The sequence below is a fragment of the Rutidosis leptorrhynchoides genome, chromosome 10 (genome assembly GCF_046630445.1).
Source record: "Rutidosis leptorrhynchoides isolate AG116_Rl617_1_P2 chromosome 10, CSIRO_AGI_Rlap_v1, whole genome shotgun sequence".
NCBI lineage: Eukaryota > Viridiplantae > Streptophyta > Magnoliopsida > Asterales > Asteraceae > Rutidosis > Rutidosis leptorrhynchoides.
The window spans coordinates 92477572-92549660 of record NC_092342.1 but is presented as its reverse complement, the minus strand read 5'-3'; the positions used below and the strand labels follow the sequence as shown (position 1 = coordinate 92549660).

Sequence of the window (72089 nt, the reverse complement as noted above, 5' to 3'; positions counted from 1 at the left end):
TTGATTACAATTAAAGCAAGTGGGTCCAAAACTCCCGGAACCACCCTTCTTCGCACTATTAACGCTCTCGGCGCCTCTTTTGGACTTCTTGTTTGAAAAATTCGAATGGCTCGATCCTTCAAACTTCCTTTTCGAAAAAGTAAAATCACTCTTCCTAGGCACCTCCGGCTCAAAACCCCGAGCCAACTCAAACAATTCATCAAAAGTCTTAGCCATACCCCGGCTAATCTTGCTCTTGTAGTCGGCATTCAAGGTACGATAAAAATCTTTCATAAGCTTATGATCATCACCCACATACTCCGGGCAAAAACGAGTCTTTGCCAAGAATGTAGACTTAAGGGTAACTAAATCCATGGAACCTTGTTGCAAATGATGCAACTCGTCCCGGATTCGATCAAGATCGGATAAAGTTCGGTATTCCTTGAAAAACTCTTTCTTGAACTCCTCCCATGTCAAGTCCATGCATTGCTCTTCGCTATACAAATTGATTTTATCATCCCACCACAACTTGCCCTCTTCACGTAACATGCTAGACCCAAACCTCGTCTTCTTCTCGGGAGGACACTCCGCGGTACGGAAGGCCCCCTCGATGTCCGAAATCCAACAAGTACTTTTCAACGGATCCCTCACCCCATTAAACGTCGGAGGTTGAGTATCCTTAAAATTTTTGTAGTGGAAGTCTCTCTTTCCATCACCCCCTTCACCTCGAGGATAAACGTTTCTAGCATCAAGGGCCTCTTCAATAGTGGCCTTCATTCGTTCGTTTATCATTTCGGTCACTTGCCCATCGACCGACTCTTGGAAGACCTTTCAAACGTCCGCAAGAAAATCCGATTTCAACTTCTTAAAGACGGCCTCGACCTTGGTCGAGAACTCGGTGTCTTCACTTGTACTTCCGTTATCGTGATCGGGACCGTTTCTCGTCTTCATTCTATAAAACGAATTAGGTTAAACCACGAAACGAAAGGGCAAATATACACAATTATATACATATACGCCTCACTACTCCATCTCGCTCAACAATCGTCGTACATTGCTTGTTTGACCCGATTTGCACCCGTAGTAATGGTAGCTAGTCATTACTACGCGAGCACGTCGTGCTAACTCGCTAGTACAACGTCCATCTCGCTTGATGATTGCTAAACACAACACAAACAAATAGCGCATGATTAGTTCACATAAACCTATGCACTAATCATTCCGATCCGACCCAAAGTCCTACAAGTCCCGCATAATCACGCACACAAAAGTCTAAGTCTAGGCGCCTATCTCAAGTCACCTAAATCCCTTAGACCATGCTCTGATACCACTTGTAACAACCCAAACCAACACCCGACAAAACCTTGTGAAAATACGAAATAAAAAAAAAATTTCTGTTGCAGACCATCGGCGCGCCGCGCCATATTGCCCGCGCGCCGCGCCATATCTGGCTGTCCTCGGGACTTTTAACAGCGAAAAGATTGACTAGTTCCCGGCACTTTTAGACAAACCGCTTTTTACCATACAACCAAATATGTAAAACTAACATGTTTCAAACATAAAATTAAAGTTTTACAAGCAGGGCCCACACGACCCAAATTACAAGTTTAGTACAATTTAGGAGTTTCGACCACCAAAAAGTTTAAGTTCCAAACTACACAATGAGCATGGCGTTTGGGATTAAACTACCCAACTATCGGTCAAACTCCGAGAGCTACTAAAACCAAAAGCGTCCCTTAGCAACAAGCGGGATCCCTAGTCCAAAACGATGCCCTTACCCTTGTCCAACACCGAACCTATAAAAGTGGTAAACAACGAGAGGGTAAGCAAAGCTTAGTGAATGCAATAATTACACATACATATATCGCCCATCTATTTGCAATCACAACACAAGATACCTCGTACGAAACGTGTAACACAAAAGCATGTCATCAACCTCAAACACTTAACAAGTCATACAATAACATAACCGAGTTAGCATATACTCAACACAACCATAAATAATTTAGCATGCTAAATATCAACAAATCTTAATATGGTTAACCATGACGCTATGGTGCTACCGGCTCGTGGTTCACACCATACGCATTGAGTCTCACTCGTTTATAGTGCTACCAGCTCGTGGTTCACACTTTGTTTATAGTGCTACCGGCTCGTGGTTCACACTCGATGCTACCGGCTCGTGGTTCACATCAATTATTTTATAGTGCTACCGGCTCGTGGTTCACACTCGATGCTACCGGCTCGTGGTTCACATCAATTTACACACATGCTATGGTACTACCGGCTCGATGGTTCATACCATAACACCCACAAATAAACACGCCATATACACGAATGCATAATTATTCCACTCACCTCCAAATCTCTTGGTGAAAGATAACCGAGCTTGAACACTTCAATGTAACGCACCTATTACATTTATCACAATATCAAAATCACAACTCGAGTTGGTCAACACTCTAAAGCTCACTCCTAGTGTTAATTTGACCCATGGTGCAAATCCGACCCATTTGCACCCTTAACCCTAAAATCGGGTTAACTCATCACAAAACCCTATCATTAACCAAAGTAGGTTCATTACACATTTTAACACTAGTTTTAGGCTTCAACCACACATATTAATTAGCTTAGGTTCATTTTGACCCATTTGACACTTTCAAAGTCAACCTACCCATTTTGGGTCAACCACTAACCCATTTACACCCATTTACATAAATCATGGTGTTCTAGCAATTTCACTAGCTAATTAGGGTTCTCTAACAACAATTAACTCTTCCAAACCCTAGTTAACCCAATATTGAGTCTACATGACTCAAATTACCCTAGAACACCCAAAACACTAACAAAATGGGTTTTATGTTCATCTTCACCCCAAACCCTAGCCCTAAATCAAATTAAACAAAGAAATTAAGATTAGAGCATACCACAACTATCACAACGAAGCTAGAGTGAAGGCGAACAACTTTAATGCTTGGACTTAAGCAAGAAACCTTCTTCTTCTCCAAAATGGGGTTTCCCTCACTAAAAGCCACACTCTCTCTAGAATTGATTTGGATAAGTGTTGGTAGTTGTGGAAGGAGTAAATGAACTCCCCAAAACTGATCTAAGGCATTAAATCCGGCCTCCAAGTGATTTTACCAAAATACCCTCAAAATATCTAATTTAAAAGAAAGAGAGAATCTGTCACAGACAGATGGCGCGGCGCGCCACCAGGCCGCGCAGCGCGCAACTCTCCCAGTCCAGCTCCTTTTGCCTTTTTAAATATATACAACCAAACCCCGATTCGAGTACCGCACAATACACTTATATACACATGTGTACACTTCAATTATTCGGGTCTTACATATCGTATGAACCGAGTGTGCCAACCTATGTTGGACAAGTCGGTAATTGTGTTCATTGACGACATACTTGTCTATTCGAAGAGTATGAAGGAACATGAACATCATTTGAGGGGTGTGTTAAAGACATTGCGGAAGGAGAAGTTGTATGCTAAATTCTCCAAATGTGAATTTTGGCTAAGGGAAGTTCAATTCCTTGGCCATATTGTGAACGAAAATGGAATTCAAGTAGATCCGGGGAAGATAGAGACGGTGAAGAGTTAAAGACGACCGACTACGCCTACGAAAATCCGAAGTTTTCTCGGATTGGCCGGTTATTATCGTCGGTTTATCGCCGGTTATTATCGTTGACGAGATTGACGAGGAAGAACGCGAGGTTTATTTGGGAGAACGAGAAAGAAATTGCTTTTCAATTGTTAAAATAAAAGTTGTGTCAAGCTCCGGTGTTGGTGTTGTCGGAAGGTGCGGAAGATATGACGGTTTATTGTGATGCTTCCCTAAATGGGCTCGGGTGTGTTCTAATGCAAAGAGGTAAAGTCATCGCTTACGCCTCTCGACAATTAAAGAACACGAGACGAGATATCCGACTCATGATCTTGAGTTAGCGGTGGTTGTGCATGCATTGAAAATTTGGCGCCATTACTTGTATGGTGTTAAGAGTACGATTTATTCGGATCATAAGAGTTTGAAACATCTCTTTAACCAAAGAGATTTGAATTATTTTCAACGTAGGTGGATGGATGTGGTAAAAGATTATGATTGTGAAATACTTTATCATCCTGGCAAGGCGAATGTTGTCGCAGATGCGTTAAGTCGAAAGAGTCATCACCCGGCGTTACGATTGGGATTGTTACGTATGATTATTACTAACGATTTTCTTGAAAAACTTGGTGTGATTCAAATAGAGGCTTACGTTCACAACAAGCATGCGGAACAAATAGTGGGGCAATCGGAGTTCATTACTATGGGCTCACGTGGTTTGTTGTCTTTTCAAGGAAGAGTATGGGTGCCTAAGATGGGGGATTATCGACGAGTGCTACTTGATGAAGCACATAAGTCAAAGTATTCCATTCATCCGGGCGCAACAAAAATGTATCTTGATTTAAGGAAGGAGTATTGGTGGCCGGGCATGAAACGTGATGTTGTTAAGTATGTTGAGCAATGCGTCACGTGTTTGCAAGTTAAAGCCGAACACCAAAAGCCGTATGGTAAGTTACAACCGTTAGAAATCCCGAAGTGGAAATGGGAGCACATTACCATGGACTTTATCACAAAGTTACCAAAGACGGCGAGAACCCAATTTGATTCAATTTGGGTGATAGTTGACGGATTGACTAAAAGTGCTTTGTTTCTTCCCATTCGGGAAGCGATATCGTCGGAAACCTTGGCTAAATTTTTTATCAAGGAAGTAGTCGCTCGACATGGGGTTCCTATATCTATTATTTCGGATCGAGATACCCGTTTTACATCTCGGTTTTGGGAAAAGTTTCATGATGATATGGGTACACAATTAAAATTGAGCACGGCGTATCATCCTCAAACGGAAGGTCAAACCGAACGTACGAATCAAACATTAGAGGATATGTTACGGGCATGTATTATTGATTTCGGCGGTAGTTGGGACGAGCACTTGCCTTTGGTGGAATTCTCGTACAATAATAGTTATCATACTAGTATCGGGAAGCCACCGTATAAGATGATTTATGGGTGAAGATGTCGAACTCCAATTTGTTGGGGTGAAGTGGGACAAAAGGAAATCGGGAGTACCGATTTGGTTTTAGAAACGAATAGCAAAATCGATATGATTCGGGCTCATTTGAAAAAGGCGCAAGATAGACAAAAGTCGTATGCCGACAAACGTAGGCGAATGATCGAATTCCAAGAAGGTGACATGGTGATGCTTAAGGTTTCGCCATGGAAAGGTATTATTCGGTTTCAAAAACGTGAAAAGTTAGCTCCTCGGTTTATTGGCCCATTTAAAGTTTTAGCTCGGGTTGGCGAAGTTGCATATCGTTTGGAATTACCCGAAGAACTTGCGGGGATCCATAATACATTCCATGTTTCCCATCTCTGTAAGTGTCTTCAGATGATTCATCATGGGTACCATTAGACGAGATTGAGCTAAATAATAAGTTGCAGTATGTTGAGGAGCCGATTGCTATACTCGACGAGAAGGTCAAAAGATTGAGAAATAAAGTGGTTAGGACTTTTAAAGTTCAATGGCATCATAGTAAAGGTTCTGAGTTTACTTGGGAGCCCGAAGAGTTTGTTCTTGTGTATCTTCCTGCTTGCCATGCGGCTTGGATTGCGAGGTCGCAATCCGGTTCAAGTGGGGGAGAGTTGTAAGATCCCATTTTCCCAGGTGCTTTGGACGCCATCCAAATTGGTGGGACGTCATCCCGTTGTAAATGGCTGGACGCCGTCCAGAAATCTGGACGCCGTCCAGATTAGCTGGCAGGACAGCTGCCTTGTTTTTAGATATTTAAAGTGGGCATTTTGGTAATTTCACTTGGGGGCCGAATTTAAAGCCCTAGATCAGTTTTTGGAGCACCATTTACTCCACTTACAACCACCAAACCTCTTCCACTTCAATTCTAGAGAGAGAGTGTGATTCAAGTGTGAGAAAACTCAAATAGAAGAGGAAGAAGCTTGTTTCGGGTTAGAGCTCGAGCATTAAAGTTGTTCATCTCCTCACTTGCTACGTTTTGATTGTGGTGGTAAGTCCTAAACTTGATTTCCTTAGTTTAATGTGTTTAAGGGTTAGGGTTTGGGCTAGTGATGAACATAAAACCCATTTGTTAATGATTTGTGGGTTTTGGGTAAGTTTGGATCATGAGGGCTCAAGGATAACTAACCTAGGGTTTTGAAATGTTAAATGTGTTTATGAGTCTTAAATTGGTTAGTTAACCACTAGCACACCTAGATGTTATGTAAATGGGTGCTATTTGGGTATGTGGTGACCCGAATGGGGGTGGAAACCTCGAATGGGTAAAACGAGTCTTTGATGACCTAAGTTGTCTTGTTAGTGTGAAAATGAGATAACATTGTGATTATATGTGTATTAAGACCATAAATGGCTAGGGTTAGGGTTTTTGGCGAAGTTGACCCAATATTAGGGTTAAGTGTGCAAATGGGTCGGAATTGCACCATGGGTTAAAATGACCTAAGGAAGGTGAGTGAGTTGGTTGACCAACTTGAATGAATGATTGATATATGTGCATAATGTAATAGGTACGTTACCTTGAAGTCGCGAGCTTGGTTTATTGATTCACCAAAGGCGTAAGGTGAGTGGAATAATTATGCGTGTCCGTATATAATGTATTTATTTGTGTTGTATGAATGTGGCATTGTCACGTTGATCAAGACACCACATTCTAAGTAACGAGTAGTATTGTCGCGGTGTTTAAGACACTACTCATTGGTTGATTGACATGTGGATGCCGCGGTGTTCAAGGCACCACATTGTCATGGTAGTGGATGCCACGGTGTTCAAGGCACCACTCATTGTTTTGATTGACATGTGGATTCGTCGCGTTGTTCAAGACGCCACATTGTCATGGGGGTGAGTGAGTCGCGTTGTTCAAGACATCACCCAGGGAATTAGTGATTACGCGGTGTTTAAGTAACACTAATGGATGTTATGAACTCCGACGGTCTTTTAAGTACCGTTCCCTTGTTCGATTGGTTAACCATGGTTGTGCGAATTTTGTATTAGCATATTTAATTATGAACTATATGCTATTGGTATTGCTAACTCATTGTGAATTGCGGTTATTGGTATATGCGTGATGTTTTGCATGGTTGTAGAATTGCTAGCTTGTGTATGGTATTGTGTAAGTGATGCAAGTAAGTAGGTTATATATGTATATGTATAATTATTGCATTCACTAAGCTTTAGCTTACCCTCTCGTTGTTTACCTTTTTAGGCTCTGGCGCGGATAAAGGAAAAGGTATTCGATTAGATTAGTGGTCTCCCGCTTATTTTGATAAGGGATGCTTTTGGGTAGCTTTTGGAAGTTCGGCCAAGATTTGGGTAGTTTAACCCCAAACACCATGCTCTAATGTCGTTTGGAAATTAAACTAGTATGGTCGAAACTTGTATTTTTGAACGAAACGCGTAATTCGGGCCGATGTGGACCCAGTGATGTAAAACTCGTTTTGATGATGAAAACTCTTAGTTTATTATATTGTGTTATGTTGTGAAAAGGTTTTCGTTTAAAAGTGTCGGGAAGTGGGATTTCCGCTCGTGTAAGTTGGACCCGGGGACAGCAGCTGGAAGGCCAATTGGACGCCGTCCAGATCTGCTGGACGCCATCCCATCCTTCATTGCTGGACGCCGTCCAGATGTACTGCACCAGAATTTTTTTTTTTTGGTACACGTTTTGGCGAATTGAAGTCGGGATGTTACAAGAAAGCTTGAATCTTTCATGTTCTTGAAGGATTCAAACCCAAGTTTGAATCTACAAGATATAACAAGATCAAAAAGCTAAAAAGCTAGATCCTTGCATGATGATGATGATGATGTCGACATTTAGAAGAGAAGAAGAAGAAGAAGAAGAAGAAGAAGAAGAAGAAAATTTAAAACTTACACTTTTAGAGTGAGAAAGACTAGAGAGAGAATTAGAGAGTAAGTGTGTGTAATTTGTGAATGAGATCAAGTGTGAAATGGGATGAATAAGCTTGGTATTTATAGAAGGTGAGGGTGTGACATGGTGGTGGTGGCCGTAGGTATGGTGGGGGACAAAGGGGGACACCTTTTTGCTTTTTGGTTAATGGTTGTCTAAAGTTGATGCTTATGTTGGGATCCCATGCAACAATTGTGATTATGGTTAATAAAAATGCTAGTATGTTTCCTCTAATAAATAGGCATTTGTCTTACATTAATATGGGTCACTAACTTATTAAAATTGGGCTAATTAAATAGTCCACTAGCTAGTGTAGGGTGGGCTAAAGTCCAACAAGGTATAAAGTCCAACAAGACTAACTAGTGTGTTCCAGTAAATTACTAAGCGTAATTAAGCAACCAAAAACCCAAGTAATTGTTATTATAAAATAACAATTAGTGTTTCGTAGTCATATTATTCCGATTATGACCAAAGTTAAACGTGTATCATGTACATAGCTCGTTTCAAATGTCCAGTGACACTAACGGTCATAAAAGCATTCGGGGATCAAGTTAAGTGATTACACACTTAATAGCATGTTTTAAGGTATTAATGAAAGTAATTAATCATTAAATAAGATCTCAGAGCATAAACTAGCTCAGTACGCACATATACGCAGTTTCGTGAAAGCACAAAGCACAAAAGCAAGTCGAAAAAGCCGGGTCATTACATTGTCTGACCTTAAAAGCTCGTTTAGTAGACTATACTCATCCTCCGAAGAACCCTCATGATAGTCGCTGTCTGAAACCATGTCCGATTTAATGCTAGAATTCGAAGAATAACAATCTTGATCCAAGGATTCACAAGAACTTAAAGAAGGGTTTGTTTTTTTCACCACAGGCTTCTTCTTCTTTTCTTCAGTAACATTGATGAAATACAATTTGGACTTGAATTTCAGTTTCAATGACTCACTTACCACCTTCGGTTCATTAAGACTCACCAAAACTTTGCCATAAGTTAATTGTTGATTTCTATCTAGTTTACAATTCTCGAACCCGTAAACTGTGCCCCACCATTCAGCTTTGGAGGAGAAGGTTTCCTCCGTCCAACACGGTGATGGAACACCTCTAATCTGAAGCCAAGCCATTCGACCCTCCGGCCATTCTGAGAAGTCCCACCTCCTAATCTTGCATATCCATCTATTAATAGGATGATTATTCTCAGTAGCAGCTACCGCCCCTTCGATATTGGGGAACACCACCATCACCGATCGACCACCTAGTTGCTTCACCTCAATATTGTTGTAGCCTTCTGCTTTTAAAATCGGGCCAAGGATACCCAAAAAGCTATGATTATTAATGTCACCAATGATAGCCCTCTTTAGAATGTCATTGACACAATTATTCTCTTCAGTCTGAACCTCCACCATCTTTGCCCTTGGTATACTGTTATCTATAAGGGGAGAAGATGAATGCATCTTCTTCTCATTCAATTTCTCTCTAAGATCGACTTTCCTTGTTGCATCTGCGAAGGACCTACCATCAACCCCTTTGTTGGAATTAAATCTATTCCGGGTAGCGTTATGACCCTCTCTTCTATCTTTTCGATTGGTTTCCTTCGCAAAGCAACCGTCTGCTTTCGGTGCTCTGTTGGTAGCCTTAAAAATCTTAATCCCGATACCATTGATCTTGACATTCTCAAGTTTTTTCAAGAACCCATCCACGTCACTTATATCCGCAAAGGGACGAAAGCAAATCTTTCACCACCCCGTAGCCTCTTCCCTGCCATGAATACATCTCTCACCGCCCCGTAAGGTTTAAAAAGCTTCCAAAGATCAATAACCCGATAATCTTCCAGAAAATTGAAAAGCATATACGAAGTCAAATGTTTTCTGTTTGAATTAATGAACCGATTCTCATTACCGTTGCCGTTGTACCTTTCCCTGACGCCGCCGTTTGTTACCGCCTTCCTAGCACTCTCTCTCTCTCTCTCTCTCTCTCTCTCTCTCAACACTCTCTCTCATCTCTCTCTATCTTTCACATATCAAAATGCCAAATTATTGATCGTAACATAATGCCAACTTATCAATAGATGAAAACCCCCATACACTTATTGATTGTAACCTAATGCTAAATGTGACGTTACCGGTTACTCTATGGTTGAAACAAAGTTTGGCTCTGCGCGACAGATTTAGGCATTTCATTTCGTATCAAATCACTCATAGATAAGATAGATATACATAAAATAAGAGACTTTATAAAAATATAAATATCTGCATAGTTAAAAATACTACCATATTTATCTTTGATAACATTTTAATAGTTTACGGTATATATGTAGGAATGCAAACCGATTTCTGGCCTTGCACCGACCATCCAATGGACTATGGACTAAACGACCACTATCTCGAAGGACTAACATATTTCGTGTGATGTGCATATACCTATATTTGTATATATTTTATGTATATAATTGTATTCTGTGTGACGTGAATAACTACATGAAAATGGCATCCTTATTCACATCTATATACACCATTAGTGATTAGTCCCTTCTGATTGTACATATATTCACTATTAAACGAATGAATCATGTAAATATCAATTGAATCGAGTACTATTGTTATCTTAAGAATAACTATTGAAAAAAATAGACGTTTTAACACGTGAAAAGTATCAATAGTGTATTCGAATCCATTTTATTGAATTAGAGAAGTACTTAATACATTATAAATCGACAAAAATTTCAATAGTTTTTTAAATAAATATCCTCTTGAAAAAATAGATACTTAAAGTAGTTTTCTATAAATAAACTAATAGCTTACAAAATAAATAAAAAATTACATAATTATCCGTTATTTATCACTAACTATTATTAACTTTTTTGTCCTTATATATTCAGTAAACTCTAGCTAATTTATCAAATACTTATAATATATAAGATGTATCTTATAACCTAAAATAAACGTTAAAACTATAAAATTGCAGCGTTTAACTGCTACTCCCTCCGTTCCAATTTAATTATTCCCAGACAAAAAACACACAGTTTAAAAAAATGTCATAAAAGTACTGTACTTTCTGTTACTTTTCACTTTTACCCTTATTTTTTTCTTTCTCCTTTAATTTTGTCCACATACATTAATGACATAATGGAACTTAATCTTCTTATTCTTTTTTATTTATGGAAGTGGATAATTAATTAAGAACATTTCAAAATGAAATACTGGACTATAGATTTGAGACATAGGTAGCAATATTTTATCTTGTTATCTGTATCATATAATCTTCATATTTGTCAAAGTCTTTTTTTTCAAAAAAATAAAAATAAATAATAATAAGTCATAACACCATATGAAGCATAGGCGTTGATGAAATAAGGAGATAGTATAATAGTGTAAATAAAAATCGTCATTAGAATATTCCTGGTGGTGACGGTAACATGATAAGGTGATAGAAGGGTTTTCGGAGAATGACACTAACATAAGAAATGTTGTAAGATGAAGAATGTGTTAGGAGAGGATGTTGGGTGAGGTGTCAAATAGGAATGAAAGTTGGTTGAAAATTTTGTGAAAAAGTTTTAAAGAATGTTGAAAATAATATTATTATATTTAAAACACCTATGAACTAAAAAGAGGAGGAACCCACGACCCCACCCATTACCTTGCTCAGCACGCCTGATTACAGGCGTGCTTGAGGCGTGTCCTCGGAGCACATTTCGGTCTATCAGGTGCACTACAAAATGGCCTTAAGGGGAGTTTGGTTCTTCAGATTTGGAAGAATTTATATTTCAAAACCCATAAAAACCAATGCTTGATAGGAGGATTTGAAGTGTCTAATAATTTTAAAATCTTATGAGAAGTGGAGTTTAATTCCTATATAAGCATAACAGTCGAACATGTACGAACAGTAACGGGCTGACGTCAGCATTGCGTCAGAAATTTTGTTCTTTTTCTAAAGTTTTTCTTTGTAATTTTGTTTTTTGGGCCCAAGTATTAGGCCCAACGCAGTGGGCCACTGGGCCACCTTCTAGTTCCTTTATAGTATTGTCCGATTTAGAGATCTTCTGTATATCATCCTTTACGTTATATGTATGCAATTCAAATTTACATTTTACGTTTATGGTTTATGGTATGTTTACGTGTAAATTTCACGTTTTACACTACATTTTATGTCTACGGTTTATGTTTTACGCACGAATTTTATCATACAAACACCAGAATGAAAGAAGGACTTCATAGCTTGACTTTCTCACATAAAAATTTCATTAGTATAGATTTGTAGTCTGCTAGAAAAGTTGTTAATACACTATAAATTGACAAAAATTTCAATGTTTTTGAATAAATGAGCTCTTGAGAACTTAGATACTTCGAGTAGTTTTTATAAATAAATAATAGCTTACAAAATAAAAACAATTTACATAATTATCCGTTGTGTTATAATAATAATAATAATAATATAGATATGGATAGTCAATTTTGGTGTATACATATAGTCAATTTTGGTACACAAAGTATGTATTTTTATATTGAGATTTTAGGCTATAAATACTCATGAATGCAAGCATTAAACTTGCACCATTTCTCACACTTACAAAGTGTTTCTTTCTTTCTCTCCATTATCATCTTTGTTCTTACACTTCATTATTAGTATTCTAAATCAAGAATCAAACCACCAAAGGTAGTTATAAGCCTACTGAATTATAACATCAAGAATCAAACCACTAAAGGTAGTTATAAGCCTACTGAATTATAACACGTTATCAGCACGATAATCTTAATACTAAATATGGTTGGCTCTGCCACCAAAATGATATATGGTCGGTTATACCACCAAAATGATATATGGTCGGTTATACCACCAAAATGATATATGGTCGGTTATACCACCAGAATGATATAGGTCGGTTATACCACCTGAAAAAATATATGGTCGACACTGTCGCCAAATTTTCATTTATGTTTACTAATATTTATATTTTTGTTATATAACATTTATTTATGATTACTTACACATGGTCGACACTGTCACCTACTTATCATTTATGTTATATTAAATTTATGTTTAATGTTTATATACTTATGAATATAAATTGACTCTAATTTATCATGATGTTTGTTTTAATTTTTGATAATAGAAAATGTCGAATCTGGAAAAGCTTAAATTTACTCCTTTAGAATCAACTGGAAACAACTACATGCCATGGGTTATAAAAGTAAAAATGCATCTTAAATCAATGGGCATTCTTGAAACCATAAATGAAAACAACACTTGTTCTGAAAAAGAACAAGCTACGGCATGTTGCTTTATTCATCAACATATTGATGAATGCTTACAAAATAATTATGTGACTGTAGAAGATCCCCATGTTTTATGGGAAGGTCTCAAAAGCAGATTCAATAATCAAAGAGAAATTTTACTTCCAGCTGCAATGGAACAATGGAGAACATTAAGGTTCCAAGACTTTAAGAAAGTAAATGAATACAGCTCAGCTCTGTATAATACATGTTCACAACTTAAATTCTGTGGACATGAAATTAGTGATGCAGACATGATGGAGAAAACTTTCTCCACAATGAATGCTGCAAACATCACAGTGCAAAGAAATTTGAGAATGCTAAAGTTCAAAACATATCCTGAACTTAATTCATATCTCTTAGTTGCAGAGCAAAATGATGAGCTATTAATGAAAAATCAGCAATCCCGTCCTACTGGTACACTTGCAATCCCTGAAGCAAATACTGCAAATAATTATAAACAGGGACAAGGACACGGGCAAGGTCGTGGTTATAATAACCATCACCATCATCATGCCAAAAGCCATAACTATGGTAGAAACCATCCTTATGGTAATGGTAATGGGCGTGGACGTGGTCGTGGTCGTGGCCGTGGTGGTCAAAGAAATAGTAATCCACGAAAATATAAATATCAACCACAAAACAAGCCCATTAAACAAGATGTTGAAGAAAATTCTTCTAAAAATTCTGAAGAATCTTGCTACAGATGTGGTAGAATGGGCCACTGGGCTAATACTTGCCGAACATCTAAACATCTTGTTAAGATGTATCAGGATTCGCTGAAAGGTAAAGAAAAGGAAGTAAATTTTGTGGATAATATTGATCCAACAGTCACTGAGAAACCATCTGATTTATATGAAGATTTCTTGAATGTTTAAGTTGTGTGTTTTTTGAAAAATAAACGATTTAATATCGTCTGTCTTTGTCATTATGTTTGCTAAATGTTTCAGTACTATCTATTTGCGTTTAAAATATTGTGTAATATTAATGTACTCACTATTTATTTCTTATATATGAAGTTCAATATGAATTTTGCTGGAATACAACATCAATCAAGTGGTGGAGATCTCTGTATAGCAGACAGTGGAACTACACACACTATACTTAAATCCGAGAAATATTTTATTGATCTAAAACCAACGGAAGGAACTATACATACAATATCAGGACCTGCTAACTTGATAAAAGGGATAGGAAAGGCAAATTTCATACTACCAAATGGTACAAAATTTTTAATAAATGATGCCTTATTTTCTCCCAAGTCAAGCAGAAATTTATTGAGTTTCTCCGACATATACCTTAACGGGTATGATTATCAGTCAGTGACAACAGAAAATGAGAAATATTTAAGTATCACTGACAAGAGTCATGTGGTTGAAAAACTGCCAAGACTTAGTTCTGGATTACATTATACACATATAAATGTACCAGAAATACATATGGTAGTTAACGAAAAATATATTGATCCTGGTGTATTCAGTTTATGGCATAACAGATTAGGCCATCCAGGATCAACAATGATGAAAAGGATTATTGAATGTACTCATGGACATCCACTAAAGGATAGAAAAATCCATCATGATACAATGGTTCCATGTACATCTTGCTCTCTTGGAAAATTGATAACTAGACCCTCACCACTTAAGGTTGAGAAAGAATCACCAATGTTTCTTGAAAGAATTCAAGGTGATATATGTGGACCAATTCATCCACCATGTGGACCATTTAGATATTTCATGGTTCTAATAGACGCATCTAGCAGATGGTCTCATGTTTGTCTGTTATCAAGCCGTAATGTGGCATTTGCAAAATTTCTTGCCCAAATTATTAAATTGAGAGCTCATTTTCCTGATTACACCATTAAAAGGGTGAGACTTGATAATGCTGGTGAATTTACATCTCAAGCATTTAATGACTATTGCATGTCTATAGGAATTGTTGTTGAACATTCTGTTGCTCATGTGCATACACAAAATGGTTTAGCCGAGTCATTGATTAAACGTTTACAGTTAATCGCTAGACCATTGATAATGAGAACAAAACTCCCTGTATCTATATGGGGTCATGCAATTTTACATGCTGCTGCATTGATTCGCATCAGACCAAGTGCAAGTCATAAATATTCCCCCCTACAACTTGCTTTTGGTCAAGAGCCAAATATTTCCCATCTTAGAACATTTGGTTGTGCAGTGTATGTTTCCAATTGCGACACCACAACGTACAAAAATGGGTCCTCAAAGGAGGTTGGGAATATATGTTGGATATGAAACATCTTCAATATTAAGGTATATTGAACCTATGACAGGTGACGTTTTTACAGCACGTTTTGCTGATTGTCATTTTAATGAAACATTGTTCCCTAGATTAGGGGGAGAAATGAAAAATAAAGAAAATGATGTTTCATGGTGTGAACCTCAATTAAAGTATCTTGATCCTCGCACAAAAGAATGCGAGACAGAAGTTCAAAAGATAATGCATATACAAGAACTTGCAAATCAATTGCCTGATGCATTTACAGATACAAAAACGGTGACAAAATCATATATACCAGCAGTAAATATTCCAGCTCGAATTGAAATTCCAAAAGCTGGCAATAACGTCACTCATGAATCTTTGCCACGTCAGAAACGTGGAAGACCAATCGGTTCAAAGGATAAAAATCCTCGAAAAAGAAAATCAGCTGATAATGAAGTAAAAGAAAGTGTTCAAGAAGAACCACAAATCAGTACTCCTACTGCAGAGGAGATTGATGATGTCAATACAGAAATTGCAATCAATTATGCATATTCAAAAATATTATGGAACCGAAATGAAATGAAAAATCTTGATGAGAAATTTTCATTTAATGTTGCATATGACATCATGAATAATGATGATGATCCAGAACCAACATCTATGGTTGAATGTCAAAATAGACATGATTGGGCTCAATGGAAAGAAGCAATACGAGCTGAATTAGAATCACTCAATAAAAGAAAAGTTTTCGGATCCATCATTCTCACTCCTAAAGATGTGAAACCTGTAGGATACAGATGGATTTTTGTCCGAAAAAGAAATGAGAAAAATGAAGTTACAAGGTATAAAGCTAGACTTGTAGCTCAAGGTTTTTCTCAAAGACCGGGAATTGATTATGAAGAAACTTATTCTCCTGTTATGGATGCAATTACTTTTAGGTACTTAATCAGTCTGGCAGTTTCTAAAAATTTAGAAATGCATCTCATGGATGTTGTGACTGCTTATCTATATGGATCACTTGATAGTGATATATATATGAAGATACCTGAAGGATTTAAGGTACCAGAAGCATCAAATGCAAAACCCAAAGAAATGTATTCGATTAAATTACAAAGATCTTTATATGGGTTAAAACAATCGGGACGTATGTGGTATAACCGATTAAGTGATTACTTGATAAGCAAAGGGTATACAAATAATCTTACTTGCCCTTGTGTTTTCATTAAGAAAACAACATCCGGATATGTGATCATAGCTGTTTATGTTGATGATCTTAACATCATAGGTACAAATAAAGAGATCCATGAAGCCATTCAACTTCTAAAGAAAGAATTTGAAATGAAAGATCTCGGAAAAACCAAGTATTGCCTTGGTTTACAAATTGAGCATATGCCTAATGGTTTACTTGTACATCAAACAACATATACTGAAAAGATTTTGAAACGTTTCAATATGGACAAGGCAAAACCATTAAGTACTCCTATGGTTGTTAGATCACTCAATGTTGAAGCTGATCCATTTCGTCCATGTGAAGATCAAGAAGACATTCTTGGACCAGAAGTACCATATCTTAGTGCAATTGGAGCTCTTATGTATCTTACAAATTGTACAAGACCTGACATTTCTTTTGCAGTTAATTTGTTGGCAAGGTTCAGCTCTGCTCCTACCAAAAGACACTGGAATGGGATCAAACACATATTTCGATACCTTCGAGGAACTACTGATTTAGGATTATTTTATTCTAACAAATCAAAACAAGATTTGGTTGGTTATGCAGATGCAGGTTATTTATCTGATCCACATAAAGCTAAATCTCAAACTGGATATGTATTCCTAAATGGAGGTACTGCAATATCATGGCGTTCTCAAAAACAAACACTTGTTGCTACATCGTCAAATCATGCCGAAGTGATTGCATTACATGAAGCTACTCGAGAATGTTTTTGGTTGAGATCAATGACACAACTCATTACTGATTCTTGTGGACTAGAACGCGATAAAAGTCCAACAACTATCTATGAAGATAATGCAGCTTGCATAGCACAGATGAAAGAAGGGTATATCAAAAGTGACCGAACAAAACACATACCACCTAGATTCTTCTCATACACTCAAAATCTCATTAAGGACAACCAGATTGAAATGAGATATGTGCAATCTAGCAAAAACTCTGCTGATCTTTTCACGAAAGCACTTCCAACTGCTATTTTCAGAACACACGTTCATAACATTGGCATGAGACATGTTCAAATGATGTAACAGCTGAAGCGATGTCTACTTGAGGGGGAGTCAACTCCATGCTGCACTCTTTTTCCCTTAGCTAAAGTTTTTTTTCCCACTGGGTTTTCTTTAGCAAGGTTTTTAACGAGGCAGTAATTTATAGTTGATCTTCAACAAAATAAAATTGCTATCCAAGGGGGAGTGTTATAATAATAATAATAATAATATAGATATGGATAGTCAATTTTGGTGTATACATATAGTCAATTTTGGTACACAAAGTATGTATTTTTATATTGAGATTTTAGGCTATAAATACTCATGAATGCAAGCATTAAACTTGCACCATTTCTCACACTTACAAAGTGTTTCTTTCTTTCTCTCCATTATCATCTTTGTTCTTACACTTCATTATTAGTATTCTAAATCAAGAATCAAACCACCAAAGGTAGTTATAAGCCTACTGAATTATAACATCAAGAATCAAACCACTAAAGGTAGTTATAAGCCTACTGAATTATAACACGTTGTATCACTATTTATTATTAAATTTTTGTCCTTATATATTCTTCATCATTAAACTCTAGCTAATTTATTAAATGCTTACAATATATAATATATAAGATAATATATAACATGTACCTTATAACTTAAAATAAACGTTAGAGCTATAAAATTGAGCTATAAAATTGCAGCTTCTAGTATTTTATCTTTTTCTCTGTATCATATCATCTTCATATTTGTCGAAGTTTTTTTTTTTTTTTTTTTTTTTTTTTTTTTTTTTTTTTTTTTTTTAAAGGTCACAACACCATATGAAGCATAGGCGTTCATATTTGTCGGGAATAATATTATTATATTTAAAACACCCATGAACTACCAACGGAGCATTGCTTCAATAGTACCGCGGTTACACTTGTGTACTCGCAGGGCTAGAGGTCTCGGGTTCGAACCTCGTCACCCGCTCTAGGAATTAAAACATTATTCCTTGAAGGTGGCCCAAAGGGAAGGTTTTACTGACCCGCTCCGGGACTAAGATCCGGCTCGCCTGCCCCTCGGGATGGTTTAAGGGTCGGATCCTCAGAGTGTGGTTCGGATTTCCTGCCCGAAAGCGCGTGTGTGTGTAAATGATGACTAGGCTTGGTCCGGACTGATGCAAGCTTGCCTTTCAAAAAAAAAAAACACCCATGCACTAAAAAGATGACGAATCCACCGCCCCACCCATCACCGTGTCCAGCACGCCTGATTAATCACAAGCGCGCTTGAGGCGTGTGCTCGGAGCACATTTGGGTCTATCAGGTGCACTAGAAAAATGGCGTAAGGGGCGTTTAGTTTGTGAGATTTGGAGGGATTTACATTTCGAAGCCCATAAAAACCAATCCTTGGTAGGATGATTTGAAATGTCCAGTAATTTTAAAATCTTATGAGAAGTGGAGTTTAATTCCTATATAAGTATAACAACCGAACATGTATGAACAGGTAACGGGCTGACATTGAGTTGACGTCAACATTTCGTCGGTAATTTTTTCTTTTCCTAATTATTTTTCTTTGTAATTTTGTTTTTTTCGGCCCAAGTATTTGGCCCAACGCAGTGCGCCACTGGGCACCACTTAGTTCCTTTATATTATTTTCCGATTTAAAGATCCTTTGTATACCATCATTTACGTTATAAATTTACATTTACATTTTACGTGTATGGTTTATGGTATGTTTACGTGCGAATTTCACGTTTTACGCTATGTTTTATGTCTACGATTTATGTTTATATTTTACGTACGGATTTTATCAAACAAACACGAGAATGAGAGAAGGACTTCATGGCTTGACTTTCTCACCTAAAAAAATTATTAGCATAGATGTGTAACCCGTTCTGGGTCTTCAACCAAAACTGGGACTATGCATGAAAAACCTCAATCAACGTCCTGCTCTCCGAAGGTTCAAAATGTGTGTTTGCATTTACGGTTCACGTGTATGTTTACATTTTACGTTGTACGTTTACGGTTTATATTCACATTATACGTTGACGTTTTATAAATTTTGAGATTTAAAATATTCGAATCAAACACATAACAGAATTTCAAATTCATTGCACGAGGTGTTAAATTATCGGACCAAACGGTTCCTTATCTTACTGTAGATTTGACTTGAATGGGTTATGGGTTACTAAGTTGGGCCACAAGCTGGCCCTGGACCACGTGAGTATCTCCAAAGATATCACAGATAAATATCTTCCCTATCTTATTCTTTCTTTATAAATATCTCCGTCCTTTCCAGTTTCGTAGAGACCTTTTGGATGACGTGGCCTCCTCTCTATCTCTAATTGGTTATCATCTCCACTCATACTCTCTTTTTTGCACTTTTTTTCTATCCACGTCTGCCCTCTATCTAACATGCGCCGTCACCTAATCTCTCACCCCTTCATCCAACGGCCCATATTCATCTTCCCTCCCCAGTGCACATTTTATTCACCGTAACAAGTTGTTGCTAACAACATTTTTTCAACGCCTTCGCTTAAAGCTTTAGATCAATCAATTGATCATTTAGTAAAGTTAGTTGAAACTACTTTGTGCTTTTATAATTATTTTAATTCTTAATTATTACTCCGTATATAATTATAATTATATTTCTATACTTAGAGATCTGCATACATGTGTTTGATATTGTTTTATGAGCAGGATTTGTTGTTGATGAAGTATTTGAAATTAGAAACCCTAACCCTAGGTTCCTTCTTGTAGATAAATAGTAATTGTTTATATTCAATGGAAGTTCTTTAATGTTTAGCTAGTAAGCATAGGATTGGGGGTAATATCGATTGATTATTGATTGATGTGGAAGATGGATCCAAATGAAATTATGTTTAGTAGAGGTGGGAATAGTAATGGAAAAACAGGGGAAGGATTTATCGATAGAAGTAAAGTTCGAATTTTGCTCTGCGATAACGATATCAAGAGTTCGCAAGAGGTGTTTACTCTTCTTTGTAAATGCTCTTATCAAGGTATTATTATGTTGTATTAATGGTGATTTTAGCTTAGTATCTGTTTCATATGTCATTAGTTGATGTGATTTAGGGTTTTATGATTGGTGTTTTTACAGTGACTTCAGTAAGATCACCTAGGCAAGTGATCGATGCGTTGAACGCAGAAGGACCTGATATAGATATTATTCTATCTGAAGTTGATCTGCCCATGGCTAAAGGCTTCAAGATGTTAAAATACATCATGAGAGATAAAGATTTGCGACGAATCCCTGTGATCAGTAAGTTTTTGTTGACAGTTTTCGTGTTTTCAGTTACAGAATTTTCGAATTTACTGGAGGATATTTTTTTTAAATTTTTTTTTTTTTTACTATAAGTTAATAATTGGTTTTGTTACAGTGATGTCTGCTCAAGATGAGGTTGCTCTTGTTGTTAAATGTTTGAGGCTTGGAGCAGCTGATTATCTTGTGAAACCGTTACGAACTAATGAGTTATTGAATTTGTGGACACATATGTGGAGGAGAAGACGTATGGTACGCACACCGTATTTTCTCCTAAACTAACCTTTTAATTGAACTGATGCAATTGAGAATGACAAAAAACAAAAAATACTTTAGGTATACCTGTTTTTGAGTGGTGGTTCTCTCTAGTGATGATTATTCTAAGTTTTGATCTAGATCTATAATCGAATTAACCAAGGTTAACCAAATCTTGTAATCCTTACCTATAAAGCTACCTATTTGTTGATATAATATGGTTGATAGTATATATCATGCTTTTCCATTTTGTGGTTGTGCTATATTCTTTTTTTTTTTTTTTTTTTTTTTTTTACGAGGAACCCCACTATGGGCCAGAGCACATTGGCCCCCCCACCGCAGGTAAACCCCGGGTAAACGGCAAGCCAACCCTCCACCGCTACCGGGTAAAACATTCTCCAGCTTTGGTCATTAAATGCGGGCACCCCTTGGAGTTGAACCCGAGACCTCCACCTTCATGGGAAGTGTTGGTGGCCACCCAGGCTAGGCCTGGATGGTTCTGGTTGTGCTATATTCTTGTGTATTCACTTTTGTACTTATTGTTCCCACACATGGAACACAAGGTTGAAAAATTCGCTACTCCGTGAGTACTCGGTCGGGAATTTGGAGGGAGTAATCGGTAACTCGGGGATTAATTGGATTGGTATAAATTTCAAAATTATTTGCAAGTATAGAAGAAATCCGTAAACATAAACTTTAATATAATTGTCTGAAAACATAATCATAATTGTTCATCTGTTCAAAAACTCTAAAATTCTGGTTTAAATTTAAATTAAATTCATATTAAAATATTGACCAATTTTGACCAACAAAACTGATGTTGACACATTAACCAAAGTTGACCGATTAATTAAACGGATTTTGGAAAATCGGATGGGTTTATTCTTAAAAGTGAGTAATAGGTGATTAATCAGGAGTAATTTGGGTTTTTACAATAGTGGTGAAACACCTTTTGTGGATGAACGAATTTGGTTGCATTTACACATTTTTGATAATCGAAACTAGTGTGAATCTTTCAAATCATCCTTTTAATAATGCATCTATTAATTATATTATTTTGCTATTGGTCTCTTAACTCAACTTTGGACAGCTTGGTTTAGCTGAGAAGAATATCATGCATTGTGATTTCGATCTGGTGCATTCAGATCCTAGTGATGCTAATACCAACAGTACCACTATGTTTTCGGATGACACCGATGATAATAAGTCACTCAAAAGTTCCAATCCAGAAGTTTCTATGGCCAATCCTCGAGAATCCGAGGTAAGAATATTTTTCACTGAAAAATGGATCTTCAGATCTTGCTAACCGATCTATTCTTTTTCAGATTAATAACATGATAATACCACCTCGTCTTATGAATACGCCACCTGTCACCTTGTCAGACGATCGACCTAACGTCCCAGAAATTAACGAACAGCAACGAGGTTACCAGCTCCTAATCCAAACCCTAATCTAAAAAATCCTATGTTAAACTGTTCCTAAAACTTACATATGTTGTAGCTTTGTATCCAGGGAAAACTATGTTTGGTCCAAAGAAAAGTGAACTGAAGATAGGTCAGTCTTCAGCGTTCTTTACATATGTCAAATCGAGCGTGTTCACAAATGCTACAGGTGGGCCCACTGTAACTGCTGACGAAACCATGACATCACTAGATGAGAACAATCCACTGCATCACAACCTTAATGATGAAAGTGCAACTCAGTATGATTACACACAGGCTCCAGAAAACATCGATAGCAATAACAGCTTTCCCGATTCGATGTCCGTAGACAAATCTTCTACTCCCTCATTACCACCCGATGCACAAAATCAACAAGCGGGAAATAACTACAATTATCATCACGATTTTTTGGGTTATAATGCATATTCTGGTTATCCTCATTATTATTCAGGGCCAATGAATCATGTTATGATGAACCATAACATGCATGATTTGCATAACCAATTTAATCATATTCCCCATTGTCCACCTAATCACCTTCCGGGAATAGGATCATTCCCTTATTACCCGATTAATCTTTGCTTACCAGGACAAATGGCGCCAGCGATGCACCCATGGCCCACGTATGGAAATACATCTAACAATGTGAATGTACATAAACTTGACCATAGAGAAGCAGCGTTGCTTAAGTTCAGGCAGAAGAGGAAAGAACGTTGTTTCGACAAGAAAATCAGGTACGTGAATAGGAAAAAGTTAGCAGAGAGACGACCTCGTGTAAAAGGACAATTTGTGAGGAAGATTAATGGGATTAACGTTGACCTTAATGGTCAACCAACTTCTGCTGATTTTGACGAGGATGATGATGATGAAGAGGATGAAGATCAAGTAGGTAGAGACTCGTCTCCCGAAAACAATTATGAAGTTTTCAATTGATAAGATTGTTATGTCAATTGTGATCGATATTCTTGCACGGGTGCTTGTCTTTTTCAGCTGAAAAAGTGACATTTTAGTGCAGATTTTTGTCAGCACATATGGAGAATTTTATGTAGCTATTCGTAAAGGTACAGTAGATAATTTAGTAGAGACATTTGACATGATAGTTTTGTTGATGAAATGGTTATAGGGTCAGTGTTCAATCTATCTTATTAGAAACTACAACTATTTGTGTTACAATGTTTCATGTATGATTATTAGTTTTGACTGCTATAAATTAACTAGTGTTCAAAGGATACAATTAGAGGTGGAAGTTTAGACCCATTTACTTATCAATGGGTAGATAAATTCAGATTATGTTTAATTCTTTAACGGCTCAACTGCTCAATGAGTCACCAAATTTGTATTTTATGTCATAAAACCCTTCAAACCATCATTTTATTCAAAATATATACTTAAGTCATTAATAAAATAAGCCTTCTAATCATATTCGACACAATTGTTGTTTATCAACAAGTTATGACAACACAAGTTTTGACCTGTTCTGTAGCTTGTCCAACCAGCCCATTTTATCGCTTATATATGTTGCATCGGGTCAAATTCTACTAGTTACATGACACAGGGATTAAGTTTTTTTATAAAATTAACCAAAAAATAAAAATAAAAAAGTAAACTGCAAGAATCCGATTCATTCAGTGATGTTTTGTTTTGTGACGGGTAGTTTCATAATTTCATTGCTGCCGGAAACTCTATTTTAGAGATGTATGATGGGAAAATAATCACAACGGGCAATCTACAAAGCGGAAACAAACCCGTTTGACAAGCATTTCCCGACCCGTATGAACCCGTGAGGAAACTAACAAACAAGCTATATCAAAAACAACCCAAATCAGTCCCCAAATCAGTAGCAAATCAACTAATAACGAATAATCAAGCACACACAATACACGCGAGACTTTTTACGTGGAAAACCCCTCAAAATCGAGAGTAAAAACCACGGGACTCGTAAGCCACTTAAATTCCACTATCATCAACAAGGAGAGCAATACAATAATCCTTCTCTAGATCAACTAGAGGTATACAACATCATCATACTCTTGAACAAGAACAATCAACAAGTATATGAAATAAATAAAGACAAAAGAGGAATAAATCACCCAAAAACTGCTCTCTGCTCCAGCAGCAATAACTCGACCTACAGGCCTTTTTAGACGAATTCAACGGTTGAAAACCTTGGCACTGATGTCAGGAAGACACAGCCCAAAAATGAAGAAGATTCAACGGTCGGATCTCCGGGGATCGAAGGTTTTCTGGACTGCTGTAAGAAGTGACGGAAATTGGGATTTTTTCTCTCTTTTTCTTGAACTCTCTTCACTCTTGATGATGAAAAACAGCTGCAACTTGATGTTTTAAGATGTCCTCATATGCTTGACCAAGTCAACCAAGCAATGGGCCTAATTTTGTTGGGCTTGGGCTTGTTAATACTTACTCATATTTGGAAATCCAATAACAAAACCCAACAAATCTCCCCCTTTCCAATTATGAGGAAGGAATCGCCATCCCAGCGATCGAGCAACATACCTTGAGCTTCTCACTTGCTAAAGCCTTTGTGAACATGTCGGAACCATTATCATCGGTGTGAACTTTATCAAGTTCAAACGAACCATCTTCAAGACGTTCTCTAATCCAATGATACCGCACATCTATATGTTTTGTCCGCTTATGATACATAGAATTTCTAGCCAAATGAATCGCACTCTCATTATCACAAAGAACCACATATCGTGATTGCTTAAACCCAAGGTCTTGTAGAAACCTTTTCATCCACAATAGTTCTTTGCACGCTTCTGTTGCTGCCATATACTCAGCCTCGGTTGTAGACAATGCAACACACTTTTGTAACCTTGATTGCCATGAAACTGCTCCCCCTGCGAAAGTCATCAAATATCCAGAAGTGGATTTCATGTTATCTTTGTTTCCTGCCATATCTGAGTCTGTATAACCAACAAGCACCGGCTCTCCATTTCCGAATGTGATACCTAACTTTGAAGTACCTCGTAAGTACCTCATAATCCATTTAACCGCTTCCCAATGCTTCTTACCCGGATTTGACATAAACCGACTAACAACACTTACCGCATGAGCTATATCTGGCCTAGTACACACCATAGCATACATCAAGCTACCAACTGCTGACGCATATGGAACTATATCCATCTCCTCAACATCCTCCTTTGAAGTAGGACAATCTCTTTCTGTTAGCTTAAAGTTGTTTGTAAGAGGGGAACTAACCACTTTAGCATTCTTCATGTTGAATCTACTTAGCACCTTTTCAATGTATTGCTCTTGTGATATATGTAACGTCTTAGCACCTCTATCTCTAGAAATCCGAATGCCAAGAATCTGTTTTGCTGGCCCCAAGTCTTTCATAGCAAAAGACTTGCTCAATTCTCGCTTCAACTGCCCAATTCTTTTAATATTTTTACCAACAATTAACATATCATCAACGTATAACAACAATATGATGAAATCATCATCACCAAACCTCTGAAAGAAAACACAATGATCTGAAGTTGTCTTTCGGTAGCCTTGCTTTCCTATAACCGACTCAAACTTCTTATACCACTGTCTCGGTGCTTGCTTCAACCCATATAAACTTTTCTGAAGTCTACAAACATAATTTTCTTTACCCTTAACCCGAAAACCTTCAGGTTGCATCATGTAGATTTCCTTATCCAAATCACCGTGAAGAAAAGCAGTCTTGACATCCATCTGTTCAACCTCAAGATCAAGACTAGCAGCTAATCCAAGAACCACTCGAATAGATCCCATCTTCACAACCGGTGAGAAAATCTCATCAAAATCAATACCCTTTTTCTGGCTGAATCCTTTAACGACTAACCTAGCTTTGTACCTTGGTTGTGAAGTAAGCTCATCTGTCTTCACTTTGAATACCCATTTGTTTCTCAAAGCTCTCTTGCCTTTAGGTAACTTCACCAGCTCATAAGTATTGTTCTCATGCAAGGAATTCATCTCATCTTGCATAGCTTCACCCCACTCTTTCTTATGCTCATCTTTCATTGCTTCTGAATAACATTCTGGCTCTCCCCCATCAGTAACTAATACATACTCATCAGCAGAATATCTAACAGAAGGATGACGGTCTCGAGTAGACCGCCTAAGTGGGACAAATGGGGGCACATCTGGTACTGGAATCTCTACCTGCTCTGGAGCATAATCATCATCAGTACCATGTTCATCATTATGAACATCATCTCCAACATGTTGTGGAGTAACTGGATCCAAATCAACAAGATCAGCACTAGGTTGAGGAACTGAATCTGTCTTATCAACATCTTTTAACATCTGATCTTCTGTAAATACAACATCTCGGCTTCGTACGAGTTTCTTCTGAACTGGATCATATAACCTGTACCCAAAATCATCTTCACCATAGCCGAGGAATACACATGGCTTAGTCTTCATATCAAGCTTTGACCTCTCATCTTTGGGAACATGAACAAAAGCTTTACATCCAAAAACTCGTAAATGACGGTAAGAAACATCTTTGCCGCTCCAAACCCTGTTAGGAACATCAAAATGCAAAGGAACACAAGGGGTTAGATTAATAATATGAACTGCCGTATTTAAAGCCTCACCCCAAAAGGAATCGGACAACCCTGCATGTGAAAGCAAACACCTAACTCTCTCAACCAAAGTTCTGTTCATCCTCTCTGCTAAGCCATTCAACTGAGGTGTCTTTGGTGGAGTATTTTGATGCCGAATACCATTCTCCTTACAATAAGCATCAAATCTGCCAATGTATTCACCGCCATTATCAGTCCGAATACACTTGAGTTTCTTCCCCGTTTGCCTTTCAACTAGTGTATGAAATTCCTTAAACTTTTCAAATACTTGATCCTTTGACTTTAAGGTATAAACCCACACCTTCCTGGAATGATCATCGATGAATGTAACAAAGTAGGAACATCCACCAAGTGTCCTAGTCTTCATAGGCCCACAAACATCCGAATGAACTAGATCAAGTATGTTCTCCATTCGAAAAGGAGAATGACTCTTAAACGCAACTCTGGTCTGTTTCCCTGCCAAACAGTGAGAACACTTACTCAAATCAATACCACTAACACCCGACAACACATTCTTCTTGAACAAGATAGACATCCCCTTTTCACTCATGTGGCCAAGTCTTTTATGCCACAACTCAGTAGAATCAACATTGTCCACTGCGTTAACAATGTTCTGGATGATCTTCGGACGCGTGAAGTATAATCTTGAGTCTTTCTTGCCTCTTCCCACTATCATAGAGCCAAGAGTTAGTTTCCAAATACCATTACCAAAACCGTTATAATAACCATCATCATCAAGAATGCCTGTTGAAATAACATTAAGTCTCATATCCGGAACATGTTTTACATTATGCAAAACTAACTCCATTCCCGTGTCAAATTTCAAACAAACATCTCCAATACCAACGATCTTTGATAACCCGGCATTACCCATCCTAGCAAATCCATAGTCACCTGGAGTGTAAGATGAGAAGTGATCTCTACAAATTGCAACATGACATGTAGCACCACTATCAACAATCCAACTCGTGTCATCATGAGTAAGATTAATCATATCATAATCAATACAAACAAAGAATTCATCCGTAATAGTGTTAACTTCAACCTTATCATCATCACCACCATCACTTTTCTTTTGTTTATTCTTGTCATATGCCTTTTTCTTCTCATTCTTCAACTTTGGACAATACCACTTTGTGTGCCCCTTTTCATGACACTTATAACACTCAACATTAGCAAATTTACCTTTGCGTGAGCTGCTACGATGATTGCCTCTTTTACTCTGACCTCTACTATGACTTCTCCCCCGTGTTTCTGTGACCAAGATATCTGACTGTGAAGAGGAACCTTGTGACTTTCTTCTCATCTCTTCATTCAAAATACTACCCTTAGCCAATTCCATGGTGATAGTACCATTCGGTGCAGAGTTGGACAAAGATGTCCTAAAAGTCTCCCAAGAGTCCGGTAATGTACCAAGTAACCAGAGACCCTGAATCTCATCCTCAAACTTGATACCCATACCTGCAAGCTGATTTATAATACCCTGATATGCATTTAGGTGATCCGTAATAGGAGTCCCATCATGATACTTCAAAGCCATCATCTGCTTAATTAAGAACAACTTGTTATTCCCAGTCTTTCGTTCATATAACTGCTCAAGCTTTTTCCATAAGGCTTTAGCATCAGTCTCCCCAGTAATATGATTCACAACATTATCATCAACCCACTGCCGAATATACCCACATACTTGTCTATGCAAAATTTTCCATTGAGCATCAGATTTTTCCTCAGGTTTATCCTCAGTAAAAACAGGCAAATAATAATCTTTCACATAAAGAAGATCCTCCATTTTACCTTTCCAAACATGATAATTTGAACCATTTAAACTAATCATTTTACTTGTATTAGCTTCCATCTTTCACACAAGTCAAATCAAATAACCTAGCTCTAGATACCAATTTGATGGAAAAATAATCACAACGGGCAATCTACAAAGCGGAAACAAACCCGTTTGACAAGCATTTCCCGACCCGTATGAACCCGTGAGGAAACTAACAAACAAGCTATATCAAAAACAACCCAAATCAGTCCCCAAATCAGTAGCAAATCAACTAATAACGAATAATCAAGCACACACAATACACGCGAGACTTTTTACGTGGAAAACCCCTCAAAATCGAGAGTAAAAACCACGGGACTCGTAAGCCACTTAAATTCCACTATCATCAACAAGGAGAGCAATACAATAATCCTTCTCTAGATCAACTAGAGGTATACAACATCATCATACTCTTGAACAAGAACAATCAACAAGTATATGAAATAAATAAAGACAAAAGAGGAATAAATCACCCAAAAACTGCTCTCTGATCCAGCAGCAATAACTCGACCTACAGGCCTTTTTAGACGAATTCAACGGTTGAAAACCTTGGCACTGATGTCAGGAAGACACAGCCCAAAAATGAAGAAGATTCAACGGTCGGATCTCCGGGGATCGAAGGTTTTCTGGACTGCTGTAAGAAGTGACGGAAATTGGGATTTTTTCTCTCTTTTTCTTGAACTCTCTTCACTCTTGATGATGAAAAACAGCTGCAACTTGATGTTTTAAGATGCCCTCCTATGCTTGACCAAGTCAACCAAGCAATGGGCCTAATTTTGTTGGGCTTGGGCTTGTTAATACTTACTCATATTTGAAAACCCAATAACAAAACCCAACAATGTAAAGTTGTAAACGGTTCATTTGATGTGTTATCATTGATCAAAGTTAACATTAAAAAAGAAAAAGAAAAATACAATAGCAAAAAGTTGCCCAAAATCTACATTTAACGCATAAACCTCCTATAATTAGGGAACTAAACATATACTCCGTAATATTCTTTTTGTACTATTTTACAGACTAATCATGAGTAGAAGGTTAAATTTGAGGTAAAAAAATCACATTTCTGTTCATAAAACCAGACTTGTTTTGAGTTTGAGACCTAAAACTCAACTTGTTCTTCTTCCATTTTACCACCTTTATTCTAGCTTGAAGTGAGATAAGCCTTTCAAGACATGTTCCATTTGTACTCTACATTACAATAAGATACTCAAACTCGAATGTGCCACGGTACGTTGCGTTTTACGGTCACCATTATTATGAACTAAATTCTTGATGCATAATTGTAATGGATCTATTACATTTCATAGTCGAGATATCAATGACATATATATATGAATACATACAAAAAGCTTATTAACGCGTACAGTTGCATTTATTTTTTTATATTTGTTTATCCTATAACCTTGAGTGATCCTATGACAGCGTTGTAGGGTTTTGGAAAGTGTTTAATGTCACATTTTAAAGAAGTGTTACTTATGTTATTAAAGTATACCCAAGAGTTTTGACAGACGCCGCCACACTAGTTTACTAGTACAATTTAGCAGAAACGATTAAACGAATGGCCTTAGATTTGCAATCTCAAAATTCATACTTGATAATCACTCCTTTTATGTCCATGATTCTTTGAGTAACATAACATCCTTGAATAATTTTTATCTTACATCTTATCTTATGATCACCATCCTAATTGATAGCAACATTATTTCCATTTTGGAGACCAAAAACAGCGGTTAGGAGTCACTCAGGAGGAAACCCCCACAACGAATTCATAAGGGCATCGCGTGTGGTAAAACCCTCTCGAGATAGACGTCCAAAACCTTCGAGACCCATAAAATGGACGGGTAACCACAAGAAAAATATTTTTACAAAGCACATGAGTGTCTAACCCTGACATGGTGGTCAGGTCACCACCAAATGCATCTAAACCTTGCGGTTTGGAGAGCAAACTTGTATGAGCTCAAAAGCAGGTATCTATGAACATAAGCTTTCGGTTAAGTTTTGGGTCGCTTGCGTCCCTAAAACTTTAATGAACCAATATTGAGACAGAAACCACATCTTAAATGGGTAATCAAGTCCGGTTACTTCATGATCATGATTGACATACATACTCGATCTTATGACCAAAGAGCTTCTAGTCCGGCGGTATCAGGTTAATCACCTTGAGGTCATGAGTTCGAGTCTCGTAGAAGAGAACAAAAAAGTGTGTGCTTGTTGTTCAAAAAAAATAGACATCGTCAATCTTTTATTGTTATCAAAGGAAACAAATTGCTTAAAATCTTCAAGTCTGACGTATAAAATATAAAACTAAGAACAGTATTGTGCATCTACTTCTTATAATTGATTGTGCGGCATATATAACTATATAAGTACATTTGAGACATCTGAACTATGCAACGAATTAGTTTAAAAACTAGACTAAAATACCCTTTTTACGATCAGATAACGATAATTAATCATGTACAGAAATCAGATTCAACCCTGTTCAGCCTTGATTCCCACTGCCTAAATGTCATTTAGGCAGAGGTAGCCTTGGACATGATAGGTACTCCATGATGAGCAGCAAGCAACAGTTCGTTCATTCTAGCAATCTGATACAGTAATTGATGTATTTTCTGAAAAAATAAAAAACAACAAATTAAATCGTTAAAAATGTACAAATTAAGAGATATACTCGTATGTAAATACGGAGTACATCTCTTAGACCACTCCCTATCGTGACTAAACTATTCATCCTCTTAACTTTCCACATCAGCGCCACATCAACACCAATATCCTTTAACTAATTCATAAGACCACTCCCTATATTTAGTTATCCGTTAGTTACCCGCTCATTACCCGTCATTACCCGTAACTAACCATAGGCACGAGCTAGTTACCCGCTTTAGTTATCCGCTTTCACCATGGATTTAACGGATGTTGAAGTTTAGTTATAGAATTTGTGGGTCCCAATAGCTTTTTATTGTTTGGACTTGATGCTTTATTACTTGTACGTTGTATATTAAGAAGATTATTGTTTTAGCCATGACAGGGAGTGTTTAGTTATGGGTTAGTTATAGAATATTGGTGTTGATGTGGAATGTTAAAAGGATGAATAGTTTAGTTACGATAGGGAGTGGCCTAACTAAACACTCCCTAGTCCTATCATGGCTAAAACAATACACTTATTAATATACAATGTACTAGCAATAAAGCATTAAGTCCAAACAATAAAAAGCTACTAGGATCCACAATTGCTATAACTAAGATTTTTACTTCCGTTAAATTGATGGTGAGTGCGGGTAACTAAGCCGTGCCTATGGTTTATTACGGATAATTACCGATAACTAGCGGGTAATTACAGATAACTAGCGGGTAATGGAACCATAGGGAGTGGTCTAGTTCGCTTAGGCATTTTAACAAACACGTTACGTACGTATAGTAAATTCTTCTTAAAATTTTGTTGGTTAATTTAAAAAAAAAAATGCAGTGTCATGTTATCAGTTCTCTGGGGCATTTTAACAAACACCTGGTGAACAAACTACAACAAAATTCATACAAAACAAAAAAACCGAACCTCATCTTTCTCCTTAATAACGCGGATCAATTGAGCAATACTCTCTCCCCTTGACCGTCGCCGGCGCCGGAGCCAAAGGTAAAACAGTAACAGAACCACCATTGACAAAGCTAACCCCTTATTCATACACAAACATCGAATTAGCGAAACGGCGCCGTTAAACTTGAATCGTAAAAGCTGTATTCCAACATCTAACCATCCTATTGCAATCGAATCTTCTGGTCTTGACCGAGGAGTTGAGGCAGGGGAGGGTAGTGTTGTTGGTTCGGTATCAATTTTAGGGTCAGTATGAAGGTGAATGCCTTCGTGATTGAAGGGTGGGAATACGATAAATGGTTGGTCTGACATTGTTGAGTTGAGGATAGTTGTGTTGTGTCTGAAACCAGGTGTTTTGGACAAGTGTTGTCGATGTGTACAGCTAGATTAATACCGTAACTTATTTTCTTAAAAAAAAAAAAAAGGGTTTAATATCGTAATTTAACAGTGCATTTTCGAGTCCTTTTTATCCATGAAAAAACAAAGATCGGAGTGATTCAAAAATAATAATACTCAAATTTTTATTTTAAGTGGGAAAAAATATTAAGGAGAGCACATGTAACTTTTGTTAATAACTTTTTCATCGTTTTAAAATAGAAAGTCCTTTTTGCTCTAACCGAGCTAATCGTCGCACCTAATTTTATGTCCCATTATCCATAGAATTTTTTTTTTTTTAGGTAATGAAGTGTACCCGGAGAACTTTATTAAAAAGAATAAAGAATGTTTTACAATGAAGTCCAAATGACATTAGGAAGGCCCTAATGCCTCACAAACGACCAACTAACCAAGTTAGTAAGCTCCACGAGCTAAAGCTCACAACCAAAGACAACTAAGAAAAGCAAATTAAGAAATCTTCCAGTCTGACTTTAGTCTTAGCGTCTGAGGATTCTTCTTCCATTTGATAGACATAATCTTCAAACGAACCGTGGCGTATGTAGCTTTATAGACTTGATCCACCGATCTTTTCTTCTTCTTATACAACCTGTTATTTCGTTCCTGCCATAAGCTATATACTGTAGCCGCAAATATCAACTTAACAACAATGATGCGAGCTATCCTACGCTTAGCAAACGGGCTAATTAACAACGTAAAATCCCTCCACGAGTCACTGAAGATTAGAAAATCTATATGGACCTTCACACGATTCCATACCTGCAATGAAAATGGACAAGCGAAGAACAAGTGGTCATGAGAATCATGCACTTGGTCACAGAGAGTGCAAAGAAGCGGTGTATCATTCGCGATTTCCCACTGCTTCAACTTGTCTTGTGTCTTAAGCTTTTCCCCTATAAGTAACCACATAACAAAAGCATGTTTTGGGATGTTATTTGTGAACCATATAACCGAGACCCAAGGAACAGTTGGCGCTTTGCTACGAACAAACTCCCAAACCCAATGAACCGCAAAATCATGAAGATTGCCATCATAATCTTTCCATTTAATCACGTCGTCTTTGTCATTAAGCAACGAGACAGTAACATTAGAAAGAAAAGGGGCACGGGCGTACCAGTTAACGGGCCAATTCATACCATCAGCTAAAACCATATCTCTAATCAACAAGGCCGGATCTAACCCCTCTTGGTAAATCATTCTCGTTGTGATATAATTAGACAAAGGGCCAGAATCGCACCAAACATCATACCAAACCGAAGTACGTTCTCCATTACCAATAATATGAACAAAGCGGTTCTTAATTTGGTCTCTAACACCAAGAATCTTTCGCCAACTCCAACTTGCATTAGATGTAGTATCAACATTCCAAAAGTTACGACCTGCAAGTTTTTACGTATGAATCCATCTAACCCACAAAGATTCTTTATGAGATAACAATCGCCATATATGGGACGATATAAGGGCTGTGTTCCATTCAGTTAGGTTTTTAATTCCTAACCCACCTTCAGTTTTCGGTAAGCACACATCCTTCCACTTAACTTTAGCTTTACCTTTTTTAAGAGTTCCTTGACACCATAAGAATCCTCTCATTAAAGCTTCTATTTCATTTAGCGTAGCACTTGGAAGGATGAAAACAGATTGCCAATAAACTTGCATAGATGATAAAACCGAACATAATAATTGTAGTCTACCGGCAAAAGACAGAAAACGATTTTTCCAGTTTTCCACCCTGTTACGAACATTATCTACAAGAACTTTACAGTCCCTATAGTACAATCTTGATGAGATCAGTGGAACTCCAAGGTACTTAACCGGAAGCGTACCTTCCTCAAAAGGAAGAATCTCCATAATTTGGTCCTTAAGAGTTTGGCGAACATTAGCAAAATAGGCTTTACTCTTTGGCATACTAGGAACAAGGCCCGACCACTTTTTAAACTTGTCCAATGAATCACTAATTGTCTTGATAGAAGGAACATCCATGTACGAAAATATGAATAGATCATCAGCAAAACACAAGTTGATTATCTGTTGTTCTTCACATTTAGGATGGAATTTGAAGTCCGCAGTAATCATTGCCGAGTTGGCCAGTAACAACGAAAGTACCTCCATAACCATGGTGAAAAGGTAGGGTGAAAGCGGGTCACCCTGACGCAGACCCCGTTTTCCTTTAAAGTAACCATGCAATTCGCCATTAATATTGATGGAAAAGGACACCGTATTAATGCATTTCATAATCCACCTAACCATAACCCGATGAAAGCCAAATCGATTTAAAACTACCTCCAAAAACTCCCAACTCACAGTATCATAAGCCTTTTGGATATCAACTTTAAAAGCACATCTAGGGACACCTTTTTGCAGATGATAATTACGCATTAATTCTTGAGTTAGGAGAATATTATCTGAGATTCTACGCCCTGGAACAAACGTCGATTGGTTAATATTAATAATATCACCAAGAACTTCTTTGATACGGTTAGCAAGAATTTTACTAATACACTTATAGATAACATTACAACAAGCTATTGGACGGTAATCAGTAACTTTAGAAGGAGTTTCAACTTTAGGGATTAAAGCAATTACCGTATGATTTATTTATGATAGAAGTTGCCCATTGATGAAGAATTCTTGAACCGCCTTAGTAACTTCATCACCAATAATGTCCCAAAATGATTTATAAAACTCCACCGTGTAACCATCCGGGCCAGGCGATTTGTTATTGCCCACATCAAAGATAGCACTTTTATCTTCTGCCCCCGATACTGGGCGAATCAAATGTACCGCCTTCTCATATGGAACTCTGCGGGAAAATAAAGCATGAGGGATATCTACCGGAGTCACTGTAGTGACCCGATAAAATCGTCATTGACGGCGCCGTCTACTTAGGTCCCGTTACGTGGTCATAAGTCTTTAAAACAACGTTTGACCAAAAGTATGTCGCATTCATTTCAAAAGTAAAGTTGTTTCAAGGTTTACAAAGTAGTTCGACAACTAGTTACATAACAAAGTATAAAGTACAATTGAAACATATGCGACACAATTTAAAAGTAGCCAAAATACGCTCCACGTATGCATGTATACTCGACATCCAAGCAAGTATCAAAAGTAATGAGCGGAAGCATGTATCACAAAACGTTCAAGGACCTGAGAAAAACATAGAAATCTGTCAACGAAAACGTTAGTGAAATCATAGGTTTAAGTAAGTAAGTACAAGTGAACCACAAGATTTGTAACATTGATATAATAGTAAACCATTCCAAAATTTGTTTCACGAGCACCCAATTATCAATGCTTAACATTCATTCCATAGAACTCCATCACAATAGTGTTAGAACATACACTGTTTCTCGAAAATATATTCCATTCGTAAACGGTAGCGAGCCGTTTGAATGAGGATTTGTCAAACCCATATGGATCCATACAACATAAGTTCTCGCTTACACCCGGCAAGTGTAACTAATGATAATCGAATTGAGGATTTTGTTCTAAACTCGTATGTAGAATGTTTGTTTTCCTGTACTTGTGTTCACTTAGTAAAAAGAAACGTTTATGTTTTCTCATCCCAAATGTAAGTTCAAAAGAGTAAAAGTGGGACTATGATCTCACCTTGAGTGCACGTATGTAAAAGTACTTCAACAAGTAAACGTGTGCAAGAACGAATGCTAGTCTCGACCTAAACAAATAGGTTTGTATCAATACCGGTAAACACGGTCGGTCAAAGTGTTCAATTAGTCCTATGGCTCGTTAAGACTCGATTATAATAGCATGTGAATCAAATTGTCATGTTTCATGCAAGGTACAAGTATAAAAAGCATGTTAGAACGATTGCACAAACATTTGGTTAAGTTTGATTAAAAGTCAACTTTGGTCGGGTCAAAGTCAACGAAAAGTAAACACGTTCGGGTCGGGTCCCGAACTATTTTTCTAAGGTTTTTAATCATATATGAGCATGTTAGAACAAGTTACATGTGAATTGGAGGTCCATAGCATGGCAAACATTTTTCATAAAAGTGACCAAACTAAACAGAATCTGGTAGTGTATCTGGACGGCGTCCAGATTTGCTGGACGGCATCCAGTATTGAAGGCCTGGACGGCGTCCAATAATCTGGATGGTGTCCAGATCTGTATCCAGACCTTGTTTTGCTGCAACAAAGAAATGCACGAACCAAAACTCAAACAATCCCAAATTATGACCCGCAAACAATCGAAACATGTATCTTATATCATCGGAAAGGTATTTTGACGAGGAAAACATCTAAACACATTTCAACAAACAATTCAACACTTGCAACTACCCAAATCACATTCAATGCTCATCATTTAATGCATTCAAGTACATAAATGTAATTCAATGATTCGGGCAACCAATTTACACGAATGATATGCCGTTACGAAGATAATTAAACATACAATACAACTAAACACTTACTAGTAAAATCTCATGTCATTCAAAGCATCAAAAATTCATTTCAAGTTCATCAAACTCTAACCCAAATCCACCAAAATCAATAATCAAGTTTATGAAGTTTTCTAAAGCAACCTACACATCAAATGAAGTTAGTGATACTAGTAACACAATTAAAACATGAACTTTTAACATCTAACAACTTTCAAGCAACCAAATCACCAAATCAAACACACACTTTTCATGTTCATGCTAGTTACACTAAAACAACGAGATCGAGCATATAAATCATATATTCATGTTAGACTTGAGCCATAGACACTAATGTGATGACCCGGAAATTTCTGACCAAATTTAAACTTAATCTTTAACGTTTCCGACACGATAAGCAAAGTCTATGAATTTGAATCTCAAAATTTTGAACTATACAATTACCCTTCGACTGTTCTCGATGATTCGCGAACAATTATATGTAAATAGATACCTATATATACTATAACCTGAAAGCGTAATAAGGTATTAATTGTATGATACCGTACATTGAACTTATTGGTTTATATATCTATTTGAATATATATGATAAGTTGGAATAGTAATTGTATGAATAACTTGCGACGTATATTTAAAACGTGGTTATGAATATTGAATATAATTAGTTCTAGAAAACTAAATTTTATAATATTTATATATGAAATGATAAAAATTTACTATTAAACGATGCTTTTTCTATTTAAAAAATTTACGTATTAAGTCGTTTTATTTTTATGATATAATTTTTGTAATTTTTTTTAAGAAACGAAGTTAAATTAAAAATGTACAATTTGTAAAGCATAACGTACAACAACGTGTAGCTTAAATAGTTGAATTTAAATTAATTCATTTACTATTCATTGAATAGTAAATGAAACGAAATTAATTAATTTACTATTCACATGAAAGCGACATGATAGAAATTATTAATTATAAGTTACATAATATAACCCTGAAGTATTTAATAAATACGACTTTTTTTAAACATTTACGATTCAAATTTGATTCTAAATATATTATTATATTATTATATTTTATTTCAATATTATTATATATATTATATTTAAATATGTCGACAAGGAAAATAACAAAAATGATTATTATTTTATTATTTTATTATATTATATTAATGTTTTATTATATTATTAAATTTAAAATATCTACATCTATATCTCTATATATATACGCATATGGATAGATAGATGGATGACACTCAATCATTTTTTTTTATAAAACACACTTGTTACTTCATAGTATCAATATTTTATTATTATACTTAATATTATTATTATCAATTTTATTACTATTAGTATTATTATTTTTATGATACAAAAATAATAATATACATAAAATACAACGACGGGGTTATGTTCGGGTGATTTTGAAAACGAGTTTCAAGTGGGTTATAGCTAAGGAGGTTATGGATAATGTTCGGGTGTATTGTTCGTGAATCTCAGACCAACTATGCATTCGTTGTTGTCATTGCATCTACATATTTTGCCTACAATATTGAACCACAATATTGAAATGTGAGTTTCATAAGAACCCTTTTTCTCTCAATATTTTTGGGCTGAGAATACATGTAAATGCTTTATTAACTGATTTACAATATTTATATGGGTGAGTTTCATACGATCCCTTTTTAATTGCTTTTGCAATATATATTTTTGGGCTGAGAATACATGCACTTTATTTTAAACATAATGGATACAAGTACATACTAAATTCTACACCGAGTTTGAACCGAAAATCCCTTAACTTTGGTAACCGTTAACTTCCAGTTATAAGAACTGGTGGGCGCGAGTAGTAGTATATGGATCCATAGGGTTTGACATCCCCGTCTGTTCCAGGTATAGAAATCCTATCCTGAACTATAAAACAGACGTATGCTATTTGAGTGTATTGTACATGTTGGTTGCATGTTAAATGAGGGGTACTTATTATATAGACGTTAAAGCTTAGTTACCAGGGTGCTCATTCTTGTAGAATATTTTGATAACCATTTATGGAAGAAACAACTGAAATCTTGTGATCCATCTTTATATACAGATTATGCGAAACATATAAACTATGAACTCACCAACCTTTGTGTTGACACTTGTTAGCATGTTTATTCTCAGGTTCCCTAGAAGTCTTCCGCTGTTTGCTTATATGATATACAAGCAATGTGCATGGAGTCTTACCTGACATATTTTTCAAGAAAACGTTGCATTCACCAATTCATCACCATGTACCTTATTTGACTGTATTGTCAACGAAAGCACTATTGTAAACTATTATATACGGTGATTGTCTATATGTAGAAATCATCAGTTGTCGAAAACCTTTGATTTAAATATACATTTATGGTGTTCCTTTTCAAAAGAATGCAATGTTTACAAAACGTATCATATAGAGGTCAAATACCTCGCAATGAAATCAACGAATGACGTGTTCGTCCATATGGATTTGGAGCGATCGTCACAGTTGGTATCAGAGCGTTGGTCTTAGCGAATCAGGTCTTGCATTAATGTGTCTAACTAATAGATGTTAGGATGCATTCGTAAGTCTGGACTTTGACCGTGTCTGCATGTAAAAAGTTTTGCTTATCATTTCTTGTCAGAAATTACCTGTTTATCAATCTTACGTCTTGACACGTGTTTTTGCATTTATTGCATACACGGTGTATATACAAATCATATCCTATCATATCTACTACAGTGAATCTTATTTGGCGCTTTTCGAAATTTCCTCTGTAAATTACGGAATCCTTTTACTATATATACGTATGCGAGAAGACGAAGGTATCATCCAGTATTCAACCCTCAATTTATACCAAGAATCATTTCATAACTTTCTGTGAACACGTAAGATGGCCTCCTCGAATAGACCAAGTCCCTCCAACTCCGAAGACAGCGTGACGGGACCGCATCGACCGATCAACTACCGTGATTTCTTTAGAAAGTGGAGATGGGTTAGCGAAATACTTACCCTATGGAGAAATGAAGAAGGTACTCCATACCACGAGCCAAACCTACCGCCTAACGTCGGAGTACTCGATCCACTTACTGGCGAACCTGTTCGCAACACCGTTTATACTCTTTTTGCGAGAATTTTTCATCTTGAAGCTACCATTAACGGAACCAGAAAAGATATCCGACCTCACACCGATAACCAACCAGGGTTAGTAGAAGAAGTTAAAGAACTTCGAGCTCGAGTGTTAACTTTATAGAGCACGGTACACAATTTACAAACACCAGCAGTATCACCAACACCAGTAACATCACCATCCTCAGCACCAACAGCACTAGTACCACTGACAACAACACCAACAGTACCATTACCACCACCAACAACATCCACATCACACGCCTCAACATCACGATCTGTACCTCGGATATCAACATCATACGCACCATAGATACCAAGGAGTATCAACAACAATAAACGATGAAGTATTGATTCATAACTTCATCGGAGAAACATTCTACGGCGATTATGTAATTTCTAAAGTTTAGAGATTATCTATTCAAGCCTTAACCATAAATCAGATAGATTAGAAACCTTGATCGGAATAGTGAATGATTTACAAGTTAGACTTGTTATATCACAATAACAACAATACCCTTAGCCTCACCAGCACAGTCAGTGCTGTCAGTATCGTTAGAATCGTCAGCACCTCTAACATCACAAGCTCCTCTAGGTCAAGAATTACCGTGGACATCATTACGAATCAATAACGCGTATATTGAATCAACGAGTTATAAAATAATAACTCATTACCTCCGAAGAAATTATATGTATATCTTATATATATATAAATTTTAAACCCTAATAAATCTTTCTGTGCTAAGCTATTATGTATGAAACTTAACTACTCTGTTAATTCATATTACTAATATGATATGATGTACAACCTTCGTTAAATACAATCTCTGTTTCAATTCAATGAATTTCGTTTCATAATAAACCAAGTGTATTATTCAATAACATGGTTGATTTTACACTTTCATCTTCGATGCACTCGAAACTTTCTAGAAAACATCAATTGCACCTTGCAAAGTTAGCAAGAATTCCACGAATACCAACATCCTTTATTGAGGAATATTAATAAGAATAAATAATGAAGTATTGATTTCATTAGTGAAATACTCCGCGAAGATTATGCAATCTCTAATGTTTTAGAGATTATTCATTTCTAATTCAAGCCAAAAATCAAATGAGCTTAATATGATATTAACTCATTAAATCTGTATTACATCTGAAGAAAATATACATACATATATTTTCATAAAGACTGTAATAAAAATTCTTTTGTACAAAATGTTAATTGTGAAATCTTTAACGGGTAGGTAATACTCGGGAAATATATAAGTTCGCAATTAATATGTTAGATTGTACATTCTTCAACTTTGATTCACAAATCTATTAATCATGCTCACAATGATACCCAATCATCTCATACAAATTCAATTACACATTCTGATATTGACGGATCAGAATCCAATTCATAACTCTGAACCGGTGACATCATTCTTAGATCTCTACATCTTTCAAAGCTATACTTTGACTTCAAAATCGTGCAAGATCCTTTAGCGTTGTTTTTACCGAAAATAATCTTGCAATTCCTTTTCAAGGTATCTAGTGTTATCACCCTTGCAACCAGTAAATTTCGACCTTTCAGATTTGTAACCTTGACATATATGATATTGTTACCGGGGAACCTTTTATGTTTCACCACATTTACCAACAACTTCATTTGTTCTTGACCTTCTGAAAAATCCGTATACTCATTATAACCCTATCATGTACTCATCCACATCTCTTAACAATAATTGCCATACGAATTAAAGGAAATTAGCAATCAGTATTTTGAAATCTTGCAGCACCTCTACGCCAACAGTTACATACTTTAAATGTGAAGTTTCTGAAAAACACCCTGAACTGCGAACTAGTTCTAGAAATGCTGATGAAGCAGCAAAAACTGTAAACGACTTTAACAGTCAAAAGTTTGATGATAAAGAATGGTATGATGGTAAAGCTGAGAAAAGAGGAGGTTGGAACTGGAAAACGGATTGAGCAAAGTATGAAGGAGGATAAATCACAAAGATTGAACCTGCCTTCAAAGAATTCAAATGATTCAGTATCTGCCGAAGCCATTAACGAATACCTTACTCCTTACTCTAAAACCCTTACGGATAATATTCTTCATCATCATCTTATCTTGAATATTCTAAGATATCATCGTATCTTTCATTATAAATATCCTCAATATTTCTGAGGATAATTTCGTAACTATCTGAAATTATTCATTCCTTCACGCTATCTGTGTTACATCATAAAAGAAACTGTGTTAGTTTCTAAATTCTGAAAAATTCAAGTTTAAAATATGAATGTTATGAAGTAGTGTTGAGAACTGAAGCATGAATTAGTATAATATAATGACGTCAGGCCAACATGATTATATTACAGTAAGTCATGCTGAGTTTCTAATGGAACGTGATGAAGGTTCACAGATCCCACCCTCATCATGAACCATGTTACATAACTCTTTCATTCTATTTAACCTCTAAAATTATCAAGAAAACATATTTCTTGATGATTCGGCCTTTTCCAGATATTCTGGTAATTTGACAAATCAAGATCGTGCCATTACAATTTCTTTCCTTGAACATTAATTATGTTCATTCCGAAATCCATACCTACGAATTCTGGACCATTATTCGCTTGACTTAAAGTCGGGAAGAGAGAACGAAAGCATGGAGCTCCGAAATATAACGGAGGATATAAAACCCTGGAACAACCCCGAAATTACAAACCGTGTATATCAATACGTATAGCAATATAAAGACACGGGAGAATGAAAAACACTATAACCCCAAGGTAATGGTAGAAGAAAGTAACTTCCTCTGGTGGTAGATGAAAAAGAAGAATGACAGATATGAAAGTTAGGAGTATATCAAGAATCAGAACTGGATTAAGCATTTCACAATCTGTTGAAAGTATGAAATAAGGAAGAAGATTATAGGAGTGGTGAAAATAAATGAAACGGAAGTGGTCAATTTATAGCGAAATATCAGATATAGCAATCGAGGTAGATTACGCATTCAATCAAAGGAAAACTTAATTTCCCTAATTCCCGAAGAATCAAATCTTATTTAGATTATGAAGATTTTCTATTCCTTAAATTCCGGAAATCAATCGTTACTACATCAAAAGTTAAGACGAATCTCTATTCCTTCAAATTCACTATTATGCGATAACTTCTCTCTTACGCTTCGAGTAATCGGATTGTTATATCCATATTATTCAACGGTGATAAAACTCTATTTATCGACTCATATACGTCATGAAAACATTGTTATTGTTAGCCATTACGACCTCACTCAAATTTCGGGACGAAATTTCTTTAACGGGGGGATACTGTGATGACCCGGAAATTTCTGACCAAATTTAAACTTAATCTTTAACGTTTCCGACACGATAAGCAAAGTCTATGAATTTGAATCTCAAAATTTTGAACTATACAATTACCCTTCGACTGTTCTCGATGATTCGCGAACAATTATATGTAAATAGATACCTATATATACTATAACCTGAAAGCGTAATAAGGTATTAATTGTATGATACCGTACATTGAACTTATTGGTTTATATATCTATTTGAATATATATGATAAGTTGGAATAGTAATTGTATGAATAACTTGCGACGTATATTTAAAACGTGGTTATGAATATTGAATATAATTAGTTCTAGAAAACTAAATTTTATAATATTTATATATGAAATGATAAAAATTTACTATTAAACGATGCTTTTTCTATTTAAAAATTTTACGTATTAAGTCGTTTTATTTTTATGATATAATTTTTGTAATTTTTTTTAAGAAACGAAGTTAAATTAAAAATGTACAATTTGTAAAGCATAACGTACAACAACGTGTAGCTTAAATAGTTGAATTTAAATTAATTCATTTACTATTCATTGAATAGTAAATGAAACGAAATTAATTAATTTACTATTCACATGAAAGCGACATGATAGAAATTATTAATTATAAGTTACATAATATAACCCTGAAGTATTTAATAAATACGACTTTTTTTAAACATTTACGATTCAAATTTGATTCTAAATATATTATTATATTATTATATTTTATTTCAATATTATTATATTATTATATATATTATATTTAAATATGTCGACAAGGAAAACAACAAAAATGATTATTATTTTATTATTTTATTATTTTATTATATTATATTAATGTTTTATTATATTATTAAATTTAAAATATCTACATCTATATCTCTATATATATACGCATATGGATAGATAGATGGATGACACTCAATCATTTTTTCTTATAAAACACACTTGTTACTTCATAGTATCAATATTTTATTATTATACTTAATATTATTATTATCAATTTTATTACTATTAGTATTATTATTTTTATGATACAAAAATAATAATATACATAAAATACAACGACGGGGTTATGTTCGGGTGATTTTGAAAACGAGTTTCAAGTGGGTTATAGCTAAGGAGGTTATGGATAATGTTCGGGTGTATTGTTCGTGAATCTCAGACCAACTATGCATTCGTTGTTGTCATTGCATCTACATATTTTGCCTACAATATTGAACCACAATATTGAAATGTGAGTTTCATAAGAACCCTTTTTCTCTCAATATTTTTGGGCTGAGAATACATGTAAATGCTTTATTAACTGATTTACAATATTTATATGGGTGAGTTTCATACGATCCCTTTTTAATTGCTTTTGCAATATATATTTTTGGGCTGAGAATACATGCACTTTATTTTAAACATAATGGATACAAGTACATACTAAATTCTACACCGAGTTTGAACCGAAAATCCCTTAGCTTTGGTAACCGTTAACTTCCAGTTATAAGAACTGGTGGGCGCGAGTAGTAGTATATGGATCCATAGGGTTTGACATCCCCGTCTGTTCCAGGTATAGAAATCCTATCCTGAACTATAAAACAGACGTATGCTATTTGAGTGTATTGTACATGTTGGTTGCATGTTAAACGAGGGGTACTTATTATATAGACGTTAAAGCTTAGTTACCAGGGTGCTCATTCTTGTAGAATATTTTGATAACCATTTATGGAAGAAACAACTGAAATCTTGTGATCCATCTTTATATACAGATTATGCGAAACATATAAACTATGAACTCACCAACCTTTGTGTTGACACTTGTTAGCATGTTTATTCTCAGGTTCCCTAGAAGTCTTCCGATGTTTGCTTATATGATATACAAGCAATGTGCATGGAGTCTTACCTGACATATTTTTCAAGAAAACGTTGCATTCACCAATTCATCACCATGTACCTTATTTGACTGTATTGTCAACGAAAGCACTATTGTAAACTATTATATATGGTGATTGTCTATATGTAGAAATCATCAGTTGTCGAAAACCTTTGATTTAAATATACATTTACGGTGTTCCTTTTCAAAAGAATGCAATGTTTACAAAACGTATCATATAGAGGTCAAATACCTCGCAATGAAATCAACGAATGACGTGTTCGTCCATATGGATTTGGAGCGATCGTCACAACTAACTAACAACTTTATAAGTTAAAAACATCAAGAACACAAAATTTAGTGATTTTAGAAAGTTACCCAAATGTAATGAAATCGGTGTGGAATCGAAGAGGAAGTTGCAAGGATTCCGAATATGTAATTTGTTTGGATTGTTGCTTGCCCGATTTGAAATAGATGGTGATTCTTTGTTTGAGGTGTTGAGAGAAAAAGAAGGAAGTAGTAAAGATGGAGATGATGAAGTGAGAGGAGGAGGTTGAAGGTTTGACTAGTTGACCTAGTCAAATCTTTGGCCTCTTGGCAAGTTTAGTCCCTCTAGTTTCATTCGGGTGCGTGAATTACCTAAACGAGATAATTTAAAACGCGTATTAACGAAAGATGTTATAAAAAAATAACGGACTTTAAAATAGTTAAACGGAAAGTAAACGGAAAAAGCCGTGATGTTACATTACCTACTCCTTAAAAGAAATTTCATCCCGAAATTTAAGTAGGCGTAGTAGTCGTTGTTTCTTCCTCGGGATTTTGCGTTTCCGAAGTCGCAAATAGATGCGGATACTTCCTTTGCATTTGATCTTGTCTTTTCCAAGTAAACTCGGGTCCCCTTTTGGCGTTTCAACGGACCTTGACAATTAGAATTCGGCTTTGTTTTAACGTTTTGACGGAGGTGTCCACAATTTCAACCGGTTCCTCCACAAAATGAAGTTTGTCATCAATGGTAAGCTCCTCGAGAGGGATGACGATATCGGGTTCGGCAAGGCACTTTTTCAAGTTGGATACATGGAAAGTAAGATGAACGGAGCTCAATTGAGGCGGAAGATCTAAACGATAAGCAACGGTTCCAACACGCTCCAAGATTTCGAAAGGACCAATATACCGCAAATTTAGCTTCCCGCGTTTCCCGAAACGAATTACACCTTTCCAAGGCGCGACTTTTAACATTACGCGGTCACCGACTTGAAATTCAAGGTCGTTGCATCATTTGTCGGTATAGCTCTTTTGACGACTTCGGGCCGTCCTAAGCCTATCTCGGATTTGAACGATCTTCTCGGTTGTTTCATGAATGAGTTCAGGTCCGGTGATTTGTGTGTCGCCTACTTCGGCCCAACAAAGAGGTGATCGACATTTTCGGCTATATAAAGCTTCGAATGGTGCGGCATTAATACTCGCGTGATAACTATTGTTGTAGGAGAATTCGGCGAGAGGCAAGTGCTTATCCCAAGCTTTTCCAAAGTCAACAACGCAAGCTCGTAGCATGTCTTCCAAGGTTTGAATTGTGCGTTCGCTTTGTCCGTCGGTTTGTGGATGGTATGCGGTGCTCATGTCTAAACGCGTTCCCAACGCTTCTTGTAAAGTACGCCAAAATCTAGAAACAAAACGGCCATCTCGGTCGGAGATAATCGATAAGGGTACACCGTGTCGGGCTACGATTTCTTTAATGTAAAGTTGTGCGAGTTTCTCCATGTTGTCGGTTTCCTTCATGGCTAGAAAGTGCGCGGATTTAGTGAGACGGTCAACAATAACCCAAATAGTATCATAACCGCCAACCGTCTTTGGTAGTTTGGTGATAAAATTCATCGTTATCCTTTCCCACTTCCATTGCGGGATTTCGGGTTGTTGAAGTAGTTCGGAAGGTCTTTGATGTTCGGCTTTGACTTTGGAGCAAGTTAGGCATTTTTCAACGTAAGTAGCAACGTCCCTTTTAATGTTCGGCCACCAATATTGTCCTTTAAGGTCGTGGTACATCTTATTGGCACCGGGGTGAATCGAATATCTTGACTTATGGGCTTCGTCTAAAATAAGGCTTCTCAAGTTCCCATAACTAGGTACCCAGATTATTCCGGTGAAATATCGGAGTCCGGTTTCTTTAACTTCGAATCGAGAGGTGAGGACGTTCAAGTGTTCGAGAGAGATGTTTTCATCCTTGAGAGCCTCGTCTTAGGCTACACGAATTTGACTATTGAGGTTGGTGTGAATGGTGATGTTTAAAGCTCGGACACGAAGAGGCACCGCTCTTTCCTTTCGACTTAAGGCATCGGCTACTACGTTTGCCTTCCCGAGATGGTAAAGAAGCTCACAATCGTAATCATTTAAAGTTTCAATCCACCGTCGTTGTCTCATGTTTAGTTGCTTTTGATAGAAGATGTGTTGAAGGCTTTTGTGATCGGTGAAGATGGTACGCTTGGTTCCATAAAGATAGTGTCTCCACATTTTAAGTGCGAAGACAACGGCTCCGAGTTCGAGATCATGTGTTGTATAGTTCCGTTCGTGAATTTTGAGTTGTCGGGAGGCATAAGCAATGACTTTCTTTCGTTGCATCAATACGCACCCAAAACCATGTTTCGAGGCATCGCAATATACAACAAAATCATCATTGCCTTCGGGAAGTGACAAGATAGGAGCGGTGGTTAGCTTTGTTTTCAAGATTTGAAATGCGAATTCTTGTTCGGTCGCCCAAATGAATTTCTTTCCCTTGTGAGTTAACGCGGTTAGAGGACGAGCAACCAAAGAGAAATCCTTGATGAATCTATGATAGTATCCGGCGAGACCCAAAAATCGATGGATGTGAGTAGGAGTAGTAGGAGTCTCCCATTTACTAATGGCTTCGATTTTTGATGGATCGACTTTAATACCTTGATCACTTACAACATGACCAAGAAATTGAACTTCCTTCAACCAAAATTCACACTTGGAGAATTTGACATAGAGTCGTTCTTGTCTCAAGAGTTCAAGCACAAGTCGGAGATGTTGTTCGTGCTCTTCTTCGCTTTTAAAATAGACCAAGATGTCATCGATGAACACAATAACAAATTTATCGAGATACGGTTTGCACACGCGGTTCATAAGGTTCATGAACACCGCCGGTGCGTTAGTGAAACCAAATGGCATGACAAGAAATTCATAACTACCATAATGAGTCTGGAAAGCGGTTTTGGAGACATCTTCCCCCTTAACCCTTAATTGATGATAACCCTAGCGGAGATCGATTTTTGAATATACACAAGACCCTTGTAGTTGATCAAAGAGGTCATCGATGCGAGGAAGAGGATATCGGTTCTTAACCGTCAATTTATTTAGTTCACGATAATCAATGCACATTTGTAGGGATCCATCTTTCTTCTTAACGAACAAAATCGGAGCGCCCCATGGTGAATGGCTAGGTTGGATAAAACCACGGTCAAGTAGTTCTTGGATTTGACTTTGCAATTCTTGCATTTCGGAGGGGGCAAGTCTATATGGTGCACGTGCTACGGGTGCGGCTCCCGGAATAAGATCGATTTGGAATTCTACCGGTCGATGAGGTGGAAGACACGGCAATTCGTCGGGAAATACATCGGAAAAGTCACTAACAATTGGCACATCATCGATATGCTTCTCATCGGACTCGACTTTCTTAACGTGGGGCAAGGATCGCAAAACAACCCTTACGGAGTAGTTTTCTAACTTTAATGCACGAAACGAGGTTGAGTCCGGTGCAACTCTTATCACCATAAATAATCAAGGGTTCACCATTCTCGATAGGAATTCGGATTGCGTTAAGATCACAAAGGATGTGAGATTTCGTTTTGGCTAACCAATTCATACCGATTATTACATCGAAGCTTCCTAGTTCCATGGGTATCAAGTCAATTTCAAACTCATTACCCAAAATGTTTAACGTACACCCCCGGTAGTATGTGTCGGCACTCAATAGTTTCCTGTTAGCCACTTCAATGGTATAAGTGGTATCTAGTGGAAGTGGTGGAGTGCTAAAAGAATGAGTCAAAGTCTTGGATACAAAACTCTTATCGGCACCCTAATCGAATAAGCAAGTAACATAAGAGTTGTTGAGAAGAAACGTACCCGTGACTAATTCATTGTCATCTCGGGCTTCCTCGGTGTTGATGTTGAAAGATCAGCCGCGCGTATTGGGGTTATCTTTCTTCTTCGGGCATGTATTTCTATAATGGCCCGTTTGGCCACATTCGTAACAAGTGCCCGTCTTTGGTGCATTGGGCCCCTTTCGAGCGATGGGGGTAACACTTTTACATTCGTTGGCCTTATGACCAACTCTTTGGCACTGATGGCAAATTAGCTTGCCACATTCACCAAAGTGATGCTTGTTGCAATTGTTGCAAAGAGGTAGGTTCCCGGCATAACCCTTCTTGCCGTCGGAGGTGTAAGGCTTCTTGAAAAAGTTGTTGTTGCTTGATTGGGGGGCTTCCCATTTTCTTTTGTTGTTACCCGACTTATCCTCGGCTTTAGGTGCTGGCACTACGATTTCGTCCACCATTTCTATCAACTTGCGGGCCATGTTCAAAGCTTCTTGATGATTAGTGGGTTTGGATGACATTACTCCGTGTTTGATGCTCTTTGGAAGACCATCCATGTAAAGTTCAACCCTTAAAGATTCGGGGTTCACAAGGTTTGGACACATCAAGGCTAGTTCAGAAAATCGTTGATTATAAGCCTTGAGATCGTTTTCGACCGCTTTCAAAGTTCTTAGCTCTTGTTCGAGCCTTCGGGTTTCTTCACGAGGGAAATAATCGACGATCATCTTTTCCCTTAAGTCGGCCCAAGAGAGGGCGTGAGCTTCATCGGTACCCACCGATTGTACATAGGTGTTCCACCATGTGAGGGCGACACCGGCGAAAGTGTGAGTGGAGTATTTGACCTTATCTTGGTCCCGACAACCGCTTATGCTAAAAACGGCCTCCGTTTGTTCGAACCATCGAGTGAGAGTAACCGGTCCCACGGTCCCATCAAAAGTATGAGGTTTGCACCCCATGAAGGCTTTGTAGGAGCACCCTTCGCTTGAGTTACCGGCCCCTTGATTGTTGTTGTTGTGGTTGTTGTTATTGTTGTTGTTGGAGGAGTGACCGGCTATGGCCGCATCCACGGCGGTGGCTATCATTCGTTGTAGAGCTTGTTCGGGAGTCTCATGGCGTGGCACACGACGAGGAGGCGTTGTTCCTTCAAAACACAAGAATACCGTTGATTAGTATTTTCAATAATACTAATCATGATATGGAATAAGGATAGAGAAAAATTTTCCTTGACTCACCTCAAATTCTTTATGCCATAATGTCGGAACGTTCATATGAGTCACCGTAATATAATCCCGGAAATTATATTACCCTAATTCATATGTGCATTCGACATTATTTCACTAAGTCAAGGTGGCGTGTCAATCAAATTAAACAACGTGAGATTAAGACGAAATGAGAGTAGATATGAGTAGAAACGTTCGAGTATAAATGCACAAGTAGTCAAGTAATTCCTACTTCAAGTCTATATGCCGGTTTAGTCTAGACTCACTAATGTACCCTATGACTCGGGGTTGACACCAATGAACTCTAAATCCCTACAACCAACGCTCTGATACCATCTGTAGCGACGCGACAAAATTATCATTGACGGTGCCGTCTACTTAGGTCCCGTTACGTGGTCATAAGTCTTTAAAAAAACGTTTGACCAAAAGTATGTCGCATTCATTTCAAAAGTAAAGTTGTTTCAAGGTTTACAAAGTAGTTCGACAACTAGTTACATAACAAAGTATAAAGTACAATTGAAACATATGCGACACAATTTAAAAGTAGCCAAAATACGCTCCACGTATGCATGCATACTCGACATCCAAGCAAGTATCAAAAGTAATGAGCGGAAGCATGTATCACAAAACGTTCAAGGACCTGAGAAAAACATAGAAATCTGTCAACGAAAACGTTGGTGAAATCATAGGTTTAAGTAAGTAAGTACAAGTGAACCACAAGATTTGTAACATTGATATAATAGTAAACCATTCCAAAATTTGTTTCACGAGCACCCAATTATCAATGCTTAACATTCCTTCCATAGAACCCCATCACAATAGTGTTAGAACATACACTGTTTCTCAAAAATATATTCCATTCGTAAACGGTAGCGAGCCGTTTGAATGAGGGTTTGTCAAACCCATATGGATCCATACAACATAAGTTCTCGCTTACACCCGGTAAGTGTAACTAATGATAATCGAATTGAGGATTTTGTTCTAAACTCGTATGTAGAATGTTTGTTTTCCTGTACTTGTGTTCACTTAGTAAAAAGAAACGTTTATGTTTTCTCATCCCAAATGTAAGTTCAAAAGAGTAAAAGTGGGACTATGATCTCACCTTGAGTGCACGTATGTAAAAGTACTTCAACAAGTAAACGTGTGCAAGAACGAATGCTAGTCTCGACCTAAACAAATAGGTTTGTATCAATACCGGTAAACACGGTCGGTCAAAGTGTTCAATTAGTCCTATGGCTCGTTAAGACTCGATTATAATAGCATGTGAATCAAATTGTCATGTTTCATGCAAGGTACAAGTATAAAAAGCATGTTAGAACGATTGCACAAACATTTGGTTAAGTTTGATTAAAAGTCAACTTTGGTTGGGTCAAAGTCAACACGTTCGGGTCGGGTCCCGAACTATTTTTCTAAGGTTTTTAATCATATATGAGCATGTTAGAACAAGTTACATGTGAATCGAAGGTCCATAGCATGGCAAACATTTTTCGTAAAAGTGACCAAACTAAACAGAATCTGGTAGTGTATCTGGACGGCGTCCAATAATCTGGACGGCGTCCAGATCTGTATCCAGACCCTGTTTTGCTGCAACAAAGAAATCCACGAGCCAAAACTCAAACAATCCCAAATTATGACCCGCAAACAATCGAAACATGTATCTTATATCATCGGAAAGGTATTTTGACGAGGAAAACATCTAAACACATTTCAACAAATAATTCAACATTTGCAACTACCCAAATCACATTCAATGCTCATCATTTAATGCATTCAAGTTCATAAATGTAATTCAATGATTCGGGCAACCAATTTACACAAATGATATGCCGTTACGAAGATAATTAAACATACAATACAACTAAACACTTAGTAGTAACATCTCATGTCATTCAAAGCATCAAAAATTCATTTCATGTTCATCAAACTCTAACCCAAATCCACCAAAATCAATAATCAAGTTTATGAAGTTTTCTAAAGCAACCTACACATCAAATTGAAGCTAGTGATACTAGTAACACAATTAAAACGTGAACTTTTAACATCTAACAACTTTCAAGCAACCAAATCACCAAATTAAACACACACTTTTCATGTTCATGCTAGTTACACTAAAACAACGAGATCGAGCATATAAATCATATGTTCATGTTAGACTTGAGCCATAGACATTAACTAACAACTTTATAAGTTAAAAACATCAAGAACACAAAATTTAGTGATTTTATAAAGTTACCCAAATGTAATGAAATCGGTATGGAATCGAAGAGGAAGTTGCAAGGATTCCGAATATGTAATTTGTTTTGATTGTTGCTTGCTCGATTTGAAATAGATGGTGATTCTTTGTTTGGGGTGTTGAGAGAAAAAGAAGGAAGTAGTAAAAATGGAGATGATGAAGTGAGAGGAGGAGGTTGAAGGTTTGACTAGTTGACCTAGTCAAATCTTTGGCCTCTTGGCAAGTTTAGTCCCTCTAGTTTCATTCGGGTGCGTGAATTACCTAAACGAGATAATTTAAAACGCGTATTAACGAAAGATGTTATAAACATATAACGGACTTTAAAATAGTTAAACGGAAAGTAAACGGAAAAAGGCGGGATGTTACAGTCGCCTCCGAAGTTGTACCCAAAAAGTTCATATAATGAGACACAAACTGTACGGGAACATCACGACCTTCGATGACATTACCCACGTTATCCTCGACCGATAAAATGTGGTTTCTATGTTGCTTACCTTTATCCACTTTATGAAAATAGCTAGTGTTACTATCCCCCACTCTAATCCATTCAATCTTTGATTTTTGTTGCAAGAAACATTCTTCATCTAGAATAGCATCGTTATACGCTTGTAATAGGAGGTAGTGGTCCTCTCTAGCACTATCAGAGAAGGGATTGCTATCCAGGTGGGTTTGAGCCTTATCAAATATCAAGTTCAGTTCTTAATTTCTCAACACGAGTATGAATATTACCTTGTTGCCACATTAACCGTCTAAGTGGTTTCTTTAAGTCTCGCAGTTTTTTAACAACATGAAACATAGTATGGCCCACAATAACTCGTCTCCAACCTAGAAGCACAATGTCATCAAATCCTTCTTTGTACACAATAAAAATACTGAATTTGAACGGTTTAACTCGAATAACAGACGAAGAAGGGATCTTCAGAATCGCCGGGCTATGGTCAGATATTCGATAAGGGAGGAAGACGGCGTATGCATTAGAATAATCGTTGACAAAAACATTATTTGCCATTGATATTGCTCATAATGAACATATATTTAGTCGCAATATCAATCCTAAATAATAGGTTGTTATATATATTTGTGTTGTATTTCTATTGTAATTATATAAATAGATAAAAGTGAAGACGGAATGCGAAAATGAAGATTAAATCAAGAAAATAGTCAAAATGCTCATTGTACAAGTTATACTCTGAAAAAAGTGCAAGTTCGTGAAGCATGAGTAAAAATTGTCGGCAACCAAGTTAGTGATTTCCATACAAACTTGCACAATGGATTAAACTATATATTTAAAGTTAGGCCAGATTTAGATTACAACTTCAAATGGGACGGTGGCTTTGGTGTGTTTAATATTATTTCCCTTGGTCCTATACAGCAAAAAGAGGATGAATACACTCAAGTTTACCTACTACTTCAAAATATAATATGGAGCAATAATATGGAGCACTAATGTAAGGGGAGCAGGTGTAGGATTTTTAAAAGATCCACTTCAACTAAAATTGGATATATATGAGGGAGTGTGTGCGTACAGAGAAAGGGCAAGAGAGAGAGTTCCAAAAACCAAGTTCCAATATTCAAGTTAAATATATACACTTGAAACATATATTTGAGAGTGCGTACAGAGTGAGAGTTTAAAAAGAGTTCCACAATTAGTCAATATACACTCACATATTTTACGCAGCAGAAATTTGGGAGAGATACTACACAAATATTTAGTCTTTTGTTTTCATGTACCAGTATTATTTTCAGTTCCACACGCAATATTTAGGATAGTTTTTGTATCAAAGGGTGTATTGTTCGTGATTAAGGGTATTATTGTACGCGTGAAAGGGTGTTGTTATTGTAATTTTTCTACCGTTTGAAGTTAATGAAAGTGAAGAATTTTTAGTAAGTATATTCCGTTAAAATTATCGTTATCAATTTTTATCGTTATTATTATGTTTGTATATTTTTATTTTTATGTTTTCCTTAGTATAATGAGTAGCTAATTTCCCTAGTGTTTGCTTAGATGTAGAGCCCCTAGTGAAATGGATTGTTATCATTTGCAAAATAAAAATGTAACTTAAGTGTTTTTAATATTGAGCCTAATTAAATGAACCATTATTATGTAATTGGATATTTAACCCCTGTCACTTAATTTATGAGATAAAAATAACGAAAGTTATTTTTATTTATATAAATTAAGCTTCAACATTAAAAGTGATTTAGACGAGTTTTATGAATAATTTACTAACACTAAATTAGAAATAAAGTTCGGTGGTTTGGGTAATATCACTAGTCACATAAAAGTGAAATTGTAAAAAGGGAAACCGTTATGATTTGGGTTTTGGCGAAGGTCAAAACTGGGTTGGGTCTCAATTTAAACACTTAGGGACTAGTAACTAACTAAATAAAATCCGGTGAAAATTAGATTTAATTCAGTTAGTCAAAACTTTATATTTTTTCGAAAGGAAAATATAAGTTTATTACTAAACATTTTTATACGAGCTTAAACTTAAAACAATCCATGGATCTAGGGGTGACACATTTAAGTAAACACTCCTATTTTTATATATTGTAAAATCATTATTATCATTATTATTTACGTATTATTATTATTCACTAAAAAAAATTATCACTCCGTATAATTAAACATATCACTCTGTATCATTAACATATCATGTAAATTAGGGTTTCATATAATTTAGGTTAAAATTTAGGGTTTCATATATTTTAGGTTAAAAATTAGGGTTTCATATAATTTAGGTCAAAATTAGGGTTTTGAATAGAATATTTTTATAATTAGGTTATTAATTTATATTAGGTTATAATTAGGTTATAATTAGGTTAGAATGTTTTAATCTTATAATTAGTATTAATATAATTTAAAATTAGTAATTAGCTTATAATTAGTTAATTATTATAATTCCTATTAGTTTATATTAATTTTAATTAAAACATGTCATTTAGTTAATTTAAATAAATTTATATTATAATTGCTCAAAACAAAATTCTAAATATATAGTTTTATTAAAAGTTATTGTTTTAACTAATTATCATCTAGTAATAAAATTGTCGCATCATAATTAGTATAATTTCATTTAGTATTTTTTTAAGTTAATTCTTGTAATATTGTAATTTTATTTTATTTAGTAAATTAGTTTAAGTTATTTTCTTTTACTGTTACTATAAATTCCTAATCCAAAACCCCCCTTTAATTAAGTTTGACATCAAAGACTATTAAAAACCATTAAACACTCCATCTCCCTGTGGAACGAATCGGATTTACCAATAAACTAAACTACACGGATAGGACCAGTTGCCTATATATGTGTGAAATCAACCCGAATTCATTAAAACACCATATATACAAGAAATCAATTCGTGTAACAAAATAACTCAAATCCGTTCAAAATAAAGGTTACGTTTCAACGCATCAACTTTTTGGCGCCGCTGCCGGGGAGTTGGCAGTTAAATAAATAGATAATTTTTCTGATTCGTAGTAGTAGTTGGATTTGTACGTGGACCGGGTTGTTGGATCACCAATTTTATTGGTCAATAGAAGGATCCTGCCCCTCAGCTGCATCTTTTGGCTATTCAAAACGTGGGCAAAATCAGAAGGAAAATCTGTTGTTTAAGGGTTTTTATCATTGTTTTTATGTTATTCGATCCTCTCGAGGAAATTCATTTCCAAGATAGTTCAAAGTTTTTGAATAAATCCTTTAATTCTTTGTACAATTTCCCAAATTGTATGATCCGTTCAATCCTAAACTCGTTAAACTTAATCCGGAACCTCAAAGAATTAATAAAGGACAAAAACAACAAAAAGAAATAGGAAGTACTAGTAATTTTAAAACACCAAAAAAACACTAAAAAGAAACAAGTAGGTAACCTTAGGTAAACCTTTAGTGTTGTGATTTCATAAAATAAATTAATGTATGAACTTACGTTCCTCCAACGCTGAATTAACACCTTCACATCCTGAACCCGAAAGAAAACTTCACGAACGCTTAAGAGCTCAAGACGTAGAAACTCTTGCTAAGAATTTAGAATCACTTTCCTTAGAATCCGATTCTAAACCAATAATTCAACCAATCATAGAGCCAATTATTAAAGAAGAAGAAGAAATGGCTGACACAAATTTAACGATGGAAGCATTAATGAAGGCCACAAGAAAAGGTCAAGGCCACGCAATCATCCAACCCGAGATGACTGATGGCTTTGAAATAAAAGGTCAATTTTTACACATGGTAACTAACACATGCCAATTCGGTGGAGCTCCAAACGAGGATGCTAACGAGCATCTTCGTAAGTTTGTAAGCATTTGCAAACTATTCAAAATTAAGGATGTCACCGATGATGTCGCATGTTTAAAAATCTTTCCATGGTCATTAAAGGATGAAGCTAGAGATTGGCTAGACTCATTACCTGAAGGCTATATTGAAGACTGGAATGATATGATGGACAAATTTTTGTCAGAATTCTTTCCTGCTTCAAAAGCAGCAAAATTACAAAGTGATATAAATCATTTTAAACAAAAACCTAATGAAACTCTTTATGAAGCTTGGACTAGATTCAACAAAATGCTTCGAATATGTCCTCAACACGGGTTGAGTACATTTCAAAAAGTTTGTATATTTTATAAAGGAGTCAATGTAGCAACTAGAAAAGATATAGATGTTGCAGCCGGAGGATCGGTTATGAAGAAAACACCTGAAGACGCTCATACAATCATTGCTGATTTAGCGTCCCATTCTCATAATTGGCATCAAGAGATAGAATTCTCTAGATCATCAACCGTTGCTAATATCGAAAGCAATGATGAAATTGCTTCTTTAAAAGTTCAAATGGCAAATCAAGCCAGACAAATTGAGAAAGTAACCAAGGAAATGCATGCTATCAGAGTAGGATGTGAACTATGCCAAGGTCCCCATCTTACTAAAGATTGTAATCAAGCAACGATGGAAGAGCAAGCAAATTTCTTAGGTTACTTGCGAAAAGGTGAAATGAATTTTAGCGATTTTCCAGCAATAGAAGCAAATAACCGAAGATATCCTCCTATCAACAGCTATCAAATAGGAGGACCTTCAGGTTCAAATAATAATAACTATCAAGGAGGAAATCCAGGTTACCAAAATAACCGAAATTACCCAAATCAAAATCAAAATCAAATTCAAAGAAATCCACCACCAGGTTATAATAACCTAAACAACCGTAATCAACCTCAACGAATTTATCAAAATAATTTCCAACACAATCAACCACAACCACAACAATTAGCACTTACACAACCACAACCCGAGAAGAAATCCGGTTTAGAAGATCTCTTGAGAGATTTTATGGTTAGGAACGAGCAAACCGCGGAACTTCAAAATCAGCAAATTCGAAATCAACAAGCTACGATTCAGAATTTAGAAAGAGATGTTGGAAGGATTTCACAGTTACTAGCAGAGAGACCGCCTGGTACTCTCCCCTCAAATACTCAAGTGAATCCCAACAACAGTCAAACAAGGAATGAGCAAGTAAATTCCATAACTACGAAAAGTGGGTTAACCATTAACCCCGATATTCCAAAACCTCCTGCTCGTGTTTCTATTCCTAACGAAAAAGAGTCTTCCGTGGAAGAGGATAAAGTGCCAACCACAAGTGCACCTAAAACTCAACCGCCATTAAAAGAATACAAACATCCAATTCCATACCCACAACGTTTGAAGAAAGATAAATTACAAGCACAGTACAACAAGTTTTCCGAAATGATTAAGCAAATTTGTATCAATGTACCACTTGTAGATGTTCTTGCGGGTATGCCAAATTATGGAAGGTTTATCAAGGATCTCATAGCCGATAAAGGTAAATATGAAGAAGTTTCAACCACATTCCTCAATGAGGAATGCTCAGCAATTTTGCAAAAGCAAAAGATGCCACCGAAACTTGGAGATCCTGGTAGTTTCATTATTCCGTGTCTGATGGGAGATTCAGTAATGTACGATGCATTAGCTGACTTAGGGGCAAGTATTAATCTTATGCCACACTCCCTATACTTAAAACTAAACCTAGGTGATCTAAAACCAACTAGGATGTGTATACGCCTAGCCGATAGAACTTTTAACTATCCTATTGGTATTGCCGAAAACCTACCGGTTAAAGTTAATCATTTAATTTTTCCTGCCGATTTCGTTGTCCTTGAAATGGAAGAAGATAGCAAGGTTCCCTTAATTCTAGGGCGACCTTTTCTAAATACCGCTGACGCGATTGTGCGTGTTAAAGATAAAAAACTTAGTCTAGGTGTAGGGGAAGATAGAGTTACCTTAAACATTGATAAAGCTATGAAACAACCTATCTCCTCCGATGACGAAGTTTATAAGGTAGACATTGTGGATTGTTGTGTTGAAAAAGAATTGCAAGAATTACTAAATGTAGACACCTCGGATTTAACCTCGACGGGTGAAAGTGAAGAATTTGATGTCGAGGTTGAACTTGAAGAATTGTTGAAGGTAGTCATCGATGAAGATGACATTGAGGAAGAAATTCTCAAGGAAGATGAACCCTTTGAAGAAATTACCGATGGTAATAGGTTCCGAATAAAATCTTCCTTGGAAGAACCACCAACCTTAGAACTTAAAGAATTACCGGAACATTTGGAGTATGCTTATCTCCAAGGTACGTCACAATTACCCGTTATAATTTCATCAAAAATCTCCGATGACGAAAAGGGTAGGTTAATGTCCGTTCTAAAAGCTCACAAAAGGGCAATTGCTTGGAAAACAACCGATATTCCTGGGATTAACCCAGCTTATTGTACTCATAAGATTCTAATGGAAGAAGATTTTAAACCCGTGGTACAAAGGCAACGAAGGTTAAACCCTAACATGAAAGAAGTTGTCAAGAAGGAGGTTATCAAGTTACTTGATGCCGGGTTAATATACCCTATATCCGATAGTCCGTGGATTAGTCCTGTTCAAGTAGTACCCAAGAAAGGGGGTACAACTGTCGTCCTTAATGATAAAGATGAACTCGTTCCTACGAGGACAGTCACTGGTTGGAGAGTCTGTATAGACTACCGTCGTTTAAATGACGCCAAAAGGAAAGATCATTTCCCACTTCCTTATATTGACCAAATGCTAGAACGTTTAGCGGGAAAAGAGTACTATTGTTTCCTTGATGGATTCTCCGGTTATTTTCAAATTCCCATTGATCCAAAAGACCAAGACAAGACAACTTTTACTTGTCCATTTGGTACCTTCGCATACCGACGAATGCCGTTCGGATTATGCAATGCGCCAGGCACCTTCCAAAGGTGTATGATGGCAATATTTCATGACATGATAGAAGGAAGTATGGAAGTCTTCATGGACGATTTCTCTGTTTTTGGAGACTCCTTCGATTCATGCCTTTCAAACCTCGAGCGAATGTTAATTCGTTGCGAGGAATCAAATCTTGTTTTAAATTGGGAAAAATGCCACTTCATGGTGAAGGAAGGCATTGTTTTAGGACACAAGATTTCTCGAGATGGAATGGAAGTAGACAACGCTAAGATTGATGTAATCTCAAAGCTTCCTCCTCCAACTAACGTTAAAGGAATTCGTAGTTTCTTAGGTCATGCGGGATTCTATCGACGATTCATAAAGGACTTTTCCAAAATCGCTCGACCCATGACTAAACTTCTTGAGAAAGATAGTACATTCGATTTCAATGACGAATGCTTACAAGCTTTCTCCATTCTAAAAGATAAACTTACGAATGCACCTATCATAGTATCTCCCGATTGGTCCAAACCATTCGAACTAATGTGTGATGCTAGTGATTTCGCACTAGGAGCCGTTTTAGGACAACGCCAAGATAAGAAATTTCAACCAATATATTATGCAAGTAAAACACTAACAGGAGCACAAATTAACTATACAACTACCGAAAAAGAACTCCTTGCAATTGTATTTTCTTTCGATAAATTTAGATCGTATCTTGTGTTATCCAAAACGATTGTTTTTACCGATCATTCAGCCCTAAAGTACTTGTTCAAGAAACAAGATGCAAAGCCTAGATTAATACGTTGGATTCTTCTCTTACAAGAATTTGATATAGAAATCAAGGATAAAAAGGGTGCTGAAAATCTCGCTGCTGATCACTTGTCTCGTCTTGAGAATCCCGACCTAGAAAAACTAGACGAGTCAGTTATTCATGACACTTTTCCCGATGAGTTTCTAATGAGAATAGAAACCGAATTTGAAGTTCCATGGTTTGCTGATTTTGCAAACTATCTTGCTGCAGGAGTATTAATTAAAAACCAAACGTACCAGCAAAAGAAGAAATTCTTTGCTGACTTAAAGTTTTACTTCTGGGAAAACCCTAATCTTTTTCGAATAGGAGCCGATCAAGTTATCCGCCGATGCGTATATGGTAAAGAAGCTCAACAAATATTGGAGCACTGTCATCAAGGCCCAGCTGGTGGTCATTTCGGACCTAGCTATACAGCTAAAAAGGTCTTTGACTCAGGCTTTTATTGGCCAACTATTTTCAAAGATGCACACCACATGGTTAAAACATGTGATTCTTGTCAAAGATCTGGAAATATCTCCAAGAGAGACGAAATGCCACAACAAAGCATCCTAGTATGCGAAGTATTTGACATTTGGGGTATTGACTTCATGGGTCCATTCCCCGCTTCTAACAAATGTAAATACATTCTCGTAGCAGTCGATTACGTTTCTAAATGGGCTGAAGCAAAAGCCCTACCCACTAACGATGCTCGAGTTGTTGTCAGCTTTCTTAAAAACCTTTTCTCACGTTTTGGGATTCCAAAGGCATTAATCAGTGATCGTGGAACTCATTTTACAAATCAATTACTCGAGAAAGTGCTTAAAAAGTACGGAGTTAATCATCGTTTCTCAACTTCTTACCACCCTCAAACGAGTGGCCAAGTTGAAAACACGAATCGAGGTCTTAAACGAATTTTAGAAAGAACGGTAAAAAACAATCCAAAAATCTGGCATCGAAAGCTAGATGATGCGCTGTGGGCATTTAGAAGCGCATTTAAAACGCCCATTGGTACTACACCTTTCCGATTAATTTATGGAAAGGCGTGTCATCTACCTGTCGAAGTCGAACACAAGGCATATTGGGCTTTAAGAGAATGTAACACCGACCTTGTGCAAGCCGGAGAAAACCGATTCTTACAACTGAATGAATTAGATGAATTAAGACTACAAGCTTATGAAAACTCTAAAACATATAAAGAAAAAACTAAAGTATGGCACGATGCACGATTAAAAAAGAAAGAATTTGAACAAGGGGATAAAGTATTGGTATTCCAATCACGTTTCAAGTTTTCACCTGGTAAACTTAGATCCCGATGGACTGGGCCATATATAATAAAACAGGTTTTTCCATCTGGATATGCAGAGTTATATAGCAAGGACGGTGGAACTTTCAAGGTGAACGGACACAGACTCAAGTTATACTTTGACGGAATCAACACTACGGAAAGAGACGAAGTCACATTCTACCCTAAGGACAAATAAATTCAGGGTAACTCTAAGGTTTTAAACTCCATTCTCGATTTGTATTATTTTTTATCTTTAAGAGTGGGGTTAGATTGGTCTTTCCCTAGCAGACCCTAAAGAACTAGTCTTCTCCCTCCATTCTACCTTTTTAATTTCTTTTGGTTTGTATTTATTTTTTTATTTTCAAGATGCGGAGTCAATATATCTACAACCATTTCATTTTAATGTGCGATAAGATTTTACCAAGGGATGTGGTGTTAGATATTAAGAAAAGATGCGATGCGACGAGAAAAGAAGAGAGACAAGATTATAATGAGAAAAATTATGGAAAAGGCAAATCAAAATGCGCTAAGAGACGTCGAGCACGTCAATTGGGTAAATGTGGAAAATGTGGAAAACCGGCTCACTCCGGAGATTGCCCAAAGAACCAAACGGACTCTAATTTCGAGTACGTAACTTTATGCCGAGAAGGGCCTTTCAAATGTTTAGAAGAAAACCTCTTAAACCCACGAGGTTACGCCTACGAGGCAATGGGAAGCGAAATTTCACGACTCGACTACGAGGCGAGTCAACGTGGGTTCACTATCTAATTCTTTTTCTCGTCGATTGTATGTATGTGCATATTTTATTTTTATTTTTTATTTTGTGTGTATTTTGGTTTATATTTGTTTGCAGTGAGTTTTATAAAAAGATCTACTATTTAAAATTGATTAAACTTGAATTTAACCTGTTTTCATTGAAAACGATAATGTTAAAGTGTTAAAACTGAATTATTGTTGTTCAAATTGCACGAAATTAATTGTTAAATTTTTAAGATATCATTTAAATAGTAAATCACGAAAACAAAATAAAAAAAAAAAAATTTTCTCTACTAAATTGAGGTGAAACGCCTTGAGTTTAACTTGTTTCTTTGAAAATGAAAATGTTAGGTTTCACAACTGAATTTTCATTCTTCAAAATTGTACAGAGTATTTGTTAAATTCTAAAAGTCTATAGTAGATTGCAAAAATATACTCTTTTATCAATAACCGTAAAAATATATAACTTGTAAATCTTTGTCGTGGATAATGATAGGTTTGACAACCGAAATTAATCTCTACCTAGACGATAGGAAACAAAGTTTTAAGTTTGAAAATTAGTTGATTTAAGGGTATATAACAAAAATAGAGTGAATTTTTATTTATTTTAATTTTTATTTTTCATGTACTTGTTTTTATTTTATTTATTTTCGATAAAACTATAAAAACTTTAAACTTTTAATTTATTGAATTTTATAAATTGACTTTAAAAATTTGTAAACGGATTAAGATCAGGTGTAAAAACCGAATTTCCGTTACAAATATAAATTTTTAAAAGATATTTTAAGATTCAATTGATTTTAAGTTATAAAAAAAAATATAGAGTGTATTTTAATTTGTTTAAACTTTTATTTTTCATGTACTTGTTCTAAAATTAAAAATGTTAATATCTTTAACACAAAAATAGAGTGTTTTTATTTTATTTTTGAATTTGTCTTCAGAAAAAACATTAAAAACTTTAACTATTAATGAATTGAATTTTATAAATTTATTTTTAAGATTTATAAACGGATAAAGAACAGGTGTAAAAACCGAATTTCCGTTACAAATATAAATCTATAAAAGATATTTTAAATTTAATTGATTATAAGTTATAAAAAAAATATATATATATATATATAAAAAGAAAAAAAAAAATTAGTTTGTAATAACAGAATTTTTTTGGTGTGTATTGAAACTTATAATGTTTTTATTTTTTATATATTAGCAAGAAAATATAGTGTGGGGTAAAAAAATGTGTTGTACGATTGAATTAAAACCCCATATTTTGTGTGTTTTTAACATGGTTTTGACAGGTACAGACGAAAATGCAATTAGACGAAACGAAACATCAAATTACATTGTGATACAAACATTGGATATGATCATAGGTAAAACAATTTGAAAATCCAAATCGGTTAACAAAGGAAGTTCCAAATACTCTACACTTTTTGTCCTCTCAAATTTATACATTATTATCTGATTTTATGTAATGAGGGCATTACATAATCTTAAGTGTGGGGTGGGAATATATAAATTCTCGAGAACTAATAAGTTATTGGTTTTTATGAAAATTTGAAAATTTTTAAACAAATGTATCTAATCAATTTTTAAGGTAACTACGAGCAATTAAAGATCAGGTGTAAAAACCGAAATTGTTGTCTCCATACATTAAAAATACATAAGTTTATTTGTTTAAAACTTATAAAAGAAAACCATTTATAACAAGAATTTATAAATCCTTATATTGAGAACCATTTATCACATGTTTCTTTGAAGTTTATTGCAGATATCATTGCTACAGAATGTATAAACCTGAATATTCCATTATCACGAGTAATAGAGGATGAATCAAATCCATCCCGTAAGGAAGTAAAGTCTTCCGAATTGACACACTTGCTAACTTATGTTAGAAGATGTAGTCCAGAACAGCTGTAGGTTGACGAAAAATCTTGAAAAGTCATCCCTAAAATCGGCTGGAAATCCACCTAACCTCAGCATCAAACAGGGTTTTTGGTGGTCAGACTTATCCTAACCATGAGATGGATCTGTCTCGTACAATGGGGGGGCACAATGCAAATTAGCTTTTAAGACTAATGAATCTAATCCCCAGATGGATGATCTCCGTAAAGATTAACCGCATCTATGTTTGACCGCGGTCAACATACATATGCCATAACAAATTGAGGTGTGCAAACTCATGGTTCACCGATGATATTTGGACACGATATAATTTTGTTCTAAAACTTATGCTATTTTATGAATTATATTTGTGTAAAACTATTTTTGGACATTTGGCTTCAAGTTCCATGATACTACAATCATGGGGGCGAATAGCTTGCTAATCGCCGACTGAGACTTCGGTTTTCAGTTACCCTCAACCGGAATTTGAGGTTAAAACCGGAAAACGTGTCTAGTGTAAAAACTAGCATGACATTTTATATAAATCATAAAACGTTTTCACAAAGGTCCAATTTCCCTAAGGATCCAAATTTTTAAACCCTAATCACGAGTTTCAACTTTGTTTCTGTTGTCAGAATTTCATTTCGTGTAGTGTGCGTGTCATCCAATAAATATTGTGTAGTGTTTCCAATGTGTTTCATAAAGCGTGTGTTTTCAATTCGTGTGGTGTGTGTGTGAAAAAAAAAAAAGCGAAAAAAAAAGAGAAAAGAAAAAAAAAGAATAGTGTGTGGATTGATTTGATATGTTTGATTCTTGTAAGTTTAGTATTGCTTGAGGACAAGCAACGTTCAAGTGTGGGGTATTTTGATATTGCTCATAATGAACATATATTTAGTCGCAATATCAATCCTAAATAATAGGTTGTTATATATATTTGTGTTGTATTTCTATTGTAATTATATAAATAGATAAAAGTGAAGACGGAATGCGAAAATGAAGATTAAATCAAGAAAATAGTCAAAATGCTCATTGTACAAGTTATACTCTGAAAAAAGTGCAAGTTCGTGAAGCATGAGTAAAAATTGTCGGCAACCAAGTTAGTGATTTCCATACAAACTTGCACAATGGATTAAACTATATATTTAAAGTTAGGCCAGATTCAGATTACAACTTCAAATGGGACGGTGGCTTTGGTGTGTTTAATATTATTTCCCTTGGTCCTATACAGCAAAAAGAGGATGAATACACTCAAGTTTACCTACTACTTCAAAATATAATATGGAGCAATAATATGGAGCACTAATGTAAGGGGAGCAGGTGTAGGATTTTTAAAAGATCCACTTCAACTAAAATTGGATATATATGAGGGAGTGTGTGCGTACAGAGAAAGGGCAAGAGAGAGAGTTCCAAAAACCAAGTTCCAATATTCAAGTTAAATATATACACTTGAAACATATATTTGAGAGTGCGTACAGAGTGAGAGTTTAAAAAGAGTTCCACAATTAGTCAATATACACTCACATATTTTACGCAGCAGAAATTTGGGAGAGATACTACACAAATATTTAGTCTTTTATTTTCATGTACCAGTATTATTTTCAGTTCCACACGCAATATTTAGGATAGTTTTTGTATCAAAGGGTGTATTGTTCGTGATTAAGGGTATTATTGTACGCGTGAAAGGGTGTTGTTATTGTAATTTTTCTACCGTTTGAAGTTAATGAAAGTGAAGAATTTTTAGTAAGTATATTCCGTTAAAATTATCGTTATCAATTTTTATCGTTATTATTATGTTTGTATATTTTTATTTTTATGTTTTCCTTAGTATAATGAGTAGCTAATTTCCCTAGTGTTTGCTTAGATGTAGAGCCCCTAGTGAAATGGATTGTTATCATTTGCAAAATAAAAATGTAACTTAAGTGTTTTTAATATTGAGCCTAATTAAATGAACCATTATTATGTAATTGGATATTTAACCCCTGTCACTTAATTTATGAGATAAAAATAACGAAAGTTATTTTTATTTATATAAATTAAGCTTCAACATTAAAAGTGATTTAGACGAGTTTTATGAATAATTTACTAACACTAAATTAGAAATAAAGTTCGGTGGTTTGGGTAATATCACTAGTCACATAAAAGTGAAATTGTAAAAAGGGAAACCGTTATGATTTGGGTTTTGGCGAAGGTCAAAACTGGGTTGGGTCTCAATTTAAACACTTAGGGACTAGTAACTAACTAAATAAAATCCGGTGAAAATTAGATTTAATTCAGTTAGTCAAAACTTTATATTTTTTTGAAAGGAAAATATAAGTTTATTACTAAACATTTTTATACGAGCTTAAACTTAAAACAATCCATGGATCTAGGGGTGACACATTTAAGTAAACACTCCTATTTTTATATATTGTAAAATCATTATTATCATTATTATTTACGTATTATTATTATTCACTAAAAAAAATTATCACTCCGTATAATTAAACATATCACTCCGTATCATTAACATATCATGTAAATTAGGGTTTCATATAATTTAGGTTAAAATTTAGGGTTTCATATATTTTAGGTTAAAAATTAGGGTTTCATATAATTTAGGTCAAAATTAGGGTTTTGAATAGAATATTTTTATAATTAGGTTATTAATTTATATTAGGTTATAATTAGGTTATAATTAGGTTAGAATGTTTTAATCTTATAATTAGTATTAATATAATTTAAAATTAGTAATTAGCTTATAATTAGTTAATTATTATAATTCCTATTAGTTTATATTAATTTTAATTAAAACATGTCATTTAGTTAATTTAAATAAATTTATATTATAATTGCTCAAAACAAAATTCTAAATATATAGTTTTATTAAAAGTTATTGTTTTAACTAATTATCATCTAGTAATAAAATTGTCGCATCATAATTAGTATAATTTCATTTAGTATTTTTTTAAGTTAATTCTTGTAATATTGTAATTTTATTTTATTTAGTAAATTAGTTTAAGTTATTTTCTTTTACTGTTACTATAAATTCCTAATCCAAAACCCCCCTTTAATTAAGTTTGACATCAAAGACTATTAAAAAACATTAAACACTCCATCTCCCTGTGGAACGAATCGGATTTACCAATAAACTAAACTACACGGATAGGACCAGTTGCCTATATATGTGTGAAATCAACCCGAATTCATTAAAACACCATATATACAAGAAATCAATTCGTGTAACAAAATAACTCAAATCCGTTCAAAATAAAGGTTACGTTTCAACGCATCAGCCATTACCCTATCAATATTTTTTAGAATACCCTCCGATGCGTTAGGCCTTTGGTTCCACGTGAATTGAATCCCCATATGAGAGACATCGCTCATTTTCATGTGATCAACACATTCCCGAAACTCTCTCATAGCTATTGTAACCTGTGATCCTCCTGCTGTGGACTCATCTAAGTTAAGAGACACATTAAATTCCCCCCATAATCACCCATGGATGATCTCCCACAAACTGCGTATGCTTACATAAATTATCCCTTAGTGAATGACAGTGAATATAATAGTTTTTGGCATAAACTATGGACACGTACATACGTTTATTCTCATTAACCAAGTGTAGTAGGCAATGGATAACCTGATCTGACGAATCAATAACAATTACATTGACAATCAACGGATTCCACCCCATAATGATACGGGTACCCCCATTACTCGTGGTACTATTAGAAGTCCATTGCCATGAACGAAAAACTAAAGCACAAACTTTACTAAGCTTACTAACATCAACGTGAGACTCTAAAATAGCACAGAAATAAAGATTATTGCTGTTTACAACCTTGCGAATCTCTTTTGTTTCAGGATGCAATTCAACCCCCGAATATTCCATGTAGCAAGACTATACATCGGGAAACTTTACCACAGGTGTGCTTGCACCTTCAGATTTATTTTCCACAAAGTTTTTTAGTTCATTGTCTTCTCCTTCTACATCACTTTCTTCATCCACCAAAGCCTTATCAGGGTAGGTTATATTATCATTACTCGTATTAGCATGGTACCCATCATCTTCATTATCTAAGGCATCAAACGAGTTACTTGTTTCCACGATTTCTTTGTTACGTGTTGGGCTTGCAACCTTATTAGGAGGAAATTGTTTATTAACTGGACGGTAAATCATTTGTTGCCTTGGTTTCCCCACTGCAAATGTGACATTTTTCACACTATCTTTCTTTTGTTGCTTTTTTGGTCCAACTTTTTCATAACCCTCTTCATCAACCTTCTTTTGTTCCACTATATTAACGTTAACAGTTTGCTTCGGACATTGCACATCAGTGTGACCAAAAGTTGCACAAGCCGAGCACCTTGGTGGCTTTCATTCATACTCAACCCGTATAGTACTAATAGAATTTTTTTTTACCTCCAGGGCTCGGGATTGCTACACGGAGTTGGTCTTTCATATCATGTTCAGCTAACACTTCAACCAGAGCACGAGCAAAATTTGGTCTACCCCATGATTCCTTACACATGGTACTAGTATATGAGTCTAACATGATTGAACCCCAATCTTTGACGCCATAATGCTCAACCCATCCTCCGTAAAACCCGCTAATGGAACATCATGCAGTTTAACCTACACTGGCACACTATACATCTCCTCTTTTGTAAGAGTAATCTCAGGGGACCACACATTAAGCATAATCAGGATGTTTCTAATAATCCATGGCCCTCCTTCAAGTGCATCATTCATACCTTTCTCCGATTCAAATTTAAAGAAGAAGAACCCTTTTGAATTCATCATCACTTTTTCTAGACCGAATTTACGCCATACATTAGTAGCATAATTCTTCACAACCGGAAAAGCTATGCGTTTCCCAAGGAAATAACCGTACAAAGTGAAACTGTATCTTTCTTTTACTTCTAGGACAGATTCCATTGGTATTTCAACATCAACATCGTCGTCTAAGTTATTCGGGCTTTCAATGTAACGAAAATTTACCTTATGTTCGACTTGTTTACCACTTAACTTAGACAAATAACTCGGCATCTTCTTAGGGCAAGTGTTTTCATTAGTTTCCATTGATTTCTTAGTGTTTGAAGGATCTGCTCTTGTCACCGTAGCATTAGCAGCCCGAATTGTATTCGTTTTTTTCCAATTCGGTAACAGGGGAGCCATTAACAGCAGAACTAGCAATCGTTTCAACATCATGAGGATTCAATACAGGAAATTCCTTGTTAAATTTCGTTCTAGCATCAGCCTCTTCGTCTTCTGATGAATCAGTATGCAATTCTGGATGAAGATCCTCAACATGGCGAGTGTGGTAGTCCCGATAACAGGTGGTTCCTCAGGTGGATTAGAAACATCGACTTTACGTCTAGATTCCACACCATCCGATTCACCACTGGAACTATCCCCTACGCCATCAATCGTACGGCTTCTTAGAACCCTAGTTTGAGGTTTCGTGTTTTTCTTCTTCGTAGATGTGCCTCCCGACGATTTACCCATAACTAGAGAGACAATTAAGAACCTGTTAACGGATTATAGCAGTAAAGAATCGACGATTGGAGCAATCAAAATCGCATGAAAGAGTCGCCCAGAATCGCCCAAAAAAATCGGAGGTAGCGAGGGTTTTAGATTTTTATTATCCATAGATCTCTCACAAGCTACAATTAGGTCAATCTCGGTTTGCGACTTGTGAGGATTCTAACCGAGATACTCAACTTAAAGTCGACTTTTTATATATAGTAACAGATTAATATATTCCCAAAATGCATCCTTCTAAAGTAGCAAATTCTCATTTTACTCTAATTGGACAAAGATGAATCAAACTTGTAGAAAATTGGTTAGGATTGTGTCGTGACTATGAGATAACCCATAGTGGGGAAGGGGTGACTGTGGCGTAAAGTGAAGCCCGAAAATATGAAAAAAAATCCATGTAATATACTTTGGAACTTTCTTTAGGATGAGTAAAAGTGGATTAACTTGGATTAAATAGTTATTAAACATTGTAATGTCTATAAATAAGACTTGAATTTTGAGACGTGCAAGATATGCAAATGCACATGATCCAATATTTAAAGGGGTCAAAAAATAACTCAACAATATATTCAATGGTTCATTTATTTATAAGAATTCAAAAATATTATAATTTTTGCACTATTATAGAACTTGTTTATATATGTGTGTGTGCGCGCGGGCGGGCGCGCGTGCCTGAATAACTTTTGTATACTAATGTTTTTTTTTTTGTTTATTGAACATGACCCTTAAAATTAACAGGACGCCCCTGTCATGAATGTTAAAAAAAAAAAAATACACTGTCAACTTGGATGACTAAGATTTAGACAAAGAACTAGAGGATCAACTCGAGAACCCTAACATTGCTATGTTTGTGGGCGACCATTTGTCCAATGGTTCCCCTCATGTATATGGTTATTAACACTTATTGTAATGTGCGGCCAGCATAGTCTAGAACAACAATGTATGTTGTCTTAGTGTTTCAAGTGTGATGCCTTAATTATCAGCACAAGATAGTTAAAAATAATGGGTTCTTCGTGATCAACATAAGGATGAATGTTGACCCATCAGAAGAAGAGCCAACACAAAAACATTTAGACAAATTATGCCTATCAATGACATAATTGTTTCTTGTGTTATCTACATAAAGCATGCTTATTCAACTGACATCGAAGATGAACTTGAAGAGAAAAAGACACTAGTCGGCGATTGACAAATGACCTTACAAGACACCTAATGGAATGCAGAGGTGTATCACAATCGCAATTCGTGTATACACTTCGTCAACGCCTTGGGAACACATCATTCTATTTATTTATTCAAATAGCGTGTCCTTTCATTTTGGGGTATTCCTGAATTAGCTTCAGAACAAAAAGGAA

General features: G+C 35.9%; 2 protein-coding genes across 4 annotated transcripts; one reads left to right on the top strand and one right to left on the bottom strand.

Annotated features, from left to right (window-relative positions):
* The first annotated feature begins 19973 nt into the window (after positions 1-19973).
* Positions 19974-23848, top strand: LOC139873658 (two-component response regulator-like APRR1). 3 transcript variants are annotated; one of them, XM_071861599.1, is made up of 6 exons: positions 19974-20667; positions 20766-20927; positions 21046-21179; positions 22273-22443; positions 22508-22607; positions 22696-23848. In XM_071861599.1, the coding sequence occupies exons 1-6, from the start codon at positions 20499-20501 to the stop codon at positions 23556-23558; spliced, it is 1599 nt and encodes a 532-aa protein (XP_071717700.1). In that variant the 5' UTR covers positions 19974-20498; the 3' UTR covers positions 23559-23848. The 3 variants fall into 3 exon arrangements, with proteins under 3 accessions (XP_071717700.1, XP_071717699.1, XP_071717701.1); XM_071861598.1 differs by having other exon boundaries at positions 22684-23848; XM_071861600.1 differs by having other exon boundaries at positions 20513-20633; positions 22684-23848.
* A 9608-nt stretch (positions 23849-33456) lies between these two features.
* On the bottom strand, positions 33457-54287 carry LOC139870450 (uncharacterized). The gene is made up of 5 exons (XM_071858256.1): positions 54008-54287; positions 53694-53862; positions 35618-35806; positions 34509-35497; positions 33457-34385 (listed from the first exon to the last, which is right to left on the bottom strand). The coding sequence occupies exons 1-5, from the start codon at positions 54285-54287 to the stop codon at positions 33457-33459; spliced, it is 2556 nt and encodes an 851-aa protein (XP_071714357.1).
* Between the last annotated feature and the right edge of the window lie 17802 nt (positions 54288-72089).

Excerpts from the sequence above, each read along its gene's own strand:
- LOC139873658 (XM_071861598.1), top strand. The coding sequence starts at position 20,499 with ATGTGGAAGATGGATCCAAATGAAATTATGTTTAGTAGAGGTGGGAAT. Across the intron at positions 20,668-20,765 it reads TTGTAAATGCTCTTATCAAG|TGACTTCAGTAAGATCACCT; the intron begins GTATTATTATGT and ends GTGTTTTTACAG. Across the intron at positions 22,444-22,507 it reads CCAATCCTCGAGAATCCGAG|ATTAATAACATGATAATACC; the intron begins GTAAGAATATTT and ends ATTCTTTTTCAG.
- LOC139870450 (XM_071858256.1), bottom strand. The coding sequence starts at position 54,287 with ATGGCAAATAATGTTTTTGTCAACGATTATTCTAATGCATACGCCGTC. Across the intron at positions 35,498-35,617 it reads CAAGAATTCTTCATCAATGG|TAAAATTCTTGCTAACCGTA; the intron begins GCAACTTCTATC and ends TAAGTGTATTAG. Across the intron at positions 34,386-34,508 it reads GTGCTTACCGAAAACTGAAG|GTCGTAACTTTTGGAATGTT; the intron begins GTGGGTTAGGAA and ends AAAAACTTGCAG.